The 72089-nt window shown below is 42.3% G+C and overlaps 1 protein-coding gene across 2 annotated transcripts; it reads left to right on the top strand.

Annotated features, from left to right (window-relative positions):
• Nucleotides 1-8783: 8783 nt before the first annotated feature.
• Nucleotides 8784-48562, top strand: theg (theg spermatid protein). 2 transcript variants are annotated; one of them, XM_055658908.1, is made up of 11 exons: nucleotides 8784-8974; nucleotides 11585-11628; nucleotides 13588-13623; nucleotides 15813-15879; nucleotides 19294-19408; nucleotides 24704-24726; nucleotides 25904-25956; nucleotides 29211-29277; nucleotides 31937-32063; nucleotides 46979-47159; nucleotides 47946-48562. In XM_055658908.1, the coding sequence occupies exons 1-11, from the start codon at nucleotides 8928-8930 to the stop codon at nucleotides 48194-48196; spliced, it is 1011 nt and encodes a 336-aa protein (XP_055514883.1). In that variant the 5' UTR covers nucleotides 8784-8927; the 3' UTR covers nucleotides 48197-48562. The 2 variants fall into 2 exon arrangements, with proteins under 2 accessions (XP_055514883.1, XP_055514884.1); XM_055658909.1 differs by lacking the exons at nucleotides 46979-47159; nucleotides 47946-48562 and adding an exon at nucleotides 37714-38019 and having other exon boundaries at nucleotides 8788-8974.
• Nucleotides 48563-72089: the final 23527 nt, after the last annotated feature.

The raw sequence follows: 72089 nt of genomic DNA on the forward strand, positions 1-72089 counted from the left end.
TATGACGCCATCTGTCCGTATTCATTCCTTGAAACACACTCCCTCTTTTTTAAGATTGCAACCAATATGTGCCATCTTCAAGCATGAACCAGAAGGATGTAGACTCCAATCCAACTCCAGGTCATTACTACCTTATCCGGATTAACACTCCAATACCTTACTGAGGAAATACTGCAATATTGAAAGTGCTGACCTTCAAAAATGCTACATATGTACGTTAAAGACACAATGGAACTTCAGTATGCACTGTCACATCACTAATCTGATTCCAAATCAGTTTAAAACTCATCTGACTTTCTCATTTGAACAGATTTTCAATGCTGATTTTGTACCTGATTTTACACTAATGTCTCACAAGAGTATAATTGAAAATAACGCAAAGATTTGAATATGAATTTATGAACAATTAAAAATGATAAAATTGGTGTTAACATTCATGGTCATACTGTTTAAGAAGGAACTGCAGATGCTGGAAAATCGAAGGGAGACAAAAATGCTGGAGAAACTCAGCAGGTGAGGCAGCAGAAGGGTCTCGACCCGAAACGTCGCCTATTTCCATCGCTCCATAGATGCTGCCTCACCCGCTGAGTTTCTCCAGCATTTTTGTTTACCTTTCATAGACATACAATGCAGTTTAGCAGAAAGGATGAGCTGTGGTTAGAAGTCAAGTTATTATTAGATTACGTATTAGCATGACTTGTATAAGTGATGTGGCCTTGTATGATTGAACCTACACATTATGACGAGTTTCTTGTCAAGAGCCACAAATGGAAAGTTATATACTGTAGAAGCTCTATCCATTTTCTTATCCATATCTTAAATTATTTATATCTTCCAGCAGGACCTATATACTTAACTTTATTCTCGATTTCCCATACTTTTTCTTCAACCCACTCTGCCCCTTTGGCTTGGTTCCTTTCATGGTACTGGAATGGGCTCAATTTTTTTACTTTAGCTATTTTTAGAGATACAGTGTGGAAACAGGCTCTTCGGTCCACCAAGTCCATGTTGGCCCGCGATCACCCATATACGCGTTCTATTCGAATCCCTGGAAGCAATTTACAGAAACCATTTTACTTACGAACCTGCACGTCTTTGGAATGAGGAAACTGAGCACCCAGTGAAAACCCACATAGTGACAGGGAAAACGTACCAACTCCATACAGACAGCACCCATAGTCAGGATCGAACCCGGGTCACTGGTACTGTAAGGCAGCAACCCTACTGCTGCGCCATTGTGTGGACCTTAAATTCCTTCAGTGAGGGGTGACATCTCTTTGCTGCTCAATTATCTGGCCTTGTGACCTCTTGTTAGTGCCTTTTACGTCTGCCAAGACACATTTAACAGTGGTTGTGTGTGTATCACTCATACGTCAGGCCTAGGTAATCTCTGACCCCAAACTCCTTCACAGTTTCCAGAGACAGGGAAAACTGTCACCACGTTCCCACACTGCCACAGCAATTATCCTGACAGTAGTTTTGACAGAACCACCACAGTTATTATGCTTCAACACAGTTGTAATCTCAAATGTCACTTATTTGTACATAATGTGCATTTTAACCAGATTTTTCACACCTTCTCTTGACTGGTTTAGTCTCTCGAAAGTTGTCAGCATTTTGCCTGTTTCTGATGGGAAAAAAACCCCTTTAGGATACTATTTGCACCCCAATTATTTGAACTAAAGTTATTTAGATGAAATTAGCTGGTGCACAAGTTGTTGCTCCAGTTATGTTTGACAAGGATAAGTATATATGATTCTGAGATGGATTAGTTCTAGGTCTTAACTCATGGGCTATAAAGATGGTCACAAGTGCAGATCAGTTCCTGGCTTGTAGCAATTGTAAATGAACAAGAAAGAAATGTTAAGAATGGTAAAAAATACTGGATATACTGAAAGAAATTAAAAGGTTACCCCTCATCCTCCTATGCTCTAAAGGAAAAAAATCCAAGGTTATCCAACCTCTCCCTATAGGTCCCTAAACGTTGCTCAGGAAAGAACAGAAGAATAGGCCAAATAATTTAATACCATATAAATTTAATGAGCATTAAAAACTAAATGAATTAATTTGAGGAATCCCAAGATGAATTCAGCAAATAGTTTTTAAGGAATGTAAGAAAGCTTGTGTAGGAAGGAACTGCAGATGCTGGGCCTGAAAAAGGGTGTCGCCCTGAAACCTCCCTTGTACTTGTTTTGTATTTACTCAGCCACACTAAATGGCCTCTTTTAACTTTTTCCATTCTCTTTAACTGTCCAAAGCTTCTCAAACTCTTTAACCGGGCTGCTTGATAGAACTTGCTAAAAATGTTTAGGATACTGCCAGGGGCGGATCTACTATGAAACTAATGATGCTTAAGCTTCAGGGCCCCTCATCGCGGAGGGGCCCCAGAAACGACTTTAGTCCAGATATCCTTCCGATTTAAATTGGAATTCCGAATTTTTCGTTTACCTAGAAATAAATCTGATTCTTCACCTCGACTAAACAGGGCTTGAAATTAACGGTTGCCCGGGTGCCAATGACCACTCAAAGTGCCGCCGGGCAACCTAAACGGCGACTCATTTTGCCCGGCTTGGCAACTTGGTTTATACCGAAGATAGACACAAAAAACTGGAGTAACTGCGCGGGTCCGGCAGCATCTCTGGAGAAAAGGAACGTGACGTTTTGTGTCGGCGACGGTTGTGGGAAAGATGCTAAGTGTGGCGTGACGGAGGGTCGGAGCGAATGTCCGTCCCCGCACAGCAGCAGCAGCAGCGGCGGCGGCTCCATCTCCTCCTCCCGCACCCCTCCCCGCCCGGCCTGATAACGGCCGCTGCTGCCACTCCGCCAACGGCTCTTTCAAAACAGACCCTTGGAGGAGGGAGGCGTCGGTCAGAAGCGGAAGTAGAGTGGGGTGGGGGTGGGGGGGGGGGGGCGGGTGATTGGAGGAGGGAGACGAGCCAAAACACTCTCGGCAGCCCTGCACCGCAGCCAGGACCGATCCCGGTCTCCGGCGCTGCAATCGCTGCCGAACCGCCACTGGACCATCCCCGTCCCCGCCCGAGGGTGGCCAGAGATGTCGGGAGTCAGACGGGCATGGCGCCCCCAGGCCCACAGCAGAAAAGCAGGGCAAAACCCACCTCACTCTGCCTGTCCCGCCAGGTTAACCAACAGCCATGTCTGGATTGAGACGGGGCTGTAGGCGAAACACGCAGAGTTGAGCTGCATTTAGCGCTGGATTGAGCTGAAATTACCGTTCACAGAAGCCTCCAAAGCCTCGCGCGTGTGTGTGAGTGTGCGCATGCGCGCGCGGCCACCAAGATATTATGTCCGCAGTCCCCTCCATATTTTGGTTGCGATTTCCGTGCCTGACAGGTGTTGTCCGAGGAGCGCTGCCCTTCCTTCCCACCTCCTCTGCCCCTTCCTCTCTCTCTCCCATACATCCCCCTCCACTACCCTTATCCTGAGACCCCTCCACTCCATCCCGTTCCTGATCTCCATCCCGTAACCCCCGTTCCTGTCTCTATTCAGTCCTCACTGACATCCCCTGTGCTCCCCACTCCCCCCCCCCCCCCCAATCTATTCATCCTGCACTGATCTCCCTAGCCACCTCGCATTGATTCTCCTGCCACTCCCCATCAATCCTACACTGGTCCCCCAATTCATCCTGTACTGACCCCCCTTCCCATCCATCCTGCACTGCTCCACCCCTTCATCCTGCACTGCACCCCCCATCCATCCTACACAGATCCCCCCCATTCAACCCCACTGACATCCCGCGCGCTCTCCCCTCATAATTTTACCTACTCCAACCAACACTCACTAATTCCCCTGCCTCAATCCATACAAACCACACCGATTGCCTTCTCAAAGCCCCCCCCCACCACCACCTATCCATCCTGCACTGATTCATACCCCCCCCCTCCTGACCCTCCCGACCCTATTGTGCTAACATTGACTATGTTTGATAACGGAATGCAATCAAATATGTTTTAATTTCCAATGTTATTATTTGTTTTAATCCATAAAGATGGATTAATTCAATTTTGAACACATGAAACATTAAAACCGCAGTGTTCGATTGTCACTGACATGTTATTACATAATTCATTTTAATGGCAAATCAATGCTCTATATATGGAGTATCTGTACTGTAGTTATTTAATGAGCAACATTCACAACTATATGTTGGATTTATCCCGGTTTTACTTCTACAGTCAGTGATATACATCACAAATTTGGTCAGGAGATATTTCAGTTGAAATTTTAACGTTAATTCTGAAGTGGGAATGATGGAAAAAGCATTTATCAACAATTTTTTTTAAATGGTGCTTACCCACCCCCGCCCCCGATCAGTCTGCCACATACATCTAATCTGAATGTCTGCCTATTTCCTTCTTGACACCTTAAATGCTGCTACCAAACATTTGCCAGTATTTTGTGTAACCTTCCATTCACATCTATTGTTATTTATGTAATGTTTAACCTGTACAGTCAGTGATATACATCACAAAGTTGGTCAGGAGACAGTTGTCAAATATTAACATAAATGCCTTTAGGAAATCCCTGGCAAAAGCATTTTGTTGTTTTTAAATGGTGCTGGGAAACTGGGTGTTTCTTGCCACAATATCAATCTAAATGTCCCATAATGTGGCCATGTCATGACCTAAAATATATTCCCAAGAAATTTGCTTGTAGTGTGCATGGTTAAGCATCTCATGTTATCAAGGTCCAGGATTTATTGACACAGGTTGGTCATACGCTGAATAATCCAACCACATTTTTTGTTTGTGGCTATTATCATAAAATTGCCTTTAGAAAATTCCTTGCAACCTGCAAGTGGAAAATTATACTAAAAAGAGCATTAATGTGCCAATGCAATAAAAAGAGTGCTATGGCCATGTATGATAATTTTGCTGCATGTCAGAAAACCTGCTTATCAGTGTCTTGATTGGTGATATGTTAGTTTGTGGACTTTATTGACACAGGTTGATCATACGCTGAATAATCCAACCACATTTTTGTTTGGAAGTGGAAAGAAATACTAAAAATTGCATTAATTGCAATGTGTAAAAAGAGTTGAGATAAATGACCACCTAAACTGTTGCTGGCAACCTAAAAAGCTGCCAAGGTTGCCCGAGTGGCAACAGGGAAAAAAAGTTAAGCGAGAGCACTGCTAAACCCCTCGCCTCGACTAAATTTCACCTCACACTTAAACCTCAACTCACTAAACCTCGCCTCGACTAAACCTTCCCCCTCACACATAATCCCTGCCTGACTAATCGGCGCCTCTCTCCTGCTCCTATGGGGAGGGGCTGCGGCCGCCGCGGGCGGGACCCGGACTTGACGTCAACGTCAGCGCTCGTGCACCCCTCCCCTCCCACCGGATCTCTCGGACAATGCGCCTGCACCGCTCTCAGCGCTCATCCCCTCCCCGTTGGTTGGAGCCTTCCACTCACGTGAGGTGTCGCCAACTGTTGAGGGGGGGCTATAGCGGGAGCGGGAGAGATTAGTCGAGGCGGGGATTAGGTGAGAGATGGAGTTTAGTCGTAAGGTGGGAGGTTTAGTTGAGTTGAGGTGGGGTTAAGGTGTGAGGTTTATTTGAGGCGAGGTTTATGTGTGAGGATAAGTTTGGTAGTGAGGTATCGTCGAGGCGAGAGGTTTAGTGAGGTGAGGGGATTAGTCGAGGTGTAGGTGTGTAGGTGAGGGGAATTGAGCATAGGTGAGGTGAGGAGAAGTGGGTGTCTGAGCTCAGGAAGGGAGACCGAGGTGCGGCTGAAGGAGATGAGACCACTGCCTTCTGTGGCAGAGAATTCCACAGATCACAACTCCGGAGAAAAAGTTTTTTATCATCTCAGTTCCATGCAAAGAGACATTTCAGGTAACATATTTTTTGTAATTTTTTTTTAGCTGTATGATGCCATTATTGAAACGCAAGATTATTAAGTGTTTGAACATGTTTTCAATGCTGGGAGAGTTCAGAACCAGGGGCCACAGTTTAAGAACAAGGGGTAGGCCATTTAGAACGGAGATAAGGAAAGACTTTTCACACAGAGGGTTGTGAATCTGTGGATTTCTCAGCCTCATTGGGCGGTGGAGGCCGGTTCTCTGGAGGGTTTCTAGAGAGAGCTAGATAGGGCTCTTAAAGATAGCAGAGTCAAGGGATATAGGGAGAAGACCGGAATGGGGTACTGATTGTGGAATGTCAGCCATGATCACAGTGAATGGCGGTGCTGGCTCGAAGGACTGAATGGCCTACTCCTGCACCTATTGTCTATTTCTTGAAATATATATCTTTCGGGGGCGCTGTCCCTGGACCTCGCCTGGGGCCTAGCCAGCCTCCTGGACCCCCCGTCCAATACTTTTTTTCTGGAGGTGAATATCATGCTTAGTCCACATTACTTAAAAATGTTGGGTCTATTGTATGAGAAGGGGTTTTAAAAACTAATAATAGTTTAATTCAATACAAAATAGTTTAAATGGCTTGCTTGGTTTTGCTGCGTTGTTCGTACTCGTGTTTTATGTTTTTTTAAATTTATTGTTTGGATTTTTGTATGTAATTTATGCGCCTCGTGTTAGTTGTATGTTCTGTTGTTCTGCCTGTTTTATGATGTCTTGCTTGTTTTCTTTTTTCTGTACAGCACTTTGGTCAGCTTTGGTTGTTTTTAAGGTGCTTAACAAATAAAGTTGTTATTATTATTATTATAAATAAAAATTAATAGGTTATTAAATTATCACGTAGGCTAGCCGTAAATGAAAAAAACGTTCACATTAAGGATGTTTCATTCTAAATATATATAATATAAAATAATTATAAATAATTTAAAACATTATTAACATTTATGACAGAAAATAAAATTTGTGGTGATCTGTCGTGGAACAACCCCATTGAAGAAGATAACAGACCTCGTTGCTGGTTGCGAAGGGGCCCCCATAACAGTTCAAGCCTCAGCCCCCCAAAATGTAGGTCCGCCACTGGATACTGCTGCTCCTTAGACTTTATTATAAACCTCACTTACTAGGTATGTTACAAAACCTACCTGAATCGCCATTGGGAATCTGCCCTCAGCCATGTCGGCGATTTTGGCGCTGTTTGGAGGGGGCGGGTTTAAAACGCGATTTTTACTAGGCTGTACTAATCGCAGATGTTCAGCCTAGTAAATCATTAACGAAAAATCGCTGCAAGACCCGGTCGCAAAAGGTATTATTAGTTTTATAGGCCTCGATAATATAGTTATGATAATTTTAAAATTACTATCTGATTCCGCAACCTCTCGCAGCCCCAGGGTTTTATAAAGCAAACAATTAAAGGTATGTACCTTATTTTTACATTAAATGGGCCATATATATAACCCTATATATCAAGTTATCTATAGCGAGTGGTTCATTTTGGGCTTTTTATATCCCGCAGTATTTTTCTCGGCATTTGAGGGCACTAATCCAGCGCGCTGTCAACATTCTAAACCAGCGCGTTCACAGAAACCCACTGGAAAGCCGATTTAAATGGGCATTTATTTACAGCAATTGAACACTAAATTCCTTCCATTTGGCCTATAAATTAATGTAAATTAGATATAAAAATCATGTTATATTGTGAATTATTCGTGAATAATCTTTGGACACTTAGGCTATTTAAAAATGTTAATCTTTCCTTAAGAAATGGCCTGTTGACTATCCAAGATCACAGCTTTTTTGTAATGTCCATTGAAAATCAATAGGGAACAAGATGCTAATTTCCGAGTATGAAAATGGCCATAACTTTTTTAATACTTGAGATATGAAAGTGAATTTGGTGTCAAATTAAACTTATTGTTATGCTTTATCTGATGGGATAAATTGCAGACTTGATTTTTAAAATCTCAAAATTTTGTAACATTGCTACACTTACCTGTGTACAAACGTAAACCTAACTTTATATATTCAGAACATAAGTGAAGCCAGCACTAACCTCCAGAGTCCCTCGTTTCCAAACCTTCTCCAGTCTGAACACCAAGACTACCAGGTTCAAGCTTTCTTACGAGGATAGACACAAAATGCTGGAGTAACTCAGAGGGACAGGCAACATTTCTGGGGAGAAGGAATGGGTGACGTTTCGGGTCGAGACCCTTCTTCAGACCCGAAACGTCCGTCACCCATTCCTCCTCTCCTGAGATGCTGCCTGTCCCGCTGAGTTACTCCAGCATTTCGTGTCAATCTTCGGTTTAAACCAGCATCTGGAGTTCCTTCCTACACTGTCTTTCTCGCTATTTTTATTATTTGCAAACACAGATAGAAAACGCAATGTGAACCCTACATGCCTGTCCTTCGTTTTGCTGTAGATAGACGCAAAAATGCTGGTGTAACTCAGCGGGACAGGCAGCATCTCTGCAGAGAAGAAATGGGTGGGTGACGTTTCGGGCCGAGACCCTTCTTCAGACCATTTTGTGCCTATCTTCAGCGAGAAAGACAGCGTGCTTTCTCCTTCAGGCTCAAGAGGAGACTATCTCATTTCCCGTCCTTGGATAGACACAAACTTGCTGGAGGAACTCAGTCAGTGGGACAGGCGACATCTCTGGAGAGAAGAAACGGCTCTGAAACACTCCTTCGTCTTCAGAGCATATGGTCTGAGCTGCAAAGTAGACTTTGTTTGTTGCCTGGTCCGACACCCGCGTCAAGGTGTCGCCGCTTTGTGCACATGGATGAGCTGTGGAGGCAGGTGCACGCCTGCTGGCCGGCCGGCCGGCGACACCTTGACGCGGGTGTCCTATCCAGGGTCCATTGCCCGGCAACAAGCCCGGGTGCGTCTGCCCCGTTGCTAGGCAGCGCATGTAGCAGCGGCCGCGCTGCCCCCGCCGCCCTCAGTCCCCGGGAAGCGGCGGACAGGGATGCACCTCCGCGCGGCGTGACCCACCCGGCTGCCCCGCACTCACTCCAACGGTGCCCGCTCCTTGCACTCATCCCAACAGCTCCAAATGAACACTCGGAGCGAAGGCCCAGTTTGCCCGGTGACCGGCGATGGGTAGGATGAATAGAATCTTTTGGCACCCCCTTATCGCACCTTCAGAATAGCAAAGATTTATAAGATAGCACGAATAACTATCATTTGTGTTGAGAAATGTAAAGTATTTTTAAATATATACGATAATATATAATAATAATAATAATAATAATAATAATAATAATAATAATAAATAAACACGAATAAATGCATAAGTAAATAGCATGCATGTAAGATGAAAAGGACCTGCTTGCATTGATTAAAAAAAATAGGATGGGATTATATTCGAATTTTGTTCCCCCCCCCTCCCAACTTCGAATACAAAAAGCGACCGTCTGGTTTCTATTCTAGCAACTTGCCACAATTAATCGCACTAGAACTGTAGTGCGATGCGAAATAGAGGCTCTTATTTCAGTGATCGGTGATACAGTACTGCAAGGCATCAAGTTCCTTCCAGAGTGGATCTAAACTGTTTCCCAAATACTGAACCAACAGTAACCAACGTGTTTTCTGCTTACTTATTTGTCCTGTGATTTTATGTCCTACCGTGTCCAAGTTTGAAAGTTTAACCCGATATCTTTTGGGTCATATCTCCCATCCACATTTTGCTTGCATCCCCCCCCCCCCCTCTCCCCCCCCCCCCCCCCCCCCCCCCCCCCCCCCCACTTCCCTTCAGCCCATATCCCTCTCTCTGACTTTACATTTCAGTCTTTCTCTTCTTTCCTTATCTGATGCCCTTTCGTCTCCTTTTCTTCAGCCTATGTCATTATCTCCACCCATCTGCCAATCGCCTCCCCTCACCTGTATCCACCTATCACTTGCCATGCTTTGTCCCACCACAACCTCTCCTTTCCAGTTTTCCCCACGCCCCCTTCCCCAGACCGAAAAAGAGACGAAACGTCGTCTGTCCATTTCCTCCACAGATGCTGCCTGACCGGTCGGGTTCCTCCACCACTTAGTGTTTTGCTCAAGATTCCAGCACTTTCTTGTGTCTTCATTTTATTTCTTCATACATGATTGTAATGTGATGAAAATGTCATCACCTTCATGTTGCATTGAGAGTAGATATAGTCCTGAAGGTTTCAAACCATTAACATTTGAAACAATCAAAGGGGTATGGACTGATTTTTAAAGCTAACTGGGATATCAACAGTTTCAGTGCTGATATCCAGTCCTGAAGAAGGGTTCTGACTGGAAACATTGCATGGCCATACTCTTCAGAGATGTTGCCTGACCCGCTAAATTAATCCAGCAGTTGGTCTCTTTTTTCTGAACCAGCTTCAACAGTTCCTTGTGTCTACTTGATGCCCATTAGCCAGCACATAATCCATATCCCTCTATTCCCTCTGTGTTTGTGTCCCTATCTAAATACCTCTTAAACATCACTTTAGTGTTTGTTTCATCATACAGCCCTGGCAGCATGTTCCAGACACCTACCACTCTCTGTGGGTGGGAGATTGCAACCTTCACGTGGTCCGCCCTGTTTCGACGAATGCAATCAACCGGGTGTGCACAATCAAATAAGATCAAATAGAACAAGTTTAGGCTGTGCACGCCATATGCAAGAAGAAGAGACCACTCTCTGTATAAAAAGAATATGCCATATATATCTCCTTTAAACTTTCTCCCTCTCACATTGAAGCTATGCTGATCAGTTTTTGACATTTCTACCTTGGTAAAAAAATTCTTCCTTTAAAGTTCTACCCTATCTACGCCTCTCATAATTTTATGAACTTCTATCAGGCTTTTCCTCAGCTTTGAATGCTCTGGAGAAAACAAAGTTTTTCCAATCTGTTCTAATAGCTAATACCCTATAATCTAGGCAGTATTCTGGCAAACTTCTATTGTACTCTCTCCAAAGCCTCCACATACTTTCTATAATGGGGCAACCAGAACTCTCATATTTTTGAAAAATCTGCCAGTGGTAGTGACAAATTAACTTTTAACCTGTGTTGGAGACACAAGAGATTGCAGGTGCTGGAATACTGAGTGGAAATCAAAGTGCTGGAGGAACAGGGGATCGGGTGCATCTGTGGAGGGAATGGACAGACAACGTTTGATCAACCTGTGTAATTGTTAACTGCTTTACCAAGAGGTTAAAATAAATAGGATAACATTCATTTTTAAATATTTCGGGTCGAGCCGCTTCTTCAGACCATTTACTCCAGCATTTTGTGGCTATCTTTAGCGAGAAAGACAGAGTGCTTTCTCCTACAGGCTCAAGAGGAGACAATCTCATTTCCCTGGTACACAAAAATGCTGGAGAAACTCAGCGGGTGCAGCAGCATTTATGGAGCGACGGAGATAGGCAAATAAACGTCACCCAAAAACAAACTGCAGATGATGGTTTATACCAAATAAGGACACAAAATGCTTGAATGACTGATGGAATGGAGGGAGAAAGCTGGAAAAGAGAGGTGGCGATAGGGCAAAGTCTGAAGAAGGGTCAGACCCGAAACATCACATCCATATTCTCCAGCAATGCTGCCTGACCCACTGAGTTACTCCTGCATTTTGAATATCATTAATTTTTACGTCAGCTTGCCTAAGTTTATTTTTTAAAGACAAATAGCTGATATTTGATGGCAAAGTGATTTTTATCAACTAAAATTTGTACTATTCTTTTGACAGATATTCAAATCGAAGAGGCAAGAAAAAAACATCCAGGAATACTGGTACGTGTCACAAAACAGCTTGATGTAAATTTTAAAACTGCATATCTGATTCTAAATATTCCTGAATACTCCTGCTGTAAAATCTGGAATAAAAAACAGAATACAGGTCAGGCTGAATCTATGAAGAGCGAAACGGAGATTATGTTTAAGGTCTACAATTTCATCCATGCCTTATTTAGTTTCTTTTTAAAATTTCTGTTTAATGAACTATTTTGAAAGCATATAATTGGAATATCTAACTGAAGTTTTAGACTAAAATATTTATAAATGTTTCGAGAGGCAAAGCTCAGAGAGAGAGGCAGTAACCTGTTAAAAGTCTGGGAGTTAAAGATTGTAGTAACTTGCCATATCCTGGACATTTACAATGGCTATCTTTTTAGTTTAGTTTAGCTTTAGAGATACAGCGTGGAAACAGGCCCTTCGGCCCATCGAGTCCGCACCAACCAGCGATCCCCCACACATTAACACAAGCCGACATACACTAGGGACAATTTACACTTATACCAAGCATACAAACACAAGCCAATTAACCTGCAAACCTGTACGTCTTTGGAGCGTGGGAGGAAACCGAAAACCCACACGTTCACGAGGCGAAAATACAAACACCGTACAGAAAGCACTCTCAGTCAGAATAAAACGTGGGTCTCCAATGCTGCAAGCACTGTAAGGCAGCAGCTCTACCGCTGCGCCACTGTTCCCGCCTTTCTGTATAGGAAGGAACTGCAGATGCTGGTTTACACTGAAAATAGTAACAAAATGCTTGAGTAACTCAGCAGGTCAAGCCAGCAAGAAGGGTTCTGACCTGAAATGTCACCTATTCATTTTCTCCAGAGATGCTGCCTGACCCACTGAGTTACACCAGTATTTTGTGTCTGCCTGTTGGCTTTTTGATCAGCTAAAGAGTGTGGCTGCATATTCCATTCACAACTATCTCTGGTGTTTGACAGCAGGCTAGAACTCCTGTTAATCTGCAGGGAAACAAGCAGAAGGGCACTCATAAGCCATATGAAATTATTATCAATTCATTCTGCCAGCCTGGTGGAATTTATTGCAGCCATTTGGTTCACGGCAGACTTAATGCCAGGCATTGGAATTCTATGGCAACAAACTCTTTCACACATTACTGAGTCTCCCTGAGCAAATGGCCGGTTAGGTGGTGTGCAAAAATTATTTTACTCTGAAAGACTTTTATTGCACCCATTTAACTCCCATAAAGTGGGGACATCCCAAGTCCAATTTCGGCCCTACAAGTGAATAGTCACGCACACAGAACCATTTGCCTTAATGGTGCAACATAGTAAGCACATGTTCAATGGAATGTCCCGGGATTGGAAGTAATTACAATCCAATGGCATAAAAATTGAATTCTCCAATTTCAAATAATACCTCCCACACCTCTTTCCCGAGCTCCCTGCCACTCTGGTGCGCTCCCATTTCTTTTCCCCTCTGTATGTCCATTTTCTTGCCCTCCCCCCCTCTCTTTTTCCTGACCCCCACCCCGGCCGCTCACACCCATTTCTCCCATCATCTTCACCACCTCAGTCTCCCTGTTCCCCTTTGTATGCTCATCTCCCATCTCCGTGTCCCATACTTCCCTTTATTCTCCCGCTTTCCACTTCCCCTTCCTCCAATATCCCACCCTCCGGCTTTACATTTCAATCCTCCTATTCTTTCTTTATCCGGCACCCTTTTGTCTCCTTTTAACCTCTCTCACTTAACTCCACTCATCCGCTAACCATCCCCACTATCCCACTTGTATCCACCTATCACTTGCAAGCTTTTCCCCTTCCCCGCCTCACTTTTCCAGCTTTCTCCCCTTTACTCCATCGCTGAAGAAGGAACCCAAACCGAAATATCGCCTGCCCATTCCTTCCATGGATGTTGCCTGACCTGCTGAGTTCCCACAGCATTTTGTGTTTTGTTGGAACTAATCATATAGTTTTGTTATTTTTAACACAGAATTCTACGTGCCATGTGGGGCGCCTGGTGAACAAGGTAAGACATCTTTAAATTGACAATTTAAAACACAATTTGTGACAGTTAAAGTAAATTTCTCTGCTTGAAGAAGACAGGCAAGCAAGGAAAGCACAAATTGAGAAAACCCGTCTAGTCTTCCTAGAAATGATGATATTGGATATTGGCCTTCAAAGTGCCGCAAGCATAGAAAAAAAAATCATCAATAACTTGCCGATTTGTACTCTATCTTTAGGAAGTACGGAAAAACGGGCCTCAATGAGGTTAGAGGGAGCACAAAATATGGGGATCCAGCGAGATTAAAGGAAATGTGGGAAACTGGGCCCTGGAGAGATGAAAGGGCGATGGAAATGGCTATGGTGAGATTAAAGAGAATGAGGGAAACAGGGCCCCAGTGAATTAAAATTAAGCACACTTTTCCCACTTTTGCTAATTCTTCTTTATTAGCAAGCATTCATATAATATGTAGCCTGTTCCATTGTGTCCTTCACAGACATGATAGGATCATGCATTTGGAGTTAGCCTCGGTTTCTCAATAGGACTTTCATTAGGCTGCATTTGGAGAATTGCATGCAGATCTGGTTGCCCCATTGTCGGCAGAATGTGGAGGCTTTGGAGAGGGCCTAAGAGGTCTACCAGAATGCTTCCTGGATTAGAGGGTATTAGCTGTAAGGAGGAGTTGGTCAAACTTGGATTTTTTTCTCTGGAATGCCAGAGGTTGTCAGGAGACCTGATAGAATAATATAAAATTATCAGGGACTGCATAGGGTAGACAGTAAGAGCCTTTTTCCCAGGGTTGAAATGGCGAAGACCAGAGATCATAGCTTTAAGGTGATGGGGACAAAGTTTAAAGGAGAAGTGCAGGGAAAGTCTTTACACAGAGGTGGTGGTGTTCTATTTTCTAAAAGTTGCATAAAAGCATCCACATGATATCAACAAACCAAATTTGAGTTCCCTTGATCTTTTTGATCAGTTTTGGTCATCTATATCACAAATATTCCCCGTGGAGTTTGGTTTAGTTGGAGTTGGTCCTTCTCTGTCTATCCCTCCCCCACCCAAGTCGTACTAGCTTCTCATTTTCACCCTACAAACAGCTTACCATGTTGTTCAAGAAGGAACTGCAGATGCTGGAAGATCGAAGGTACACAAAATTGCTGGAGAAACTCAGCGGGTGCAGCAGCATCTATGGAGCGAAGGAAATAGGCGACGTTTCGGGCCGAAACCCTTCTTCAGACGTCTGAAGAAGGGTTTTGTCCCGAAACGTCGCCTATTTCCTTCGCTCCATAGATGCTGCTGCACCCGCTGAGTTTCTCCAGCAATTTTGTGTACCTTCAAACAGCTTACCATGGCCTGTTTCCTGTATCATTGTTACTTTTTTCCATATCTTTCATTCATTGTTCTTTATCTCTCCACATCACCGTCTATCTCTCTCGTTTCCCTTATCCCTAACCAGTCTGAAGAAGGGTCTCGACCCGAAATGTCACCCATTCCTTCTCTCCAGAGATGCTGCCTGTCCCGTTGAGTTATTCCAGCTTTTTGTGTCTATCTTTGGTTTAGTTTAGTTTAGTTTAGAAATACAGCGTGGAAACTGGCCCTTCAGTCCACCGAGTTCACGCCGGCCCGCAATCCCCATACACTGACACTGTCCTACACATACTAGGGACAATCAACTATTTTACTAATCCAATTAATCTACAAACCTGTATGTCTTTGGAGTGTGAGAAGAAATCGGAGCTCCTAGAGAATACCGGCGCAGATCACAGAGAGAATGTACAGATTCCATACAGACAGCAGCTGTAGTCAGGATTGAACTCGGATCTCTGGTGCTGTAAGGCAACAACTCTATTGCTGCGCCATCGTGCCACCCTAAGGTTTAATATTACTGAGGTCCTATTCCCACGCTCCCTTTAATCCCTCGGGTACCCACTAATCCATTCCATCTCTCCCTCCATTAACTACATCCAACAAATTTATTTTTGAAAAGCCCTATCTTCTCATCAATTAAATGTTCACAAAGTAAAATTTGCATGATGCATCTCTGGATGGTGAGTGTTGTTGGATATTTCCTAGCAGATACTCCAGCTCCACTGCAGTGTCTGAATGAAAGTGTGGCAGAAACCCCCAATGTCACATAACCAAGCTTTACAGTTTCTTACTTAATAAAAAACACACCAGGGTTTTGCTGATGTTAACAATTTCATTCTCTTCAGGCAATGTACCAAGATTCGTCAAACTCAGCGAATACAAAAAACCCAATAAAAAGTTTCAACCAAACAGGTAAATAATTAACTGTAAAGAGAAAATGCAAGTAGTACTGAGGTAACATCTGTGGTAATACAAGCAGATTTAAGGATGTGGGTTTGTGATATATTTAAAGCTTACAGAAAGGTAATGAATGGGACAGGATGTGGCACTCATTGCAGCTGATATTCATCCCAAATTGTTAATTTTTCATGAACATAATAAGAAATGTTGATGGTAGGAGCATGGATCACGGATAGCTTGGATTTCCATTGGGATTCTTCGAATTATCTGTCGTAACTTCAGCAAAAGTTCAAACTAAATGGTCTTTTATACCGCTGATCTGCAAATTACTCACTCCCCCCTCACCTGTATCCACCTACCTCTTGCCAGGCCTCCTCCCATCCCCACCTCTCTTTTCAATTAGTCAGAATGACCCAAAACATAATCTGTCGATTCCTTCCACAGATGTGCCTGACATTCTGAGTTACTCCAGCACTTTGATTTTTGGTGAATTATATCGTATCACTCATGTTTTTATGGATCGTCCATGATGTTACAATGAGAGAGAGATTTTAACCCAAGGCTCCATGAACACTAATGTCAAAAACATTGCCTTGGAATTAAATGCATACAGTTATATACGAGCTGACTGTTATTGGCTGTGGCTAATGTTTCGGAAGGGAGTCAGCACTGCTCAGCTGCTCATACACAAGTACATCCCAGACTTACATAGGCTTGCTGTAAATCCAGGTATAGATGAGTCAGTGCCTCTCTGACACTGCACCATTATTGAACTCCACATGGAATAAAGGGGTGGAAAGAGTGGCGTACTTTATGCTTGTTCATCTATCTGTAGCCACCCTTATTTTACTATACTAAACACATGACTCCCTGGGTTCTCCTGCAGATTAACTGCAATAATCCAGCATTACCGCACCACATGCCAAATACAACAAATTGCACAGCTCAAGGTACCATGAAGTCTAAATGTGGTCTTGAGAGTTTTATTTTGTGCACCATATTTGAGAAAAAAATGTAAATATGTTTATAATCTTTCCACTGTGCACACCAAAAACAAAGAGCTGGAGAAACTCAGTGGGTGAGGCAACATGTATGGAGGGAATGGACCAATGACGTTTAGGGTCAGGACGTTTCTTCAGACTGATTTAAGTGTCACATTTTACCATGACTGGATTCACTTCATAGGACAGTGTAAATGAGTTGGTGTTTTTCTGATTGTTAAAATTGAAATTTATGAATTTTCAAAGTTACAAAGACTTATGAAAGTAAGTGTAAGATTGGACGATTGCAAGACAAAACAGATATTAACAAGAGCATTAGGTTCTGTTAAAGGATCTGTAAGTGACTCTCGAGTCAGAATTGGCAAGGTAGCAGTGTCTCGAAGATCCAGTAACCTGGGTTCAACTTGAACTTTCGATTCCCTCACTATAGTATTTGCAGATCCTCCCTGTGACCACCTGGGTTTCCTCCGGGTGCTTGGGCTTACTACTACATCCCAAAAGGCATGCTGATGGTTAGGCTAATTGGCCACCAGCATGGGGCTGGTGGAGGACATTGGAGGATGGTGATGGGTGTTAGGTGGTGTTGGGCTCTACCGCTTGGGTTGGGCTCTACCGCTGCGCCACCCACGTTGGGCTCACGTGGGTGGCGCAGCAGTAGAGTTTCTGCTTTACTGCATCAGAGACCTGTGTTCGATCCTGACTATGGTGCTGTCTTTATGGAGTTTGGACGTTCTGCCCCTTGACCTGCAAGGTTTTTCTTTGGGTGCTCCCGCACTATAAAGACGTACAGATTTGTCGGCTAATTGGCTTTGTAAAATTGTAATTTGTCCCTAGTGTGTGGATGGTAGTGCTAGTGTGCGAGGATCGCTGGCCGGCGTAGACTAGGTGGGCTGAAGGGCCTGTTTCCACGCTGTATCTCTAAACTAAACTAAACGTGAGAGTGTGGATTGTACGAAATAAGCAGGGAAAGGAATTGATAGGATTACTCTGACAGCAGGCATAGATTGATGGGCAAGTGGACTCCAATATCTGGAGGTAATATGGAAATATGACATGTTAGAAACTGCTGCCATAAATAAATTAAAATAAATAGTACATAATTTGTTGAAATTAAAAGGTAAGTTCAGAGAGAAATAGGAAATTAAGCCAAGAAGACATTGCCTTTCCTTGGCACTGCAATGAAGGAATTGGCAACTGCTGACAATGAGACATTTCAAAAAGCTTTGGAGATCCTTCAAGATGGTTATAATAATTGCTGAAGTGTTTTTACAAATGAGAATATAATGTGAAATCAGATGATGCTGAAATATTCAATAATGCCCTTCATTTAGAGGATATTTTAATCGATAATCTCTGAGGCATTCTGAGCTACAAGGTGCACGATGGACATGCTCTAGAAATGTAATGGGACCAAATAGAGGTCAATAGCCTACATTCCCATCGAAGGAACATGACCAAATCAGTTTAGATTAGCGATTTGCAGCCAGTTGAATGAAGGAAAGTAGTTATCAATGCGATAGGTATGGGTCTGTTGGATCAGGTACAGGTAAATTGTACTTGATTCAGACTGTGATATGACTTCACACCAAGTGTATCGTGACTGTTTTGATCATTATAAAAACGTTCTTTCAGTCAATATAATTTGCTGTCTACCCTGTGAAAAGACTCAGTAAATAAACTGGACTTCTTTTCTTGTTCTAACAAGGCAGCCGTAAATGAATGCCTTCTGCCCTTCATTGATCTGTAATTTACCTAGGTTGAAAGCACAGTTTTTCTGAGGTACTATTCATCCAGGTGGTGGGGTAAGTCTGTAATGAATGATGGTCTATTGTTTATGCTACAACAGATGACATCTGTTAACATGAAACTGCATCTCCGTTGCAACAAGAACAATTTTACACGCAATGTTCCTCTTTCTGTTGCTTTAAAGAATCAATGAGAGCTAAACGCAGGGCACCGTGAACGGCCAATTACCTTGTCATGTATGGCATATTTATAAATTGTAAGTTGACATGAAATTGAATTGTTTCCCACAGCTTTCGAGATAAAACAGCCTGGTATCTGTAACATATATAACAAAAAGTTATGCCAACCGGCACATAAGCACTGAAGTGTTTGCAGTTTTAATGATTCGTTATCTGTACTTCGTAACCCAAGCTCCTCTACCACAGTTAGGCTCTTATTTTCCAAGGTATATGTTTCCTTCCTACTATTCTTAATTAAATAATTCACTTCAAGCTTAATGAGTTTGAAATTGATACTAACTGGCATTAATTGTATTCATTTTGTCAACACAGTGCAAATTTGTTTAAGATTTTCATGGCATCAATGCAATGGTTTTATTGTGGAAAGGAATGTGCATACTTTACTCTTTAGAGGTTTCACAGCACTGCAGTTAAAACAGACATTTTCACTTGCAATACAGACCAGCCATTTGGCCCGTGAAACCTGCTGCAATGAGGGCTGAACCTACACCCAGAATTCATGAACTAGCTAAGCCAAAGCCAAGTTATGATGATATCAAGCGTGGAGAATCTGAGGTAAATACATGCAGTTTTATTTTGCTCATTGTAAACAATTCGGATTTGGTTCAAGTGTGTAAATGTTTCCAAAGCTATCAACATTATTCACAGCCACTTAGATGCTCAATGCTGTTTGTGTGATTGCTTACCTTAACTTTTCACTCAGCATGCAGAATCAAAAGTTACTAATCCAACAGTTTTTCAGAATTTTTGTAATATAATTTCTATATTTATGAACGAGTGTGCCATGATGTATGTTTGATAAATTGCTGACTAGAAAGTTATCTCCTTCAGTAAAAGATGCCCTGTTGACAGCCTTGTTATTTCCCAATGCAAGCTGAAAATTGGCAAAAAGATTCAGTGTGAAAAAAGATTCTGATCCGAAATGTCACCTATTCCTTTTCTCCAGAGATGAAGCCTGACCCGCTGAATTACTCCAGCATTTTGTGTCTATCTTAGGTATAAGCGAGCATCTGCCGTTCCTTCCTACACAAACAAGTTGGGGATGTTGCTGCTCCAGAGAATAGCAGGAGAATCTCCCAGTGTGAAGGAAATAGAGAACAAGGTTCTCTTAGGAGTGCATTAATTATGACGGGTGAATTGGATAGGTGGCTGAGCTTGAGCGATAAGAGCAAACGCACACATTTGTCCTGTTATGGAAAGATTGGAAATATTCTTGTTAAGATTTCTTTACAAACTATAAGTATTTCAGTCTACAGTATGTGCAATTAAATGTGGACTCAGGAGTTGTATGCCCATACTAAGTTATCAAATATGATTAAATCAGTTCTCACCTTACAGTTCCACCCATTTCCACTGCTAGATGTGTTAAAATGGTAGATTCCTATTTGCCCCCTAAGCTAAACTTACAACTTTTGGTCATAGAATTAGGACTTTGGTATGTCATAGAATTTCAGGAGAGACATTTAGTAGCCTGGAAACATATGATCGATGAATACTCCTTCAAATGTTCAGGTAACAGAACCATATTTGAACCAAAGTGCACAGTAGCCTGCAATTCCATAAAATGCCCAGAAAAAAGCCATAGGTACACTATAGATTAAACAGAAATTGGTAGACAATACCCAGTTCTCCCCCTCATAGTCCATTCCCTACCCTTGCCAACCCGGTGGGATCTACTGCTGGACCTCGGCTGGTCATCCAAGCGGCTGACCAAGCTCCCCCCCGAAGACTATTTCCAATCACCACCACGCCGGGAACTGTCGGCGGTACAGTGCCCCGGATCATGAAAAACTGCAGGTCCCGGCAGGAAAACGCCGCTCCATGACCCCTCAGGTTCAAGAACAACCGCATCTCTGACCAGGAGGACTGGGGTTAAAATAGTTTCATTGACCTCCAAGAAACATTCTATACGAACAGGACTAAAAATAAAAATAAAAAAGGGTGAAAGGACGGACTGCAAGAGGAGCAGCCATACACAACGGCGCATCACCCCCGCAGTCCGCCATAGGCACTACCCAGTCCATTCCCTACCATTGAAGGGATCTACTGGACCTACTGTCTCAACGCTGACCAAGCTCCTATTTCATTACCACCAGTGGGAAGACGGTACAGGATCATGAAAACAATGACCTCCAGGTTCAAGAACAACTTTTCCCCTGATTCATTGTAGTGGAAAAACTTCAACCTGAAACGCTCTCTCCCAATAGATGGTGGCCTGCATTTTCTCTATAGATTTTAAACGGTTAATATTTTCAATTATATCATTTTGGAACGAGGGAAAGTTCTCAGTTTCTGTGCTTAGAATCTCCACTAATCGCCTTGCTGCTTTTGCAATTTGTTAGCCTTTAATAAGATGATGCAACATTAGTTGAAATATGTAAACCACAGATAGGGCAGCAGAGACCAATAGTCGAAAATTCCTCTAACTTTACAGTGGCACAAGAAACTGAAGATGGGGAAATCTTGAGCAAAACACAAACTAAGGAGAGACATTTTCTGATTAATAACCTTAAAATAATTTGATTTGATGATATGCTCAAGGACTGATGGTATTTCGAAGGGAGGATGGGTCAGGGCCATTTTATACAGAGTTTGAAAGTCTGAAACATTTAGCCCAGTTTTCAAAATTCAGCACGTTATTCTTCTCAGAGTATGTTCGGACAAAATGTTCCTTTTAGAAGCATAAAAAAAACAAGGATTGGAATGGTACAATATTATCAATATCCAAATAATCCTTCAGGAACTAAAATATGAGACAATTATATGAAAAATATTATCAGACTGACTTATCATTTTCTGGCATGCATTTCAGAGTTCTCTAATAAAAGAGTTAATGTATTAAACCAGCTCATCCTGAATCGTCATTTATCCCCCTCTCTGTCCCTGACCCATCCTCCCTTCCAACACAATCATTGCTTGAGCTTATCATCAAATCAAATTACTTTAAGGTTATTAATTAGATTAATTTGGAATTTGAAGATTCATTTCATAGGGCTACAATCGCGAAGATTTGGAATGAGTGAATGAGAATTAACCAGAAACAATAACTTAAGAGGTTTAATTTCTTTTAAATAATTTTGTGAAGATTTGAAATATTTAGTTCCAGAATTTTTGGATTTTTATACAAAAAACAAAAGAGTGCGCTATGGTAGCTTCTTGAGACTGACATTTATCACAAATGGGTGAGACATTAGGGAAAAGTTTATTTATTTTGGTTTTTGAATAGTATAGTCTATGTAATGTTTTGAATTCAATTAGAGTATGTCGTACGTTGATCGAGCATTTATGCACATATAGTAAGTGTTTATCCCAGCTCTCTTTTGAAATGTTTATAGCTAATTCTTGTTGCCAGTCTCTTCTAATACCATCAGTTGTAGGTATTTCTATATTTAAAATAGTGTTGTATAAGTATGATATTAGGTTTGCTGATTCAGCCTTTGTCTTCATTGCTTCATCCAGTAAGTCTGGAGGCATGTTATGATAGTCTTTTGTGTATTTTTTCAGATAATCATGGATTTGAAGATATTTAAAATATTGAAGATATTTAAAATATTGATTATTTCTCAAATTATATTTCAGTTGTAATTGTTGAAATGATAATAATTTTCCAAATTCATACAAGTCTCCGAGCGTTTTGATTCCCATTCTTTCCCATTGTGTAAATTATTTATCTATAATTGAAGGTTTAAACGACGGATTATTGACTATTGGCATTAAAAGAGATAGATTTCTTAATTTTAGATTCTGTTTTATTTGTTTCCAAGTTCTAATTGTGCTATGTATAATTGGATTTTTATTGTAATTTTTGTTATTCAGATTCATTGGTGAGAGGAGAATCGTCCCTGTATTACACGGAGAGCAGTCCTCTCTCTCCATTACAATCCAGTCCACCTGCTGGGCAGAGTTGTCCAGCAGGTGAATCATATTTTTAATATTTACTGCCCAATTATAGTACATAAAGTTAGGGAGCGCTAGACCACCCATCTCTTTTGGTTTACTAAGGTGCTCTGGTAATTGAACCTTTAGCTGAAAAAATCAGAACACACCCGGATATTTACGGTTATAATACAAAATATTCAAATAACATAATATCTTTATATGCAGACGATGTACTACTGTACATCACAAAACCCCAAATCAGTATACCAAACATATTAAATCTAATTGAGGACTTTGGATCAGAATAAATTGGAACAAAAGTGAAATTATGTCGATAAAACCGAAAGACTCAACACATCTCTTAAAATTCCCCTTTAAAATAGCCATAGAAAAATTCAAATATTTGGGAATTGAAATTACTAGAAACTATCCTGCTATGTTTAATGCCAATTATAGTCCCTTACTTAAGAAACTAAATAATCTAATCAAATTCTGGAAAACGCTCCCGATGTCTTTAATAGGTCGAATAAATGCTATAAAAATGATCTTTTTACCACAAATCCTATATTTATTTCAATCAATACCTATATATCTTCCAAAAAAGTTTTTCAAAAAATTGGACTCAGACATTACAAATTTTGTATGTGATTATAAATCCCACAGAATACAAAGAGGTTTAATTTCTGAAGGAAATCTTAGATGCAAATTTAATAATGAGGAAAAAAAAAGACTTGGCAAGTAGACGCAACCATCAAATGTCAAGATGGTGCCTCGGCGGTGGCGGCGGTGGGGCCTCGGTGGCGATGAACCCCAGCGGCAGCAGCGAAGCCTAGCGGGTTGACTTACAGTCGGCGGTGTATGAGAGAGCATGGGGGAACTGCCGTGAGGGGATGGAGGAGAACAATGGACAATGGGGAGTGAGGGGGGTGAGGGGGAAGAATGACTCGGCGTGGGGGATCTGCCATGGGGGAGGGGTGGGGGGGGGGGGGGGAGATGAAATGGGGGACCCAGTGTAGGGGATGTGGAGGAGGTGGGAGAACATAGGAGGAGCTGGCGTACTTTGTAACTATGTCAGCGCCATAGGTGGCCACTATGTGTATACCTTGGGTAAGCAAGCAAAAGAATTTCACTGTGCCTTGTCACATGTGATAATAAAGTATTCCATTCCATTCTGTGTAGTTTGCATTGTGAGCAGAAATAAAGGGGAAGTAAATATATGCAGTAAATCCCTTGGATGAAAATAATTTCTGTTCCATTGGCCTCAGTTCCATATGATTGACTTCCCATGAATATAATGAATTTGGTAGGACTGCATGGGGTGTTCAGCCACAGGGATAATGAACAAATTCAGCTCCCTGAACCTGGCAGTTGCCAAGTCAGTTGGCACAGGTTGGTCAGAGTTAATTTCTACGCAATAACCATTAGGCTCTTGAACACTACAAAACACAAAGCTATGAAGTACGGGCTGTCTTGGTTTCACAGGAATTTGGGCTTTTTTTGCGCCTGTATTGGGATTATTAATTGATTTTTGTTTTGTTTATTATATGCTATATATGAGTATTGTGTTTACAGGCCTGTTATGCTGTTGCAAGTAGGAATTTCATTGTTCCATTGCCAGTACAGTGACAATGAAACCATCTTGACCGGTCTTTATTGATTGACTGAAAGGAACAGGCTCTTTGGCCCACCGAGTCCATGGCGACCATCGATCAGTCGTTCACACTAGCTCAATGGCATCGCACATGATATAATTCACTCCCTACACACTAGGGGCATTTTACAGAGGCCAATTTACCTACAAATCTGCATGCTTTGGTATGCGGGAGGAAACCAGAGCACCCAGAGGAACCCCACCAAACTCTACGCAGCAGTAGCCAAGGTCAGAATTGAACCCAGGTATCTGGTGCAGTTAGGCAGCAGTTCTACCAGTGAACGCTTCAGTTGTTAACTAAATTTACAATTCTTTTCCAGCGCAAGTCGAAGACAGCTGGCAGGTAGGAAATATTTTCTATCATAGTGTATATATTCAGTACATTATCAGTATATTATCAGTTATATATATATTTGTGTGTATATATTATATATACATACACATACACATACACACATGTACATATTTGAAGCTAAATATATTGGAGTTCAATTAATAGTTCAATCTTGCACTTGGAGTGTTGGGGTATTGTGCAAACACACCTCATTGAAGTATTGTGTTCAGTTTGGGTCACCCTGCTATAAAGGAAAGAGGCCATTAGCCTGTAAAGAGTGTAGAGAAAATTCACAAGGATATCGCCCGGATTCAAGGGCCTGAGCTGTAGTGAGAAGTTGGGCAGACTAGGACTTTATTCTTTAGAGCACAGGAGGTTGAGGGGTGATCTTGCATAAAATTATGAGCAGAATAGATAGGGTGAATGTGCAGTAATTTCCCAAGATTGAGGAATTGAAAACTCGAGGGAATAGGTGAGAGAGAAAAGATTTAGAAGGAAACTGAGGGGCAACTTATTCACACAGAGGGTGATGGATATATGGAAGAAATCATTGAGACAGGTACAATAACAACATTTAAATATATTTGGACAGGTACATGGGTAGGAAAGGTCTAGAGGGATACGGATCAAACACAGGCAAATGGAACTAGCTTTGGTGGAACATCAAGTTCAATGTGGACAAGTTAGGTTAAATGGCCTGTTTCCATGCTGTATGATTCTAAGAATTTATTTAGCAAGATCGTTTAGGACTAATTAACCTCCAAACCTATACAGTCTTTGGACTGTGGGAGGAATTTGGAGCGCCCGGAGAAAACCCACGCAGTCACAGGGAGAACATACAAACTCTGTACATACAGCACCCGCAGTAAGGATTGAACCTGGGACTCTGGCATTGTAAGGCAGCAGCTCTGTGTCTAAGCCACTGTGTTGCTCCAAGGTAATCATTCGATGATGAAGCCACAAGCAGAAAGCTAGTGTGTCATGTATAATAATTATATTTAAGAGGCTTTTGGATAGGAACATTGATATGCAAGGATTGGAGGGATATGGATAATATTTATCAATCCCACCTCACCTCACACAGTTTCTTAGCAAGCATTGGTCAGAGTTACCATATTTGTTTTCTATATTGAATAGATGTGGTTACAAACTTTGCAACTTTAAAATCTGAATCCTATTTTAACAGGAAAAATGCAAAAGGCAAATCGGCAGGAAGCAAAAAGGAGTCTGTCATTTACGGTATGCTAGCAGAGAAACCTGAAAGATTGCAAAGCCTTCTGCAAGCATTGATAAGATAATCATAAGCAAGATGCTGCATGGATTGAAACAGATGTGCCAGAGATAATAACTTTCAGCTACAAAGATTATGAGACTATTTTGATTCACCAGAACATTGTCTGGATTGGTAGACTTTAGTTATGGAGAGATTGAATAAGCCAGGCTTATTTCTTCTGGAGTGACAGAGGCCAAGGGGTGATCTGATAGAAATACACTATATTATGAAAAGCATAGATAAGGTGGATAGTCAAAATCAGTTTCCCATGGTTTATAATAAAAGAGCACGTAAGTGAGTGGAAGAAATTTTAAAGGAGATCTGAGGGGTAAGTGTTTTACACAGGGATGTTGATATCTGGAACATGTTGCCTGAGGAGGCAGTGCATTCACTACCTTTGAGAGGTAGGCACTTAAATATGCAATAGGATGAAGGATACGGACATAATGCGGGCAAATTAGACTAATATAAATGCACAAAATGGGTGGCATGGACATGGCTGAAGGACCATTTCTGTGCGGTATAACACAGACTCCATGAGCAACAAACATGCCAGCATAGAAAACAGATAGTTTTTTATTTGAGAGAAATTTTGATGAGCCAAGTTAAATAAAAAAGTTATATTTCGGTGAATCAGGAGAAGGGTTATCACATTGAAAGTATCAGTGGCAGAGTGAAGAGAACTTGTAGTAAAACACAATATAAGGTAACAGTGCAGCACAGTGTACACTGTGAATGGCTCAATTGCAATCAAGTATAGTGTTTCCGCTGACTGCTTAGCATGCAACAAAAGCTTTTCACTGTACCGCGACACACCTGATAATAGACTAGTGGGTCAGGCAGCATCTGTGGAGGGAATAGATAGACGATGTTTCTGATCGAAACATAGGAGATGGCTGTTGGACCTTGGGGTACTAAGCCAGAGGATGGAGACAATGAGTGTGAAGAGAGCATTAAGATTCTGGTTGCCCCATTACAGAAGGATGTGTAGGCTTTGTAGTGGGAGCAGAAGAAATTTACCAGAATGCTGCCTGCATTAGAGGGTGTTGACTTTAAGGAGCGGTTGGACACATTTGGATTGTTTTCTCTGAAGCATCAGAGCCTGACATGACAGAAGTATATCAAATTATGAGAGACATGTATAGGGTAGACAGTCAGAACCTTTTTCCAGGGTGGAAATGTCAAAGATTAGAGGGCGGTGAGAGGGTGAAAGTTTAAAGGAGATGTGTGGGACAGGTTTTTTTACACAGAGGCACTGGGTGCCTGGATCACTTTGCCAGGGGTATTGGTGATGCAATAATGGCTATTCCGAAGCTTTTTGGATAGGGACGTTGATATGCAGGGATTATAGGCGATGTGGATGTCAGAGGTGATTAGATTAGCTTGGCGTTGTGTTTGGCATGGACATTGTGGCCCAAAGGGACTATTACTGTAATGTACTGTTCTATGTTCTGTTAGCTTTGGGCATCTAGGGAAAATGAACTTCATTGCTTATATAAGTAAGTAAGTAGGTAAGTAAGTTTATTGGCCAAGTATTCACATACAAGGAATTTGCCTTGGTGCTCCGTCCACAAGTAACAACATGACATACAGTGACAGTTACGAACGACTCAGAAAACACTAAACATTAATAATAATAAAACATGAATGATAAAACACCATTGATCAAGCATGTGAACCAACAAAATACCAGATCAAAGGGAGGCTACAGATTTTTGGCTGTTGAGTAGAGCAACTACTCGTGGATAAAAACTGTTTTTATGTCTGGCTGTGGCAGCTTTGACAGTCCGGAGTTCCTGAGGGAAGTGATTCAAAGAGTTTGTGGCCAGGGTGAGAGGGGTCAGAGATGATCTTGCCCGCTCGCTTCCTGGCCCTTGCAGTGTACAGTTCATCAATGGAGGGAAGGTTGCAGCCAATAATCTTCTCTGCTGATCGGACGATTCGCTGCAGCCTCCAGGTGTCGTGCTTGGTGGCTGAGCCAAACCAGACCATGATGGAGAAGGTGAGAACAGACTCTATGATGGCCGTATAGAATTGGACCATCATTGCCTGTGGCAGATTGTGCTTCCTCAGCTGCCGCAGGAAGTACATCCTCTGTTGTGCCTTTTTGACTGTGGAGTCGATGGTAGCCCCCCACTTAAGGTCCTGGGAGATGATGGTTCCCAGGAACTTAAAAGACTCCACAGATGTGACTGTGGTGTTGTTGATGGTGCGTGGGATGAGGAGAATCTGTATAAGATTAACAAAAGGTGCTGATAATTTCAACAGGTTCACCTTCCTCTTTCTGCACAAGATACCCAATAAGAACTACAGCTTCAGATTTCAATAAAAAAACAATAAGATATAGGAGCAGAATTAGGCCATTCAGCCCTACAAATCTGCTTGGCCATTCAATTATGGCTAATCTAGTTTCCCCTCTCAACCCCATTCTCCTACCTTCTCCCCATAACCTTTGACTCAAGGAAACAAAATGAAAACTTGTTTTTTCTCCTTTTGGTACTCAATAATTTATGCAAGTGACACAAAAACAGAAAATATTTAAAATAATCAGCAGGTCAGGCAGCATGTGTGCAGGAAGAAACACAATGTTTCAGCTCAATGGTCTTTCTTTAAAACAAGGAAATATTAGAAAACAGGGAAGGTTTAATATCCAGAGAGAGGGGAGAGTAGGACAGAAGAAAATAAATATCCAGGGTAGGTTGGAGACCAAGAGAATAAACAGGGTGAATGCACAGGAGGCTTTTTCCCAAGGAATCTGAGGGGCAACCTTTTCACATGGTGGGTGCATGGAATGAACTGCTGGAGAAGGCAGCTGAGGCAGGTTTAAAAGGCATTTAGACAAGTAGATGGATAGGAAAAGTTTGGAGGGATATGGACCGAAGACAGACAAATGGGACTAGATTAGATGGGCCATCACGATCGACATTTTCAAATTGGGCTGAAGGGCCTGTTTCTGTGCTGTACAATGCCATGACTCATCATTTTAGGCAAAAAAGCTAAACCAGCATGATTCATGAAAAGACCATGGTTGGACTAAGCCAGAAGATAAAAGAGAAGGAGTTTATTATGAAAGCATAAAAAGACTAATGATATATAAACCATTCAACATCCAGGGCCAATTTCATTTACTTGGTATTCTGTAAATATTGTTGAATGAACTGGAATGGCAGGAGTGAAAGCCTGTTATTTTCACATAGTTGTATAATTTTATTTCCTTCAGCGGATGTACCAAGATTCATTAGTCTCAGTGAACCCAAGAAGCTCACTACACATTACATTGACAACAGGTATGTATTTCAATCGTTGAGAAGGAAATGGTAGTTCCTGGTTCTGATTATTTCTGAATCAATCTTGTCAGCTATCCACAGTGATGGATGAATCCAACAGGTCAGATAGCATCTGCGAAGTGAATGGGCTAGCAACGATTTTGGTCAGGACTCATCCAAAGCTTTCCCAATTCCACATTTTCAGACAGCTATAGTGTCAGAAGTGTCATCTGACCCAAAACTTCATCCGTCCATTTCTTCCACATTTGTTGCCTGACCTGCTGAGTTCCATCGAACTTTGTGATTTGCTCAAGACGCCAGTATCTGCAGTGACTTGTGTTCAGAAGGGTTAATTGTGCACTCCCTCCACATCTGCTGCCTGACCTGCTGAGTTCCACCAAACTTTGTGATTTACTCAAGATACCAGCAACTGCTGTTCTTTGTGTCTCCATTTTTCTGCTCAAGTGCATAATCTCCTCAATATATGCCTACTTGGAAGAACTTCTCCACCAGAAGGCTCCTTACCCAAAACACAATCTCTCCATTCCCACCACAGATGCTATCTGACCCATTGTGTTCCTCCAGCTTTTTTTGTTTTGTCCATGATTCCAGTATTTGCAGTTTCTCTTGATTTTAGCAACTATCCAGTGGTGCTGGTGTATCATCAGTGTCATCAAATTGTATCTACCTTTTTGCACTCTCAAAATGCATTGTGTTCCATTAATAATATTATTTTTGATAAGGGACCCTTCTTGAGACCCGACCCGAAACGCCACTTATCCATGTTCTGCCGAGATCTTGCCTGACCTGCTGAGTTACTCCAGCACTTTGTGTCTTCTTTTCGAAACCAGCATCTGCAGTTCCCTGTTTCTAATGTATTTAAATTAATTCACAAAATAATGCTTGTATACATTCCGATTCCTTGCATACCATCTGAGTACTTACTCATATATGCGCAACCAAATCATTAACGATGACGATGATGAACACATGGCCATGTGGGAGTACAGATGTGGTTTAACCCATCTTCACACCACGTTTTGTCAACATATATCTGGGACCAAAATTCATCCCTTAATCATTAAACTTCCACAGGACCACTTTGACACAAGCACGAACGTTGCTACTCACGGAGGCTTGGTGCATGCTATTAAGAAAAACTGTCGTTTACATTGCAACAATGACCATAGTTTGCAGGAAGCTGAATTTCGTGAGCTGTAGTGTGGAGGTTCAGATTGTGCAGTTGAAGGGAGGTGGGACAGGAGGTCTCTACCAAGGAAAGAGTGAGCAGCCATCAAATGGTTGAGTGTTTGTAGTTGGCAGGATTGGAGATGGAAAGGAAGGATGAGAGTCTGCCTAGGATGCGAATTAGGAGAAGAGGTATAGTGAGCGGAAATAGGGCAGAGGAATGTGAGATGGGGATTAGAATAAGGAATGTGGAATGGGGTTGGAGAGGGGTCAGTGGGAGAGGAAGCGATCAAAGCAAATTAATGGAGGTGAACAGCCAGAAATAGGATGTGAGGGAGCTTGTTTAAGGTAGTGAGCTGGAGGACTCAAGATTATGGGAAGGCCCTGAGGGATGATGAACTCAGGGGAATAGCAATGGGAACTGATTGTGTGTGGATTGGGGATGGACATGGTAAAGAGTGTCAGTAGATCTCCATGTTGATAGTGCGCGTGTGTGTGTGTGTGTGTGTGTGTGTGTGTGTGTGTGTGTGTGTGTGTGTGTGTGTGTGTGTGTGTGTGTGTGTGTGCACGCGTGTGCGTGCGCGTGCATGTGTGTGTGTGTGTGTACAAAAAGCTGGAGTAACTCAGCAGGACAGGCAGCATCTGTGGAGAGAATGAATGGGTGACATTTCAGATCGAGACTTCTTCAGTCTCGACCCAAAATGTCATTCATTCCTTTTCTCCAGAGATGCTGCCTGTCCCACTGAGTTACGTCTGTGGAATTCTCTGCCTCAGAGGGCGGTGGAGGCAGGTTCTCTAGATGTTTTCAAGCGAGAGCTATGTAGGGCTCTTAAAAATAGCGGAGGCAGGGGATATGGGGAGAAGGCAGGAACACGGGGTACTGATTGGGGATGATCAGCCATGATCACATTGAATGGCGGTGCTGGCTTGAAGGGCTCAATGGCCTACTCCTGCACCTATTGTCTATTACTCCAGCTTTTTGTGTCTATTTTCAGTTCAAATCAGCATCTGCAGTTCCTTCTTACACACGAGTATGTGCTCAGTCCATGCAGAAGAACTTGGCCTCCAAGCATCATAAAACAAGGCCTCAAGCATGGTTAAAGGTCACAGAGTGGCAAAGGCCACCACATGCTAAAAGAATATGTGCACAAACATCTCCCAGTCAGATCTGGAGTAGAGGCACATCATCCTTAACCCTGGGAGTCCACCTAGGAGAGAAATAAAGAATAATAGCTGATTTATCCAATATTTTCTGGAAACCAATGAATAACATCCCCCTGTCCACTCCACCAACGGTACAGTGGCTTGTTGAAATTCTTCGCAAAACAGCTACATTACCATTCCACCACACACAGTTTTCTTTATGATGCATCTCAACATTGTGTGCATATGCTAACACTTAGAATTTGCACAGAAGTGGTTGAACCAATGACATCTATAAAGATTTAAATATGTTATGTTATACACAAACTAACACGTGTTTATGACGTAGATCAACACCCGAGTGGATTCTGAAACCTGCGACACTGAAAGCTAGACCTTCATCCAGAATCAGTGAATTAGCGAAACCAAAACAACTCCACAAGGATTGGCAGGGTGATCGTCCTCCCCATACATCGGTATGTGCACACATCTTGATTTAATTTTATCACAACTGCTGAATATACAATAACCATGAAGTGCTTCGAACGTTGTCGTATAACTTACTATAAATGTATCTGACCATGTGGAAAACTTCCCAAATATGGACTGTTTACAAAAAAGCAAGATAATTCGAGTCTAACTTATTCCCATCCAATCGGTCAACTCTCAATCATCAGCTAAACACTGGAAGCCATGGTCCACAATTCTATCAAGCAGCAGTTACTCAGCATTGGAACCAGGGCAATAGTTATGGTTCAGATAAAAGTAAAACCCACAGGTGAAGTGAGAGAGACTGTCCTTGATGCATCCAGGGCAGAATCTTTGGAATTCTCTCCCCTCGAATCTAAATCATTTTGGCAATTTGGAAAGTAGAAAATATTTGAAGATCAGGGAATTGAGGGCTGTGGTGAATTGGCACAGAACAAATGAAGAGACCTTGGGCAGATTTAGGGCGGCATAGTGGCACAGCGGTAGAGATGCTGCCTTACAGCGTCAGAGACCAGGGTTCAATTCAGACTACAGATGGCGTCTGTACGGAGTTTGTACATTCTCCCTGTGACCACGTGGGTTTTATTTGGGTGCTCTGATTGCCTCCCACATTCCAAAGACGTACAGGATTGTAGATTAATTGGCTTCTGTGAATTGTAAATTGTCATTAGTGCGTAGGATAATGTTATTATATGGGGTGATCATCGGTCAGCGCAGATTCAGTGGGCCACAGGGCCTGTTTCCATGCTGTATCTCTAAAATAAATATTGAATGGTGGTGCAGGCTTGAGGGCTGAGTAGCCAGCACATGCTCCTGTTTTACAACATGTTCTTCTGTTGACATCAAGGCATCCTTTGAATGAAAGGAGCATCGAGAACCTCTGGTAGAAATGAGCACCAAGGGAATAGCATTCCATTTGTTAGTGTCGACCCCTTCATCTTACCAATCACTTTTTGATGGCCTTTATTGCTCTGCCTATTAGGCAGAGATTTCCAGACTTTGGTAAGGGTACCAAAAGTATCCGAAATACAATCCCCTTGCAATAAAAGCAAACATATCTTCCTCATATTCCAGATAGAGTTTAGAGATACAGCATGGAAACAGGCCCTTCAGCCCATTGAGTCTACACCGGCCATCAATTGCCTGTTAACACTAATACAATGTTATCCCACTTTCTCATCCACTGCCTGCACACTAGGGGCAATTTACAGAGGCCAATTTACCCACAAATCTGTACGTCTTTGGTATATGGGAGTCAATTGGAGCACCCAGAGTAAACCCACACGGTCACAGGGAGAATGTACAAACTACACATGGACAGCACGGGTCTCTGGCACACTACCTGTGATGTCACAGTGTTTCGTGTTTGTATATGCAGCTGTGTTTCTGAATGCAATTCTAATATTTTAAAATTATTTATTTCAAAGTGAATGGCTTTACTTTTCTCAACATAGTAATCCATTGGACGTCTTCTTCTTTAACAAACCTATCCTGTCTATATCACTTTGGCTTACTTTCCCACTTAATTTTGTACTGTTAGCAATCTTGGAACTAATAACCTCAATCTATTAATTTACAATCCATATTATTGACTTCAATATATAAGACTACTTAGCAGAGTGTTACTCCGCAGAGAAAAGCCTGCCAAACTGGAAATTATCAATTTATTTTTTCTCTGACTTTACCAATCCTGATTACTGCTAATTTATTGTCCACGATACATTTTATTAAGCAACCTTTTGTGTAGCACATTATTGAATGCCTCTTGAAATTCCAAATATATGCATTTTCTTCTACTCTATCCTATCTTTATGGCGACTTTTATTGATATCCAAAACCCATGCAATCCTCATGTGAAAATAAGTGAAAATAAAAGTAATTTAATCTAATACTATACCTGACCTCATTAGTTAGCTACAGATGGATCATTTCCTGTGATGGTTTATTTCCCAATGTAAAACACATTTGCTGAGAATTATTTTATGATGTACCATTACACCTTTGAATCTAATTTGTTCTCGGAGTGTTACTTCAATGAATTTGTCCTCTGAATTACTTTTGATAATTTGGTTATTTGTTAGGGTGGCACAGTGACACAACTGGTAAAGCCGCTGCTTCATAATGCCAGAGACCAGGGTTCAATCCTGATCTTGGGTTTTGTCGGTGTGGAGTTTACACGTTCTCCATGTGACAACGCAGATTTCCTCCGGGTGCTCCGGTTTCCTTCCACATCCCAAAAGATGTATGGATTGATAGGCAAAATGACTCTGTGTGGGTGAACGGTAGAATCGGGGGGGAATTGATAATAATTTGAAGTGAATAAAAATTGGATTATATTAGCGAAGAATTTGTGTAAAACTTTTGTTAATAGTCAGTGTAGTCAGTCTAGGTCTCTACTGCACCACAAAATGCGCAATTACTTCTGCTTGTGCGGCCTTGGAAGCAGAAACATTGCCCTTCAGTCGCTGCGTATTTGAAATCACAATTACATTTGTACTTTTTAACACCATTTACATGTTGAAAAGGATTGATTCCAAGCTCTTCAGCAAACCCCGTGGGAAGTAAGTGCTGATCTGCTCCACATTTCTAACATTACTCACAGACTAACAGGCAGATCTGCAAATGCACCAGGTTTTTATTGTGCACAAATATCACTTCTTCAGCACTCCAGACTTTGAACTACATTTCCAGCATCTTTACTTTATTTGCGTCTCTTCTGGTAATTTCACATATTTACTCAAGTTCTCCTACTGACACCTCTTCCAGACCATTTTTTTTATTATTCACTATTGCCTTTATCAATCACTTTCATCCAACTTTTGGTTTAGTTCAGTGTGGAGTTACAGCACGGAAACAGGCCCTTCGGCCCACCAAGTCCGCACCGACTAGTGATCCCCTCACAGCAACACTTTCCTACACACAGTATGGACAATGTACAATTATACCAAACCAATTAACCTACAAACCTGTACGTCTCTTACAGTGTGGGAGAAAACCGGAGATCTGGGAGAAAACCCATATAGGTCGTGGGAGAACGTGCAAACTCCCTACAGACAAGCATCTCTGTCATGTCTCCTGTCATTATTTATTTATCTGGCTTTCTGACCTATTATAGTCATTCCCTTTTTTTTCCTTTTCACTTCTCCACCCCCTTACCTGACGCAAAACGTCACCCATCTTTTTACTCCAGAGATGATGCCTGACCTGCTGAGTTACTTCAGCACTTTGTGTCTACCTTTGGTATATACCAGCATCTGCAGTTCCTTTCCACCCATCTATTACTTTCACTATGATGAATGCATTCACTGGCTGTAGCAATGTTACAAAATTTTGAGATTTAAAAAATCAAGTCTGCAATTTATCCCATCAGACAAAGCATAACAATAAGTTTAATTTGACACCTAATTCACTTTCATATCTCAAGTAATAAAAAAGTTATGGCCATTTTCATACTCGGAAATTAGCATCTTGTTCCCTATTGATTTTCTATGGACATAACAAAAAAGCTGTGATCGTGGACAGTCAAAAGCCCATAACCTTCTTAAAAATTAAGAGAACTGAATGAAATTTTCAATTATCATAGATTGAAACATTCTGAAACAAATATAAAATAATCTTACTTGGATGACCTGAAATTAAAGCATATAATTAGTTAGTTACCCAATTGTAGCTAATTTCAAACTTCAATTACTAGATCTAAACATCTATCCATTTCTTAATAAATGATTAACATTTTTAAATAGCCCAAGTGTCCAAATAATATTCACAAATAATTCACAATAAAACATGATTTTTAAATCTCATTTACATCAATTTATAGGCCAAATGGAAGGAATTTAGTGTTCAATTGCTGTAAATTAAAGTCAATTTAAATCGGCTTTCTAGTGGGTTCCTGTGAACGCGCTGGTTTAGAACGTTCACATTGCGCTGGATTTGTGCCCTCAAGTGCCCAGAAAAATATTGCGGGATATAAAGAGCCCAAAATGAACTACTCGCTATAGAAAACTTTATATACAGGGTTATATACAAGCCCCATTTAATGTAAAAATAAGGTACATACCTTTAATTGTTTGCTTTATAAAACCCTGGGGCTGCGAAAGGTTGCGGGTTGAGAGAGTGATTTTTAAACTACTATAACTATTATACAAGGCCATAAAAACTAATAATACCTTTTGCGACGGGGTCTTTCAGCGATTTTCCGTTAATGATTTACTAGGCTGAACATTTTCGATTGCAACAGCCTAGTAAAAATCGCGTTTTAAACCTGCCCCCTCTAAACAGCGCCAAAATCGCGCACACGGGGTAGGGCAGATGCTCAGCCACGATTCAGGTAGGTTTTGTAACATACCTACTGGCTGGGTTTTCACCCTTCTCTGAGACAGAGAATTCTGAAGATGCACCATTCTCAGAATTAAGACGTTTTTGTCAATATCAGTCCACAATGATCTACCCCTTTTGTGAGACTATGATTCCTCTTTGTAGATTCCTTAATAAAAAAAAACATCCTCCTCACATTTACCCAATCAAACCATCAAAAAATGTCATACATTTCAATGAGGGAATCTCAATGAAGAGAGCTCAATCATCCTCACGTAACAGGAGCACCATCCCAGCAACCAACTGGTGAATCTTTAGAAACAAGGTCTGAAGAAAAACAACATGTTAATCGGGAATTAAAACATTGTTGACACATTCACATGTTGCCCAATTATATTTCTAGTAGCTCAAATGCCTGGCAATGTAACTGAAATTAAGTGCCTATCTAAATAGCCAGTCTAAAGTTGCTGAAGAATTGATGCTTTAGCAGCTTAGAGGAATATGCCCATTATAAAAATTGGCATATCCATATCTGGAGTCTTCAATTACCATGCGACATGGAGGGAAAACAAAGCACGGCAAGTTTTCTGGATTAGGATCTGCTGATGTCAAAGTCGTAGTGCTACCAGTGCAAACTACCAGTTCCAAGAGTCCAGAGGGAGTGTTTAATTGTCCTATGTACTGACAGCATAACAATGAAATTCTTACTTGCTGCAGCTCTACAGGCCAATAAACGCAGTGACGCAGAGATAATATGTAAGAATAAAAAATACAGTAAATTAATAACTAAGATTAGATAACCATAATAGTGCAAAGACCAAAGTCTGTAGTGCAACCAAAGACACATTCCAAAGAAGATCATGATCTGAGCTTCGTGTTGTGCAGTGTTCAAGAGCTTGATGGTTAGTGGGAAGAACCTCTTCTTGAACATGGTAGCCCCCGTTTTTAGACTCGTATACCTTTTCCCAATAGTAACAAAATGAGAGTGTGGCCAGGGTGGTGAAGAGGATGAAAACAATCATGTATATCAGGAATATGATGAATATCATATCTGCAAATTGGGATGTCTAGGAGTGGCATTTAAAAATATTAAACAAGGCCTATGTGCTAATGTGTACATAACCAGTTCAGGCACAGCAGCAACTCCGGTAAAATGAATGAATTTATTTTAGTGTTCTATTTCAATGGCAAATCATCAGATTATTACAGATTAGTACAGACTTAAATCCATGGAGTAATTTCATCAGTATGCTGTACTAAATGTTCCAGTTGGCAGAACATCAACAGAGCTCTAACCTTTACCTTTTGTAATATTAACAGTCTGTCCGGTAGGATGGCTTGAAGCATTTCTGCGAGGATCTGAAAAACATAACGAAGAACTATGAACGCCAGTGACAGATCATAAGCAGAGGATGAAGACCTTAAGTGGAGATGTAATTCAACACAATGCCACAGGTCTGAAAAGACAAAGATATCATGAGTTTGAAAGGAAATAAGAAAGTATCTTAACATGGAGAATTAGAAATAATTATGAAAATACCATGAAGTGTATTTAATTTTAAAATTGTGTACTCTGGATCTTTTACTATCAAAGGATTTCTCAGGAATAAAAAACTTAAAAAAATCTATGCCTGAAAGCCAATCATTTCAAAGAAGTGGAATTCAAAAGCAAGCAAGATTCAAGATTCAAGATTCAAGATAGATTTAATTGTCACATGTGCCTGATGGCACAGTGAAATGAATTACCATACAGCCATACAATAAAAATCAACAGGACACAACACACTATAGGGTTTAACATAAAACATCCCCACACAGCAGAATCAATGTTTCCCACTGTGTGGGAAGGCACCAAAGTCAAGATAAGGATTGATGATCAATGCAAAACCATTTTATCACCAATTACAAAGAATTTAATGTCTGAAGAAATGAATACTACTGTCGAGCATAAAAGCATAAAAGAATATTCCGGAAGCCATCCATATTGGCACAATTTGTTGGGCCAAATGGAGAAAACAGATACCCATTATCGGCAAGAAAAAAATGATTCAAACCAAAGCCGTCTACCATGGGACACTGCACAAACCTTCCAAGTAGTGCATCAGCTTCCTAATGAATGGGAAGTGTGCTGATGAGAGAGATTAAAAGTACACTGCCCATTGTAGTAGAATCAACAATGGTTATTATTATACACCAAACTACCACCTTCATGGGCTGGCAATGAACCAACAAAAATGCTGGAGAAACTCAGCGGGTGAGGCAGCATCTATGAAGCGAAGGAATAGGTGATGTTTCGGGTCGAGACCCTCCTTCAGACTGAGAGTTGGAGGAAAGGGAAACAAGAGATATAGACGGTGGTGTAGAGAGATATAGAACAAATTAATGAAAGATATGCAAAAAAGTCATGATGATAAAGGAAACATCCCATTGTTAGCTGTTTGCTCGGTGAGAACGAGAAGCTGGTGCGACTTGGGTGGGGGAGGGATGGGGAGAGAGGGAATGCAGGGGTTACTTGAAGTAAGATAAATCAATAATCTTAACACTGGGTTATAAATTGCAAATGAAATATGAGATGCTGTTCCATTTCTATTGATCATCTGTACTATATTATACATGATGGAAATTTGATAACATTTAAGTAGACTATCCTCCATCATATCTTCGCCCATATCTAGACCACCAAATAAAGCAGCAAATCAATGTAATAAATGTGCATCTTTCAAAAGGAAGAGGTTTCAACCAAAATGTTTGAATTATTATAAATCCTTAATACGCACCAAAGTTTCAATGCGAGCCTGCCTGAGGTCCACATGCTTCGTAATTAATAAAACATAGTATTTGATAAAATGGCAATTTGGGTCATTTGATGTCCTGAATTGGTAATTTCAGGTCAGCCAGGATGGAGGAAAGTGGAGGGAACTCTTTGCCGTACTAATGACATGGAGTTAAGTCTGCTTTCTTCAGTCAGCTTTAATATATCTGTTGATGGGTTTTGCTTCTGAATTACAAGGACAGTGAGTAGCAAGCGGCTGTTGAATCCCTGTCAACAACAAGAGAGTTTGAGTGTCATGTCCTCAAGTGATTCCCATCAGCTTCCACAATCCTTTAATTAATAGGAAAATAATACATGGCATCAAAGGGTAACTAGGTCTCATGGAAACACTAACACAAATAGTGATCTCTCGTGGAGGATGGTCACATTCATTTTGTGAATCTCATGCAAAGTTTGTAAGCACTCATGTGGACAAGTTCAACAGATAGTTGTGTGAATGGTGAATAATATTGTATCATTACACATCTACACTTCACGCTGCCTTACAAGGCCACCCGAATAATTACGGACCAGTCTCACCCTGGTCACTCCCTCTTCTCCCCTCTCCCACAAGGCCAGAGGTACAGATGTTTGAAAACACATCACCTCCAGATTCAGGAACAATTTCTTCCCAGCTGTTATCAGGCAACTGAACAGTCCTCTCACCAGCCAGCGTGTGGTCCTGACCTCCAATTTACCTCATTGGAGACGTTTGAACTATCTTTAATCGGACTTCATTGAACTTAGTGAAGTTTTATCTTGCATTAAATGTTGTATCCTTCAGGCTTTACCTGTGCACTATGGATGGCTTGATTGTATTCATGGATAGTCTTTTCCTTGACTGGACAGCACCCAAACAAAAGCTTTTCACTGTACCTCGGTACACGTGACAATACTAAACAAAGCTAAATACTCTTGAAAATAATGTCAAAATCTTTGATAAATCCTTTCTGATACAGACATAAACTTTCTGCACTTACTGTTCATGGTAGAGAGCCTCTTTGTTACCAGACTGTCAAGTTTCAGCCTGAGGTTCGAAGAAGGGCACCTTTCCATTTATTTTGTTTTTTTTATGGTTATCCCTTGTGAAACGTGGAGTAAAGCTGCCAGATATGTTTGGGTGAAACTCATCTTAGCATCTGTGGTGTAGAGCAGATAAATTGTCAGTCTGACTAACATTCTATAAGGGAGAAAAATCAAGTTGAAAATTTAATAAGGGTTGATTGCTTATTGTCTGTCTGATATTCCCTTTGACGAGTTCCATTTTGCTCTGAACACTGCATTTCTAGAAAGTCCTACTTAATTCAACAGTCTGCTGGAAGATGTCAGCGAGTCAGGCAGGATCTGTTGAGGGAAAAGGGCAGTCAAGGTTTCTGGATACTCGAAGGATCCCGACCCAAAACATTGTCTGTCCATTTCCCACCACAGATGCAACCTGACCCACTTAGTTCCTTTCGCAGTTTGTTGCTCCAGATTCCAGTATCTGCAGTCTCTCATGGCTCAAACTGCCAATATAGTTGATTTGATAACATAGTAAAGGCAGCACAATGGCGCAGCGTTAGAGTTGTTGCCTTACAGCACCAAAGGCCCAGGTTTGATCCTGACTACGATTGCCTTCTGCACGTAGTGCACGTTCTCCCTGTGACCGTGTGGGTTTTCTTTGGGTGCTCTGGTTTCCTCCCACATTTCAAAGACGTGCAGGTTTGTAGGTTAATTGGCTTCTGTAAATTGTCCCTGGTGTGTAGGATAGAACTAGTGTACGGGGTGATAGTTGGCTGGTGCAGACTCGGTGGGCCAAAGGGCCTGTTTCCACACTGTATCTCTAGATCTGAAGAGCTAAAAAACTAATTGTCGCTATACGTCTGTAGTGCAACCAAGGACATATAGTAGATCATAGTCGCTGAGGTTTGTGCTGCGTAGTGTTCAAGAGCCTTGGCGGTTGCCGGTATGAAGCTGTTCTAGAACTTGAACATTTTAAATCTCGCTCTGGAGGTAGTGCCTTGAAAATTAGTTGAACAGTCAATTGTTGAAAATAAGCCACTGAACAGTCAATTTCACTTTGTATAAAACACCATCAATGTATTGATGAGTCTCCAAAATCATGGACAAGCAAGAGTTAGACATGATTATTTCAAAGGCTTTGCACAAGAAACTGTGACTAATAAGGTTAATGATTATAGACCCAAGTGAGCTGGTCGTGCTGTACAACATTAGTATGTAAATTGAGACCACAATTAATCTAAAATGTAAATAAATAGCTTACGTTGTGCAATTCTACCACAAACCTTCCTGCTTTATCATGAAAGGGTGATCTAAGACAGATAATTGAAGTATCTTCACTTCCTTATACTATTTCCTGCCACAACAGTCATTTTGCGCAGGTTTTTAACTATTCAGAAGAAATGCCCATCTGTGTGCCCAACATGAAAATATCAAATGCAGTAATGAACTGTGGGATGATAGACACAAAATGCTGGAGTAACTCAGCAGGCCAGGCAGCATCCCTGGAGAAACGTTTGGGGTTAAGACCCCTTTTCAGACCAAGAATGACTCGACCCGAAACGTCACCTCATTTTCTCCAGAGATGCTGCCTGACCCGCTGAGTTACTCCAGAATGTTGTGCCTTTCTTCAGTGTAAACCACCATCTGCAGTTCCTTCCGACACAATGAATTGTGGTATCTTTACTTAGCTAGTACTGAGAAATTTGTGAGGGACTATTGTAAATTGCATGTAACGAAAACGGCTGAGCACCTTTTGTTTTTAAATCTTTATCACATAATGAACTGAAGGTACAAGGCTCGAAGATTTCCAAACTTCACTGATCGTACACTTTAAATTGCAGCTTGAATTTCCTGTTCAAATTTTACAATATTTATCATTTTCTACTTACGTAGTCTAGAATTTTAAAATGAAGCTTTTTGCATCCCTTCAGTTTAGTTAAGTTCTGACTTGGCGACCGTTTCACTGAACACCTACGTTTGGTCCGCCATTGGATCTCCCGGTTGCGAACCATTTTAATACCCCTTCGCAATCCCACACTGATCTTTCTATCCTATGCCTCTTCACTGTCAGAGTGAGGCCACACGCAAACTAGAGGAACAGCACCTCATAATACACTTGGGTAGCTTACAACCCAACAGTATGAACTGGTCAATTCTCCAATTTTACATAACCTCTAACTAATCCCCTCTCCCTTTCTCCCCCACAAACCCCCTTATGCTCCCCCCCTCCCCTGTGCACCACTTGGTGACTTGCCATGCTTTGTCCTACCTCTCCCCTGTTCCAGCTCAAAATAGTGGGAAACAGAAGCCAATATTAACAAGGCTCAGGAAAGAAATGACTAATGAATAAAAGTGATGCAAGAAAGAGTGCTGGGGAGTTTAAACAAGCAGTTGGTTTATATAAAGCCTTACAAATTAAAAAGTTCCTTCAGGATAAGTAAAATAGTAAATAACAACAGTAATTGTATTTTGAGTATATTCTTTCTTAATTGAGTTAATTTAAAAAGTAGAGGCATATCAGAGCACTTCAGGCATATGAAAGCACATATGTGGGTAATGTGGAATCTTTCCATATGCGAGACAACACCTTGAGGAGATGACATCACTGAAGGTTGAAAATGACATCACTGAAGGTTGAAAATGACATCACTGGAGGTTGGAGATGACATCACTGGAGGTTGGAGATGACATCACTGGAGGTTGGTTGGAGACGACATCACTGGAGGTTGGAGATGACATCGCTGGAGTTGGAGATGACATCACTGGAGGTTGGAGATGACATCACTGGAGGTTGGAGATGACATAATCAGAGGCTGGAGATGACATCATCGGATGTTGGAGATGTTGCTGGATGTTGGAGATTACATCACTGGAGGTTGGAGATGACATCACGGAAAGCTGATGACATCACTGGATGATGGAGATGACATCACTGGAGGATAGAGATGACATCACTGGAGGTTGTAGAGGACATCACTGGAGATTGAATGTTTCTTAGTGGCATGTTTCATGAAGTGAACACACTGCAGGTGAAGAGAAAGCAGACAGAGAAGGAATAGATGACTACCAAACAGAGAAACAGGAGGAAGGTAGTCCAGTAATCTCCACGGGTCATTGTACTCTCTAACATGCATTCATTGCTGAATATTGATGGGAAAGACTATCCTAAAGAGTACAACCACAGCCTGTTCTATAACCACCATGAGCGGAACAGCTGTACAAGCTTGGAGGAGAAAGGTCAAGAATGCAATAGTTATGGGAGGATTCTACGGTAGATTCTGTAGATATAACTGCAGTTGCAGAACTGTTTCCAGGATGTTATGCGACCTCCCTGGTGCCAATGTTAAGGATATCTCTGAATGCTGGAGAATCTGGAGGGGGAAGATGAACAGTCAGAGGTTGGGGTCCATATTAGTATCAATGACAAAGATAGTAAAAGATATTGAGATCCTGCTGGAAGATTTTAAGTAGCTTGCACAGAGAATGAAAAGCAAGATTTCAAAGGCAGTAATCTGCAAACCACTCCATGTGCTTCAGTGAAGGCCTCACGATGGTGCAGCGGTAGAGTTGATGCCTTATGGTGCCCAGAGACCCGGGTTCGATCCTGACTATGTGTGTTGTCTGTACGGAGTTTGTATGTTCCCCCTGTGACGGCATGTGTTTTCTCTGGGTACTCCAGTTTCCTCCCACACTCCAAAGACGTACAGGCTTCTCGGTTAACTGGCTTCGGTAAAAATTATAAATTGTCCCCGGGGTGTTGGATAGCATCAGTGTGGTGATCGCTGGTGTTTTTCAAACTGGATGAATGTGTATAGTGGAATTCCCTAAGGGTTAGTGCCAGAACTGCTGATTTCCATTGTATATATATATTAATGGTTTAGACATGGGTTTACAATTTACAAATCTGCAGATGACAAAACATTAGGAGGGTTGGTAAATGGGAGGATAATTGTTGTGACTGTGACTGAGCCACTGCAGACCTGAGCTGGTGGATGTGCAAGGTTTTTATTCATCGCAAGAAGCAGGCATTTTCTTGCAGACATTCTGAGTTCGAATCACTCCAAACTCAAAGAACATTGATGTTAACTATGCTAAAGATCAAAGATAACAACTTGATTCAATATAATTTCAATTGCTACGATTGTTTATTTCAATATTTTGAGTCCAACAAACAATTCCAGCAAATTACATATTTACAATGGGAGCCCACTAACTAACATTCCTGAGTTTTCAAATACCTTTGTTGGTACAAAGTAATTCACATGGATACACGTGAATTATTTTAACCAAAAGAAAGGTCCCGACTGGAAATGACGCCTATTCAATCCCAGCACAGATGCTGCCTGACCCACTGAGTAACATAACCCTATTATTTTACCATTGGTTGATGCGTACATCTCATATTCGTCTCGACCCGAAACATTGCCAATCCATTCCCTCCACAGATGCTGCCTGACCCGTTGAGTTCTTCACAGCACTTTGTAAAGGTATCTGATGCCTGGTTTTATGTAGGATAATGGACTGGAATTGAATACTTTATTGTCACCCGTGACTAGGCACTGGGAAATTCCTTGCTTGCATACCCCATGTATACAAATAACGGCCAACTACAGCGTTGACAAGGTTATAAAGCATGTCGGCTCCTCCTTTTGTTCTCCCCCCCCCCACAATGAACATAACCCCATTATTTCATCTTTGTTTGATATATCCATCTCATAGTCGTTGTGACCCGAAACGTCACCTATCCATGTTCTTCAGAGATGCTGCCTGACCCGCTGAGTTACTCCACCATTTTGTGTCCTTTCATCCCAGAATCATGTCATTTTCTGAACTGTATCTCTTGAGCAGTCTCTTGTGGTGGGCTGGTAGCTTAAATCCTATATACATGACCCATTTACAGAGCTATCAAAACTGATTAATGCTTGTAGTTTAAATTTGAACAGGTTTTCTTTTTTATTTATATTAATGCCTGCTCTCCATATAATTACTGAAGGATGTCTTCCGATATGTAACAGTCCCTGGCAGTAATTAACTTCAAGGCATTGTACAAGGTGCTAGTAGAATGGACAAATAGCTGGCAGATTAAATTGAACGTGAAGAAATGTAAAGTGTTGAACTTTGCTGGGAAAAATCAGGAAAGACATCTAGTGGGGACAATAGTAGAAGGGGTGGCGAAGGAGAAACTGTTCCCTTTAATAAGAAAATGGTGACAGGAAGAAAAATAATGAAACTGCAACTGGTTGGGGTGTGAAATGTTTTGACTGAGGTATTGGTTTAGGCTACTTCAATTACAGTGCTCAAAAGCCAAGTACCTGGAAGGAAAGCATTTGTGGGGCTATTGGAGAATAGACTTGGAATTGCTATAATGTTCCAGGTTCAGGTTTATTTTCCTATGCAGAGTATGTTGAGGTGCTGGTACAATTAAAAACCTTACTTGCAGCAGCATCACAGGCACAAAGACTCAAACACACAAAAACAAATTAATCATAAAGTACACCTGAAATACTGAAAGAATGAAGACTGTGCAAAAAAAAAAACATTTGTGCAAAAGTACAAGTAGAAAATAACAGCAGTCCATAGTAATGTAAGAGGTGGAGCAGTGCTATGTTGGCAAGATGGGATTATAGTTGTGCAGGTTTGTTCAAGAACATGACAGATGCAGGAAAGTAGCTGTTCTTCAGCTTGATGGTGTGTTACTTCAGGCTTCTGTACCTCCTGCCTGATGATAGCAGTGAGAAAAGGGCATGAACTGGATGGTGGGGATCCTCACTAACAAATCCCACCTTCTTGAGGCACCGCATCATGTAGATGCTTTTAATGGAGGGGAGGGCTGTGCCCATGATCAACCTGGCTGAGACCACCACACTTTGAAGCCTATTGAATTCCTGCAAAATTATTACACAATCCCAGTACAGACCAAACAGGCTGAATTCTGGAAATGGTCAGCAGATCAGGCAGTGTCCATGGAAAGAGAAACACAGAGTCAATGTTTTCGGTCGAAGTTCCTTCATACAATTGGAAGTAGACAAAAGAACGTTAGGCTGTAAGGAATTTGCACAAAGGAATTACTTTAGTTTACTTTACTCTAGGGATACAGCGTGGACCACTTTGGCCCACTGAGTTCACACTGACCAGTGATCACCTTGTACACTAGCAAAATCCTACACGATAGGGAAAATTTACAATTTTTACTGAAGCCATGTATGTCTTTGGAGTGTGGGAGGAAACTGGAGCATCTGGAGAAAACCCATGTGGTCACAGGCAGAACGTACAAACTCCGTACAGACAGGATCGAACCCGGGTCATTGGCACTGTCCCTCTGAGATATCTGCACTCTTCCTATCGAGCGTATTGACCATCCCATCAAGGACTCAGTGTGGTCTACTATCTTACATTCTCGTACTTAATATGATCATGCCTGATGTGTGGGATTGTCACTGAACAGTATGCATAATAAAAACAATTTCATCGTACTTAGGTACACTGACACTAAAATACCATTGAACCGTTGAGTTTTATCACAACACCAGTGGCAACAGCTCCTACTCTGAACTCTTGAAACCTCTTTCTGATTTATTTTCCTCTGTTGACTATGTTGACCAAAACCCACCTCTGTGAACGTCTTTGATTATCTGCCATTATATGTGGCTTGGTTTCACATTGTATTTGATAAGACTCCATCTGTGTTAAAATGTTACATTTTCTTGTGAAAGTAGCAGCAGAAATTCCAGGCCGCTTCATTCTAGTCTCATCTTGTGATTTTCACACCAGATCGGCGAGAGTTCTCCGTATGCTGAAACTTTACCTCGGACAGATTTTCTTGCTCAGCCCAAAGCCTATGTTAAACCACCTTCGAAGGAGACCTACCTGTGGGACTATCCCTACTGGGACCATGAGATAAGTGAGGCAACTAAGAACTATTCTGCATCCGAGAGGATTTTGAAATTAGCAAGTAAGAATATATCATATACAGGTCGTACTATCCGCTTTGCCGGAACAACAGAGGTCTTGGGGTTGGTGGGGGGGGGGGGGGGGGGGGGGTGGGTGTGGTGGTATGGGCAAGATATTGGCCTGAAAAGTCGGCCGCGGATGTTGGCTATGGGAATGGATCTGCGGGATCGAGCTGGCCGCAGGTGACAAATTCAACCACAAGCAAGTGTCGATGAGGTTGAGATCGCCCGCCTCACCCGGCCTAAGCGTCATATTATCAGGGGGGGGACTTCCGGGGGGGGGGGGGGATTTCAAGTGCACTCTGGTAATTTTCTCTGGATTAAATGAGGTGCCAGGCCACCAATTGCCGGAAAATCAGTGGTGGACCTGTAGGCCTGACGACTTCTGCTATAACGTGCATTGGATATAACACGATTGCTGAACACTAGGAAAACGTTTTCTGTTGCATGACCCTAATACGTTTTAATGTGAAAGATGGTCACAAAATGCTGGAGTAACTCAGACGGTGTGAAGAAGAGCCGTCCCAAAACGTCAGTTTCTCCAGAGATGCTGCCTGACCCACTGAGTTATTCCAGCATTTTTGTCAATCTTTGGTATAAACCAGCATCCCCTGTTCATTTTTTTTATTACGTTAGGTTATAATGCAATATTTATTGGGAACTAGAGAACCACTCAAAAGTTACTTTGGAAATATATTTTGAAAAAAAAAAATTCTACCTAACCATGCAAGTCTTTCTCATTTGCTAAGCTTAGTTCTACAAGGTAAATAATACTTTATATTTTATAGAGCCCAAGGGAGACTATGAAGGCTACGCTTTTGGCAAATCATTGGAGGAACCAATACCAGACAGTGTATTAAACTACTCAGCCACTGAAAAAATTCTAGGGCTTGCTCAACCAAAGGCCCATGCTGCAACGAGCAAGACTGAAAATCCATTCATAATTTCCGAGGCTGCGAAAAATGCTAATGCAACAGCAAGATTGGTGCAACTTGCCATTCCAATTCCAAGAAAAGTAACGAACAAGAAGTTGGGATAAATTTATTCCTGTCTAAAAAAAAACCTTTGCCTCCAAAGCATCCTTTGCCTTTGTACAATTGGGTTGTGCCTGCCACCTCTTTCCACTGAACTGATTGAACTGAAGGTTTGGGGATATTTTTAATGCAGTCTTGTTGTTATTGTGATGCATCTTGAATATATACAGTAGGCACTGCACTGTGCGGTGGTGGAGAAGCCCTCTGGACTGCACTTTTCTGCATTGACACCATAATCCGATTCTCTGCATATTAAGCATATCAGAACCTTTTTTAAGACAAAAAGGTGCCGGGATGCATATCAGTTAAAAATTAAGTTACATTTACCATTTTTTTTCGATCAATATAACCCCCTCTTTTGTTTTGATTTTGTGACCAATCAACTTCTAAACTAATAAACTACTAACTAAAAAGTATACAATCACACATGTTAAAAAATGTTTACATTTCAGAGGTGCTGGAATTCCAAATCATTACAGAGGAGAGGCTTTATCTGTGATAATGTGTACAGGTCTTGTTAATTAAGGAATTATAAACTTGTGATAGTTAGGAAGACTACTAGTGGAAATCTTTTAAGGGCCTGTCCCACTTGGGCGTCATTTGCGCATCACGCAGATGGCGCGAAGATTTTGTACATCCCAAAATCCTGGGGCACCGCGCATCACTGCCTACATCACCACGCTCCATACGCGCGTAATGCACACTATGCGCACATTACGTGCACGTCACGACGCGCGCGGCATGCGTCTGGACACGTAAATTATGTTGCGTAAATGACGCTCGTGGGACAGACCCTTTAGTCTCCATCTAGAATATCTGCAGTTGATGAGCCTTCAAACCATTGGTAAAGAACTCCAAAGATACATTGCTCTCTGTGTGACAAAAATTCTCCCCTAAATCCTGAATGGTTGACTCCCTAATTTCAGATGGTGACCCTTGACTCTGGACAATGAAGGCCAGAAGAGACATTACACTTGCAGATACCCTGTAAACCTACGCAATCATTTCATACATTTTGATGAGGTCTCTCTTCTTTATACACAAGAACATGTCTGGCCTGTTTGGTCTCTGTGGTGCAGAGGCACAGCTGGTAGAACTGCTGCCTCCCAGCACCAGAGATCCAAGTTCAATTCTGACCTTAGGTGTTGTCTGTGTGGCGTTTGCACATTCTCCCCCTAACCTCTTGGGGTTACGGTTGGATGCTCCAGTTTCCTCCCACATCCCAAAAACGTGTGGGTTTGTATGTTAATTGGCATCTGTAAATTGCCCCTGGTGCGTAGGGAGTGGATATGAAAGAAGGATAACATAGAACTAGTGAGAACAGGAGATCAATGGCCTCAGAGGGCTGAAAGGTCTGTTTCCATGATCTATATTTAAACTAAACACTAGACTAAGTGGGACCCGTAGGGTCCCATGTTTACATGGGAGGGCTGGTTCCCCACGCAATATCCACCTCTCCACCAATTCCAATATTAGTGGCCAATGGGGGGGGGGGGTGCTTTCTAGAGCGCTAGTATGGGTGTTGTGGGCTGAAGGGACTGATTTCCAGAGGGCTAGTATGGGCATTGTGGGCTGAATGGATTCTTGGGCTGCCAGCTGAGTCACTCAAGCCTGGTGTGCTGGCAGCTCACTCACTCACTGCTGGTGGGCTGTCAGTTGACTCACGGCTATTCCTTGAAATTCTATTTCAAAGCAGTGTGCAGGCCACCAAATTCAAATGAAGTTTCCTACGAGTTCAAGCAGGGTGCAAGGCCACCAAATTCGAAAGCAGTTTCCTACCATTTCAAGCAGGGTACAAGGCCACCAAATTCTAAAGCAGTTTCCTACCATTTCAAGCCAAGGTGACCTCTCCCTACCCCATCTTGCAGAGACTGAGCCACGCCCACACTTCCGAGTTTTATAGTCCCTCCCTCTCCCACTGGAAGGGGCGTGGCCTTCATGGCGGTGATTGACAGGAGAGAGAAACTCAACATTTTTAAAACACTCTTGTTCTGCGCAGCGGAGGGGGACTGAGTAAGATGGCCAAAAATCACAACCGTAAGTGGTAGCGTTTTTTTCTAAAATCAATGTGCAGTGCAAACAGGAAGTGGTCAAGATGAGACTTTTAATTATATAGATTTGCAGACCCACCATCTGGAAATCAATGTGGCAAACCTTCTACACACTTCAACTTTCACAGGTTTATAATTCCTTACGTAACAAGTCTCTCTTCTGTAATTCAAACAAGATGCCCCGCTCTTATCCACAAAATCTCTTATCATACTGCTAGTCTTCCTAACTATTTGCTGTACCTTCATATTAACATTTGAAATTTTGTGTGTAAAGTTAAGCAAATGAAGTCTCTCTAAACACCAGTATCTTTCAATCTCTCACTATTTAAAAATATTTTATCTTTCTATCACTTCTATCTCTTATTCTTGGGCATTATATCCTACCCAGCACAATCATGCCCATGCAGTTAGCCTGTCTATATTCCCTTGAAGCCATTTGCATTCTTCTCATAGTTCAAGAAAAACTGAAAAAGCAAAGAAATAATAATTCTGAGAGGCAGCAGAATAGCAGTTTTCAAAATTATGAACTTGCTTGATAGAATAAATGCAGGCAGTTTGCAATCAATATCTGGGTAGTTTTGGATTCCCTGCAAATTTCTAACATGTCTTTACCACTGGAGTCCACGTGGACTCATAAAGTCATACAACATGAAAATAGGCCCTTCGACCCAACCTGCCCACACCGACCAACTTACCTAATCGACACGAGTCCCATCTGCCTGCGTTTGGTCCGTATCCCTATCCTGTCCACGTAACTGTCCAAATATCTTTTAAACGGTGTGATAGCACCTTCTTCTTCTTCTTCTTTCGTGTGGCGTGCACATCCTAAAGTTGTTGGACAACTTGTTCTATTTGATCTTCCGTTTGTGCACGTCGAGTTGATTGCATTAATTGAAACAGGGCGGACCACGTGAAGATTGCAATCTTCCACCCCCACCTTCTTCAACTATCTCCTCTGGCAACTTGTTCCATAAACCCACCGTCACGTGTAAAAAATTGCACAAACTTATATAAACAAAAATAGAAGCTTGAAAGTGCGCACCACCAGACACAGGAACAACTTCTTCTTCCCCTTTCAGCTTGTGAATGGTCCTTCCATAAGCTAGGGTGCTGTCTGATTCACCTCTACCCCATTCTATACATTGGACTTTGTCTCTGTACTGTACACTGACAATGACAATTAAAGGTGAATCTGAATCTGAATCTGAATCTATGGAACTGATGTCCTACAATGTTCTACAACGCTGAGAACTCTGTATCTTTGCACTCTGTATCTTCCCCTTTGCTCTATCTATTGTACTTGAGTTTGACGTGATTGTATTTATGTATAGTATATTCGATCTGTTTGGATAGCATGCCAATTTTTACTGTACCTCGGTACACATGACAATAATAAACTTAAATCTAAACGCAGTCTTGATGCCAGATGTCGACCTGAAATGTCGACTATCTCTTTGCCTCCACAGATGCTGCTTGATTTGTTGAGTTCCTCCGGTAGTTTTTTTTTGGTTTGAATGGTTTTAGGTGTCTCCCAGTGCTTTAAGATTTTTGTTGATTTTCTGAATAATTCTCAAACTTGTTAACTTTGTAACAGCATGTTTGATTTTTCATTACTTTTCAGTGATTTTTAATATTGGTGAAAATGTACAATCATTAAAACCAAAGTAGATAAAAGTGCTGGAGAAACTCAGCGGGTGAGGCAGCATCTATGGAGCGAAGGTTAAAGCCACATGGTGATTCTCAATTCAAGTCAGGTTGAGTTTATTATCACATGGATAACTACGGTGAAGAATAAGTACAATCAAAATCTTGCTTACAACAGCATTAAAGCCCTGTCCCACGGTACGAGTTCATTCCAAGAGTTCTTCCGAGTTTAAAAAAAACAAATTTGTGGTAAGCACGGAGAATGAACGTAGCGGGTACGTCGGAGCTCGGGTGTCTCTTAGCGCTAACGGCAGGTAATCGGGAAGACTCGCTAATGGCAGGTAAGCACAGGAAGACTCGTGAAGATTTTTCAACATGTTGAAAAATGTCCATGAGAGCCCCGAGTACCGACGAGTGGCCTCTATTGTAAATCTCTGAGTTCGAATCAGGTCAAACTCGGGAGAACTCTTGGAATGAACTCGTACCGTGGGATAGGGGTTTAACAGGCACATAGACACAGAAACAAATGGAGTCAGCAGAAACCTCAGATGCTGGAATCTAGAGAATAACACCAATTGCTGGATGAAGTCAGCAGGTCAGGCAGCATCTATGAAGTGAATAGGCAGCAAATGTTTATTGTCGGGACCCCTCTTCAGTGATGGAATGGGGGACAGAAAGCTGAAAAAGAGATGTACGGGTGGCACACAAACCACACAAGTGATAGGTGGATACAGGTGAACGGTGCGATAAGCAGATAGGTGGATTAAATGACAAAAGCTAGAGGTGAAAGGGAGACAAAAGTGTGTCAGATAAGGAGAGAAAAGTGAAAAGTAAAGCAAGAGGGAGGAATATGGGTGGAAGGAAACGGGGGGAGGAGGAGAGGGGGGAATAATGGGAAATATGTAACTTAGGGATGGGAGATGAGCATAATGTGGTCATAGTTGATGGGGGTAGTGATGAGTGCATACTGGAGTTTTTTTTGGGGGGGAGGTACAAGAAAGTGGGGGAAGAGAGGATATGCACTCAGTTTGGGTGTGGCCTCACTTTGGCAATAGACGAGGCCGAGGACAGGGAAGTCAGTATGGGTATGGGAAGGGGAATTAAAACAGATAATAACTGTGAGCTCCAGCAGGCCTTGGCGGACTGGGGTGGGACCTTGATCAGCAGGGAAAGTGGACAAGGAATGACAAATGGAGTTTAATACAGATGAATGTGAAGTGTGACAGGACCTTCACAGTGAATGGTAAGATCCTGGAGATTGTGTGGAACAGAGGGATATTAGAGTATAAGTACATAGTTCCCTGAAAGTGGCAACACAGTTGAAGAAGGCTTTTGGCATGCTTCATCAATCAGTGAATTGAGTGCAGAAGCAGGGATGTTAACTTACAGTTATACGAGATGCTGGTGAGACCACACCCGAAGTATTTTGTTCAGTTTTCATCACCCTGCTCTAGGAAAGATGCCATTAAGCTGGAAAGAGTGCAGAGGAGATTTACACTGATGTTGCCAGGACTTGTGAGTCTCAGCTACAGATAAAAGGTTGGGCAGGATAAGACTTTATTCCTTGGAGCGCAGGAAACTGAGGGGTGACCTTACAGAAGTGTATAAAATCAGGAATGTATAGATTATTTTTCTAGGATAGGGGCCTCAAGAATTAACTCGGATAGTTATAGCTTGGTTGGATGAAATGTTAGGTACCTTACAAACAAACTGTATGAACATGGAATTCTCCAATCTCTAACTACCCCTCCCCCCAACAACAACCTCTCTCCCCCCTTTCTCTCTCTTTCCCAATTTTGAAGACTATTTTGAAGAGGGAGAAGCTGGACCTTATGGGAAAGCATTACATTGGAGTAAGGCAAGCTGCAACCTTTTTAGACAAGAGGGTGGGGGGGGGGGTGGGGGGGAGTACACTGGATGCAATTGTTACTGGGTAAGGCTACATAGGTGTCATTTAAAGGCCAGTTGATCAAAGTTCAGACCTGGCATGTTCCAGTGGATGGCAAAGTAAGGGAACCTTGGATGAAAAAAAATGGTTGTAAATTTGATCAAAAGAATTAATGATTAAGAAGAGAGAATCAGCCAGGGCCATTGAGGAATATAAAGAAAGGTGGAAAGGTGGAAAGAACTACATTGGGTAATTAGAAGGGCCTATGTGGGGGGGGGGGCACAATCATGCTTGACTAATCTTTTGGAATTTTTTGAGGATGTAACTTGGAAAATGAATAAGGAAGAGCCAGTGGATGTAGTGTACCTGGACTTAGACAATAGACAATAGGTGCAGGAGTAGACCATTCGGCCCTTCGAGCCAGCACTGACTTTCAGAAAGCATTCGATAAGGTCCCACATAGGAGATAAGTGGGCAAAATTAGGGAACATGGTATTGGGGGTAGAGTGCTGACATGGATAGAAAATTTGTCGGCAGACTGGAAACAATGAGTAGGGATTAACGGGTCCCTTTCAGAATGGCAGGCAGTGACTAGTGGGGTACCACAAGGCTTGGTGCTGGGACCGCAGCTATTTACAATATACATCAATGATTTAGATGAAGGGATTACAAGTCACATTAGCAAATTTGCAGATGACACAAGGCTGAGTGGCTGTGTGAACTGTGAGGAGGATGCTATGAGAATGCAGGGTGACATGGACAGGCTGGGTGAGTGGGCAGATGCATGGCAGATGCAGTTTAATATAGATAAATGTGAGGTTAGCCGCATTGGTAACAAAAACAGGAAGTCAGATTATTATCTAAATGGTGTCATTTTTTGATACTTTCAAGAGAGAGCTAGATAGGACTTAAAGATAGCGGAATCAGGGGATATGGGGAGGAGGCAGCAATGGGGTACTGATTGGGGATGATCAGCCATGATCACATTGAATGGCGGTGTTGGCTCGAAGGGCCAAATGGGTGGAGAAATGGCACATGGAGTTTGTTATGAGCAAGTGTGAGTTGTTGCACTTTGGGAGGTCAAATGTAAGTGGAAAATATATATTTAATGGCATGATGTACAGAGGGATCTTGGGATCCGAGTTCATAACTCCCTAAAAAAGGCAATCCAAGTAGATAGAGTGTTTAAGAAGGCATTTGTATGCTTGCTTTCATTGGTGGATGGATTGAGTAGAAGAGTCATGATGCAGCTTGGTTGGGCCACATTTGGAGTATTGAGTGCAGTTCAATTTGTCCCATCACAGGAAGGATGTGGAGACTTTGGAAAGGGTGAAGAGGAGGTTTACCAGAATGATGCCTGGATTAGGGGTTATTAGCTAGAGGGAGAGGTTGGACAGACTTGGATCTGGAATGTCGAAGGTTGCGTAGAGACCTGATAAAAGTATATAATATTATGAGTGGCCGAGATAGTGGGGACTGCAGGTCGAGATGGAGGTCCACCTCGACCTGCCTGCATGTGCACAGCAGATGGAGATGTAGTGATCGACATCAACTCCTGAATTGGGAGGGCTGCATCAGTCTTCAGATGAATGCAGCAAATATGGTCCAGTGGCGGGATATCCAAGATGCTAAAAGTCAACCTCTTCCAGCCTGTAGTCCTCCCTACAGACCTCTATGCCAATGAGACATGGAAAATTAATGTGATGAAAAATAAGAAGATTCTGAAGACTAGCTACAGAGACCACATCACAAACGAGGAGATATACTGGGAAACTGCAACAAAGCCTCTCAGTCAGGACATAGAGGTACAAAGGATGAAAATTGCAGGACATGTACTCAGAATGTCACCAGAACGTGCACCTAAGATAGCAATGACATGGCAACCTGACGGAAGAAGGAAAAGAGGCCGAAAACTCACATGCAGGCGAACATTCCAGAAGGATTTGGAAGCCCGGGATGCTAACCTATCGAGGGTGGAAGACTTTGCACATGACCGAACAGAATGGCAAAAGCTTGCGCCCAATGCAAGCAACTGTGTGGGAGTTAAGTCTAAGTAAGTAATATCTGAGGAAAGGCTTGTTGGCTCTGGAGAGGGTCCAGAGGAAGTTTACGAGAATGATCCCAGGAATGAGTGGGTTAACATACGATGAGCGTTTAACGGCACTGGGCCTGTACTCGCTGGAGTTGAGAAGGATGAGGGAGGGGGGACCTCATTGAACCTTACCGAATAGTGAAAGGCCTGGATAGCGTGGATGTGGAGAGGATGTTTCCACTAGTGGGAGAGTCGAGGACCAAAGGTCATAGCCTCAGAATTAAAGGACAATCTTTTAGGAAGGAGATGAGGATGAATGTCTTTAGTCAGAGGGTGGTGAATCTGTGGGATTCAGTGCCACAGAAGGCTGTGGAAGCCATCAATGGATATTTTTAAGGCAAAGATAAATATATTATTGATTAGTATGGGTGACGGGTTATGGGGAGAAAGCAGGAGAATAAGGTTAGGAGGGAGAGCTAGATCAGCCATGATTGAATGGTGGAGTAGATGATGGGCCGAATAGCCTAATTCTACTCCTATTACTAATGAACTTATGAACCAACCACAATATTATACAGTGAATAGACTTGAAATAATGAACTGTGACTTCTGATACTCATAATTAATCCCTTACAAGAATTTCACGTTCTCAGTGGATGTTTGCAGTGAAATACATATCATTGACACCACATCTGTCCCTCACTTGCTGTTGCTTTGGGTACTTATGCTTAAATAAGAGGAACACTATTAACCTCTTGAGGATACTGACTGCAAATGTTTACCATTCATAAATTAAAGAGTGAGTAATGTCAAAGCTAATCTAAGAATTGCCACATAGTTACTGGTGGATTAATGTGAATCACACCAGTCATAAATTTAAATAACCTTTTCTTTTCTTGCTCTCTCTCTGCAAGGAGATGTGACCGAGTCCAAGAAATGAAATGAACAGCTACATTTTTTATTTTTTGGTGCGGTTTATGTGTAACTGCTGAGGGATGGCCACAGAATGGCTTGACGTCATTTCTGACTAACCACTGACTTGGTTTCTATGGTGAGACGACATGTGGGTGTTACTTTGCTGCAGTGAATCACTTCAACTGGTTTTCACTAAAAATTAAGTCGTGTATCTCGCGCGGCGAATGAACATGGTCTGACTATCAGCTGGGAAGAATCGGCCAGGCATGAGTAGTAGTGTAATCTGATCCTTGAAGATGAGGAGAGTACGGGTTTGAAAAATTCAGTGAAGCAGACAGATTGTTCTGATAGTCAAAATAAAAGGCAGGTTGATGTGATCGTCCTTTTGTGTTGTTGCGGGTTTTGGCTGGATTATTTATTATTCTTTTCCCAGCCTTTCAATGCCACCTGATGAGTTAGAGAAAGATGCGGCAGGATATTGGCTCTCCAACATCTTTACCCCTCGAAGCTTTTAACAGCTGTTGTGTAACGATCATGAGGTGATGAGTTTCCCTGATGTAACCTGGGCTGAACCGCATTGACATGAGATGATAAGCTCACTGGAGTAAAAGGGTTACAAATGTGAGCCTCGAGCCTCGAGCCTCTGACACATGTCAGTGAGTGACGCGATTCCCACTGAACTGACTATTATTGTCGGTGGACACACACGAACCATCGTGGATGGAACAAGAATGCACAAAGAGCCATGACATTTAGTGGTGGTGACTAGAGGAGGAATGTTGGCAAGGCATGCAGAAAGCTTGCTGCTTACGTTAGTTGTGGATATAGCCCAGTCACTCACACAGAGCAGACCTCCCACCATCGACCACCATAAACACTTCACGTGGCCTCGGGAAAGCAGCCAACATAATCAAGAGCCTGTTTCACCCCAGTCATTCTCTCTCCTCCCTTTTCCCTTCGGGCAAAAGATAAAAACCTTGAAAGCATGCGTCACCAGATTCAAGAACAACTTCTCCTGCTCTATATTCAGACTATTGAACGGTTCACCCATAAGCGGGTATAGTCCCGATCTTCCAACCTACCACATTGTGTACACTGGAAAATGTATTTGGAACTGTAACGATACAATGCTGTAAGACTATATTCTGCACTCTGGTATTTTTCACTTTGCACTATCCGTTGTACATATGTATAGTTTGATTGTACTCATGTGTGGTAAGATTTGATTTGACAGGCTAGCACTCAAACAATGTTTTTTCACTATATGTGACAATAATAAACCAATATTAATAGCAATACCAGCTGGTTTGCATTCATATGGATAGCACCTTGTTGAATGTCTCCTCTGACGAATAACATAATTAAAGAGGCATCATGTCTCTGAACAACACTGGAAAACCACAGAATAACAGAATGCCTTGACACAAAAATTTTAAATGCCAAATATGCCAACAAATTGTACTATCTGGTTGAGGGGAAGTATTACACACATTAAGAATAGGAATTTGCTTGTACACACATTAAACAATATCGCCAATCTCTGTTTCTGAATCTCAAAAATGACAGACAAACGGGGTTTTCTGTAAGTAATTGTTTTTGATGTTCGGCATGGACTTAGTGGGCCAAAGGGCTTGTTCCCTGCTGTATTTCTCTATGACTCTGTGACACGTTGACGTAAGTGGTGAGACTGGCTTTTCCTCAATTTAGAATTTGTTGCAGCTGAGTCTAGTTTCGCTTTTTCGCTTTAAACACCATTGTGGCAGCATGGATAGATTTTCATCTTTTACCAACCACATTTAATTTCATAAACTTCTTTTAAATTTCATGCAAAACATAGTCCAGAAGCTCGACCTCTGATGTAGCTGAAAAACTCTCCTGTGTGGCGTAAGTGGTTGGAAAAAATAAGTTCTGCCCACATGTCATTTGTTGGTAAGATAATCCAAGGTAGAATCATGAAATCATAAGATCATAAGCGATAGGAGCAGAATTTGGCCATTCGGCCCATCAAATCTACGCCGCCATTCAATCATGGCTGATCTATCTCTCGCTCCTAACCGCATTCTCCTGCCTTCTCACCATAACCTCGGACACCCGGACTAATCAAGAATCTATCGCTGCCTTAAATATATCCACTGACTTTGCCTCCACAGCCTTCTGATATCAAACCACAGAGCTGCAAAGTATAAATCTGCACTATGGTCGCAGAGCTAATGGTTCATGAAACAAGGTACTTTTCCAAAGAATTAAGCAAAACATGCCAGATTATGTTTAAAAAAGGAAATCACATACCACTATAAATGAAGAATAAAGTTTAATAACTTCAAAATGTGAATTAAAAAAATCAAGCCAGGTCTCTCATCGGCATTTATTTTAAAAGAGAAAATAAAACACTAATATTTGGAAAAGAAGAATATTATTTCGCATTTGATATTCTCCAGAGAGAAATGACGCTTTGCTAGAGTACCTTTTGTTTAATTTTTAATGTGAATATTATGCATGTGTGAGACATGACACTGAATTATAGCTTTATGTGTATATCCATGTGGGAAATTGGGCACTGATCCAAGACAAGTACACCCATTTTACATTTAGTTCAACTTCTAGGAACAGAGCAAACTGTATGTGGCGAAGTCCAACTAATGGGAATGTTTAACAATAATCTGAAGGCAACATTACCTTGCGCAATGTCTCTTTATGTAGGACCGTCAACATAAGAAGCTAGAATTCCCTGTCAATGAAAACCACTCTGTTCCCCATTGACTTGAGTTACATTCAACCTTACCTTTGGCACAGGTTACACAAAAAAGCTGGAGAAACTCAGCGGGTGCGGCAGCATCTATGGAGCGAAGGAAATAGGCAACGTTTCGGGCCGAAACCCTTCTTCAGACTGAGTGGGAGGGGGACAATTTTTACCTTTGGCACACCCATATTAATATTCCTGGACAGTGCTAGCCGAATCTTCGATGATAGGACATTCTTTAGTCAGAGGCTGGTGAATCTGTGGAATTCTTAGCCATAGAAGACTGTAGAGGCCAAGTTGGGCGAGTCCAGAACCAGGGGCCACAGTCTTAGAATAAAGGGGAGGCCATTTAATTAAGACTGAGGTGAGAAAAACGTTTTCACCCAGAGAGTTGTGAATTTGTGGAATTCCCTGCCACAGAGGGTAGTGGAGGCCAAATCACTGGATGGATTTAAGAGAGAGTTAGATAGAGCTCTAGGGGCTAGTGGAATCAAGAGATATGAGGAGAAGGCAGGCACGGGTTATTGATTTGGGACGATCAGCCATGATCACAATGAATGACGGTGCTGGCTCGAAGGGCCGAATAGAAACGAAGGGCCGAATGGCCTCCTTCTGCACCTATTTTCTATGTTTCTATGTAACTTGGGAGTTTCTGTTCAATCAGCAATTGTGATCTCATCAACTTGTCTGAGTGGCGCCCGCAATGGCCGTCTCGCCAACTGTCTGTCTCGTCCCTTCCTTCTTTGTTGTTTTTAGTATGTGTTAAATGTATGTCATTGTTCTTTAGCTTGTTATATGTGGAGGGTGGGGGTTGGGGGAAACTTTTTTAAAATTTCGTACCTCGACGGAGATGCAATTTTTTTCTGTATCGTATCTCCGTCTGCACTGCGGCCTAACCTCGAGGAGCTGGCGGCCTCCGCTGGAGACCGACCTCGGGATCTCCAACCGCAGGAGCTTCGACCAACCTGTCGTGGGAGTTTCAATCCCCCGACGGGGGCTTCGATGGGGGAACTATGTATAAACACTGCTGTAATTTCTACATGGTGAAACCAAAATGTATAAAAACACCCTTTATTAAAATCTGACAATGTGCACTTTAACCACATGTGATTTTCATCTATTACAAATCACAAATTGTGGAGTACAGAGGCAAATTCGACCTCCCAAGGTGCTAGACCTCACACTTGCTCGGATTAAATGCCATCTGCTCCACCTTTTTCTGTAGCTGATCTATATCCCGCTACATACTTGGACAGCTTTCCTCACTGTCCGAACCTCCACCAATTTTGATGTTTTCTGCAAAACTTACTAACCAACCCATATGCATTTCCAGCAAAGTCATTTATATATATATATATCACAAATTGCCTTATTCGAGCCATTTTGGAGGTTAATGGTGCAGTTTGTGCAGTTGGTGATTGATATTTGTGGATGCACTCATTTACTTTGACCATGGTGTGAAATTATTTGGGTTTCCATCGTATGACATAGACTCATTGCTCACTTCCATTGAACATCATAACTACCTTCTCTTCATGCCTCCAGAATATAATAATTAATAATACAATAAATTAATAATCAGAATGGAAGGCAACAACGGTGCATTCAAAGACATAATCCTTAGAAGATCATGATTGCTGAAAGCAGTAATCAAGAGCTTGATGGTTGCTGGGAAAAGCTTTATTGTTAAACCTGCTGGTTGGGATTTCCAGGCTCCTGTACCTTCTTCCTAATGGTAGTTGGGAGAAGAGAGTGTGGTCATGGTGGTGTAAGTGTTTAACGGCAGTGACTGCCTTTTTGAGGCAGCATCTCTTATTGATCTCTTCAATGGTGGGAGGTCGGTAGCCATGACGGACTGGGGAATGTCTATCACACTCCATCGTCTCCTTCACTCCTGGGCATTCAAGTTGCCGTAGCAAGCCAAAACAAAGTGTCCATTTAGCAATATAAATAGAAAATCCTGAAAAGACACTGCAGGGCAATTGGCATCTCTGGTGAAAGAAACAACCAATGTTTCAGATCCATCCTGAACCGCTATCTGTTTTCCTCTCCACAGATGTGGAGTATTTCCAGAATATCCCTTTACTTCAGATGTTCAGCATCTGCAGTGTTTCTGCTTTTCAAATGCTGTTCATTTATAACATCTTCCATGGCAGTGTTGTCACACCTAACTAAGTATATAAGAGGTCCGTCCCCTGCTACTGCTTGCTGCAGTTAGAGAAACATTTGCTGTGGAGTAAATGTCATTTAATGAGAGTCTTTTAAGACGATTCAGAATTACAGATGAGCAAATGGTGTACTCAGATTTGTCAATTCCTAAATTTAATTTATAGAAGTAAACATAGTATTGGAAGCAATTCTGTAATCTGCGGTGACTGTGACTGTGACTGGTGACAGATGAGCATTACACAAATCGATGTGACAACTTGTACTTTGTTTTATGATTTACAAATATGCTAAAAATCACAAAAACACCGTCTACTTCGGAAGATTGAAGAGATTCAGTATGTCAACAAATACTCTATCAAACTTCTACCAGTGGTTCCCAAACCTCTCCTGGCCACCAACCCTTGGCTCCATAAATTTAGCTCCAGTGACCCAAACCTACCCAACCCGACCCTGTAAAAACATTGTTTACAATAACTGGTTCTCACGATGAACTAGGAAGAAAATAACAATATAATTAAAAGCAGTAACAGTTAATTGCACATTTATTCAAAATCCAATTTTAACTTTTTAGTTTAATTAATTTAACAGAGTTGATGAACTTGATCTAGTGATATCAGCTTTTCAAAGCCTGATAGTCATTTCTCAAGAGCCTTAGGTATCGCATTAAGTACCTACTTCATTGTTCAGTAAATTCTCAATACGATCGTTGGGATTGATGAAGTGATACCAGTTTCCCAATGTCTGGTTTAATGTCACTTAGAAGGAGTCTTAAATCCCACGTTCAGTAATCAGGAGTTGATTTCTTTGCTTAGAGAGATGTTGGGTGGCCACGCTAAAGGCTGGCATGGTGGCGCAGTGGTAGAGATGCTGCCTTACATCACCAGAGACCAGGGTTCGATCTTGACTACAGGTGTTTGTACGGAGTTTGTACGTTCTCCCTGTGACCGTGTGGGTTTTCCCCGGATGCTCTAGTTTCCTCCCACACTCCAAAGATGCAGAGCTTTGTAGGTTAATTGGCTTCAGTAAAAATTGTAAATTGTCCCTAGCGTGTAATGTGTGTAGCTAGTGTAATGGAGGGATCACTGGTCGGTGCACTCAGTGGGCTGAAGGACCTGTATCTCTAAACTAAAAACTACATTCTACCAAATATGGAGTTGGAAATGCAACAAGGAGCTTCTCCACCTCCAGCGCTCCCCTGCCACCCCCTTGCCTCTTAGCCCCCCCCCCCCCCCCCACACTCCTAGATAATCCTAGACCACAGGGGGTGGTAATACCCACTTTGGGAACCACTAATCTTCAGGTTCATAGTAATGAACATCCTGACTGGTTGCATCACGGCCCGGTTCGTCAACTTGAACCAGTCCCAGTTCCAAACTGAGAGTCTGAAGAAGAGTCTTGACCCAAAACGTCATCTATCGCTGTTACCCAGAGGTGCTTCCTGACCTGCTGAGTTACTCCAGCACTTTGTGTCCTTTTGAGTGTTAACCAACAGCTGCAGTTATTTGTTTCTACTACTCATACAATGATACCTTACTCGGTTATAGCGGACAATCGGCAATAACAGGCACCGTCCCCCCCCATGGAGCATTATAACGAGGGTTTACTGTAATGCTTTAAGCATGCATTAGCTGCAAAGTAACAATATTCCACTCTTTACCAACAAAGGAGTTTTTACTGCGTCAATTCGCAATGCAAAACACCACATCAACCACTGGATCTGTTCTACGATTTAATTGTAGGAAGGTTGCAGATGCTGGGTTAAACCAACGATAGACACAAACTGCTGGAGTAACTCAGCAGGATAGGCAGCATCTCTGGATAGAAGGAATGGGTGAAGTTTCGGGTCAAGACCCTTCTTCGGACTGAGTGACCTTCTACCTTCTTTAGACCTTTTTATTTCTAACTGCCGGCATGACATCAATCATCTCATCTTTTCCACTCCCCTTACCCACTCTAACCTCTCCAACTCTGAACGTACAGCCCTCCGCTCAGTCTGCAGTAACACTGACATTATAATCACACAATACACACAATACAATTTATTTGTCACTTGAACCTCATAGAGGCTCAAATGAAATGTTGTTTCTGCAGTCATACACACATGAAAAAAAAGACCCAAGACACAACACAATTTACACAGACATCCATCACAGCACTTCTCCTCCTCGCTGTGATGGAAGGCAAAAAAACTTATCTCTCGCCTGCACTCCCCATTCCCCTCCCGATGTCAGAGTCAAAGCCCCCGGCGGGCGATGGCAATTGTCCCGCGGCCATTAAAGTCACGCCTGGCGATGCAAGGCCACGCTCCGGGTCTTGTTGTTGGAGCCCCCGGCGGGCTCTAGCAAAGTCCCGCAGCCATTGAAGCCACGCCGGGCGGTGATGTAAGGCCCCGCTCCAGGCACTCCTCGACCCCGCGACTCGAAGTTGCCGTTGCAGAAGCCTCGAAAAGCGGTCTCCCACCAGGGACCCGCGGGCTCCCGGTGTCACTTTCCACCGGACCTGCGGTAAGCCTCCGAATCTCCGGGGGTCGGGTCACAGCATCGCGCCACCACCGCTCCTCCCGCTCCTGACTCGGCCAGCTCCATGATGGTGAGTAGCTCCGCAGCTCCGTGACTGGAGCCCCAGGACGTTCCTGCTGGAGGCCGCTCCACGTTGCAGCCCCAACGACAACGGAGACCCGACAGGGAAAAGGTCGGGTTCTCCGTGCAGGGGAAAGATTTTAAAAGTTTCCCCTCCCCCCCCCCCCACACACACACACACACACATATACCCCATCAAAAAAATAATAAAAACTACATTAAAACGGGACAAAAAATAACAAAAAGACAAACGGACTGCAGAGGCCGCTGCGACGTGAGTCACGCCACCCACCGGGAATGGCTCAAACACGCCGACAAGGGAGGCGCCGTGGTAGTCTGGCGCGCTGACCTCTAACAGACAAGGCGTCAATTGTCAGACACCTCCTACTTATCCTTGGACCATAATCCCACAGATGAGCACCAGGCCATAATCTCACAGACCATTTCTAATTTTAGCTCTTCCAGTTGTCTGCCCTCCAAAGTCTCCAACCTTATTGATCCCCAGCCCCGCACGGCTCGGTTTTATCTTCTCCCCAAAATCCATAAACAGAACTGCCCTGGCAGACCCATCGTTTCTGCTTGCTCCTGTCCCACTGAATTAATTTCCACATACCTCGAAAGACTCAGTCTGAAGAAGGGTCTCGACTCAAAACGTCACCCATTCCTTCTGTCCAGAGATGCTGCCTGTCCCGCTGAGTTACTCCAGCATTTTGTGTGTATGACCTATGGTATATTCGCCTTTGAGAGGCAGGGAGAGTGATGAAGATGGGGGCGGCATACCTTTAAATGACTTTTGATGCTCTTTTAAAAGCTGTTATGAGGAGTTAGTGTGCCACAAAATGTGGGTTTCTGGAACAGGAATTGCGAAATAACCCCGCCAATAAAGAAAATAAGATTTTGACTGCATCAGAGGGAAATTGTTCCCAAGAGTGGGTTACTCAAGTACCACGAAGCATAGAATTAAACATTTAGGTCTATAATGGAAGGATGTGAGGTTTTGTTTCAATCAGAGACTAATTGTGATCCTGAATTCATAGTCTGTAAGGCTGGTGAAAATATGGTTAATCAGGACTTTCAAAATGGAATTAGATAGGCACTTGAGGGGAAACATTTTGTATGGCTTTAGGGAAAGCATGGCTAATGGGGCCGTCGTGATTGTTCTGCGTGAAGTAGCACAGACTCGAATGGCCAATTGATCTTACTACTGTGTGCAAGAACTTACTCCTATTGAAGTAGAATGACTTGTGTGGCACAAAAGGTGAATATTTGCACACTTTTCATGACAATGAAGCTACTCTTGCCCGTTGGTCATTGTACACCCTACAACCTGTGTGTTTAAGCATTGCCTACATGGTGAACTGGAAACTAATTTTGCAATCTCAATTAACGATTGAGTCTTAAAAGGTGTGTGAGGGAAATTCTACTATGTAACGTGTAAAAAAAAGTCCACAATGTTACAATTTCCAATGCATAGGATGATAAGGGTAGATAGATGCAAATGCTGGAGTAACTCAACGGGTCAGGCACCATTTCTGGAGAAAAGGAGTTGGTAACGTTTCGTGTCGAGATCCTTCTTCAGATTGAGAGTCAGGGGAGAGGAAAACTAGAGGTATGAAAAGGTAAAATGAGGGTAGAATGTCCCGATTTTGCAAAACATCACCTAATCATATCCTTCAAAGATGCTGCCTGACCCACTTAGTTACTCCCTCACTTTGTGCCCTTTATTTTGTTAATCAGCATCTGCAGTCCCTTGTGTCTAAGTTATTTTGTTTTCCTAGTTTAAGTGTATGTGTCATGTTCTATGTTTTAAAGCAGCAATCCTCGTTGTTGTGCATAGTTTTATGCAATTATTGTTCTTTGTTCTTTGGCACATGTGAACATCGCTGGGACATTTAGTTTAGAGATACAGCGCGGACACAGGCCCTTCAGCCCAACTAGTCCGCACCGACCAGTGATCCCTGCACACTTACACTATCCTACATACACCAGGGGCAATTTTACACAGACACCAAGCCAATCACCTACATACCTCTACGTCTTTGGAGTGTGGGAGCAAACCGAAGATCTTGGAGAAAACCCACGCGGTCACGGGGAGAACGTACAAACTCTGTACAGACAGCACCCGTAGTCAAGATCGAACCTGGGTCTCCGGTGCTGCAAGCGCTGTAAGGCAGCATCTCCACTGCTGCGTCACCGTGCCGCTTCAACTATTTTATACTTTTTCTCTTTCTCTTTGCTTGTCATTTTTAAACACAAATAAAATCGGTCACTCTGAGTTCCATGGAGACCATTAGAAGTGGAACAGCAGCGGTAATTAGAAGTTAGATCTCTCTATTGGTTTCCAGGTGATCTCCTCTCTTTGATTTCAAGCTTGTTAAGGCTAATAAAACCTTGATGGTTGCATAACCAGGGTCGTACTGAAATGGGTCTCCAATGAATTCCACTTAGAAGTCTGGAATTTCCACAACGTGACTCTCTGGAGAAACACATTATCTGCTCAGCAAATAAATGAGCTGCCTTAAGATTACGTGGGGCGTAAAGCAAGTTGAATTTATATCCACAATGCCACAAGCCTCCTCAACCTTATGAATCTATCCAGAGTGTTGGAACTACTGCAGAAGTGCATGGGTCACGGTTGCAAAGCCTAGAATAATAGCTGGAATAAACTTGCGAAGAGAGGGAGAGAAGATTGAGAGACAAAAGATAGAGAGAGGAGATTAATGAAGGTAGGGCAGTGGATGTTGTATACCCAAATTTTATTAAGGTTTTTGATAAGACTTTTAATCAAGGTTTGATATTCCCTATAGGTATCTATCTGTCTGTCTGTCTGTCTGTCTGTCTGTCTGTCTGTCTGTCTGTCTGTCTGTCTGTCTGTCTGTCTCTAGAACTCTGATCTTGTTATCTCCCGGTTTGCGCGTTTTTTCTATTTGCGCAAAAACGGTATATGATAGCTCTACAATTTTTCGCCAGCTCACTCACCGTTCTCCTGTGTTGTGAGTGCACCAAGTTTCTTCCAATCGGTGGCATAATGTAAAAGTTAACGAGGTTTCAAAATCTTAAAAACCTCGCGTGTGCAGAACGATCTCATCTCCTGCCAGTCAGTGCCGTGCGGATTAGCTCCTTCTCCTGTCACTCCGCGGATTGGTCTGCCCATTCCTGCACCATCACGTCTTTACTGGAGTTGAGAGACGCTCTGGATGGCCGGCCGAGGTTTCCAACCGGCCACAATTTTCGGAGGGACCGGAAGCGGCCCGGCGCAGAGTCAGAGATGTTGCCAAACGGAACGCAGAGACTCTGATCCAGGTGGTGGAGAACGACCAGCGACCAGCGCCCGCTGTGAGTCCCCATCACACCTCCAGCTCCAGCCTCTTCACCTCTGGTCCCCCTCGCTGGCTCCTGCCCCCCTCCCCCGTGATACCCCCTTCTCCCCCATGACTCTTCCCCGTCTTTTCTCTGTGCTCTCTACCCCCCTTCACCCCACAACCCTGCGCCCACACCCCCCTGCCCCCACAATCCTCCCCTCAACCCGCCCGCCCACACACCCATCCTCCCCACACAACACCCCTGCCCACACACCCATCCTCCCCCACAAACACAGCCCCTTCCCCCAAACACACACACACACCTCCCCCCCCACACACAGCCCCCCCCCACCCCACCACAACCCCCCCCCATCTCCACACCCCAACACCTCCCCCCCACACAAACACCCCCCGCCCACACACCCCCCCGCACACACAGCCCCCCTTCACCCAAACCCCCCCTCGTCTCCACAGCCATCCTCCCCCACAAACACCCCGCCCACACACACACACACAGTGAGTGGTGGAACACAGCCCCCCTTCACCCAAACCCCCCCTCGAACGTCTCCACACCCCTACCCCCATAAACACCACGCCCCATAGCCCCCCCACCACACACTTCCCCTCCCCCATACCACCCTCTCCCCCCAACACCTCCATGCCCACACACAACCCCCTCCCCTCCCACTCCACACCGCCCTCCGCCACACTGCCAAATTCCCTCCCCTTGCACACATGACGAGGAGGGGGAGGGAGTGCTGGGGGATGAGGGGAAATGAGCCACGTCTGTTCAGTTATGTGCTATGAGTGAGTGGTGGAATATTGCGTTGGGGAATGGGTGAGTGGTGGAATATTGCGTTGTGGAATGGATTGCGTTGGGGGACCAAGTTTCCCGTGTGACTGGGTCCCACTTAGTCTAGTACACAATAACATCATTGAACGTAATCAACTGAATATTCTTCATTAAAACGATATTGAGATAACTAATTATAAGGGACATAACCAGTAACCCTAATTGCTGCATAATTAAAAATTTCTGTTGCTAAGTTTGTAAATAATTGGGCATGCCCAGTCAACCTAATTGTTTTTGTTGAAGAGTGTAAAGTGGTGGTCAGTAGCTTGTTTATGAATGTTATTTAGTTAATAACATTTCATTATTATTCATACAACCATTTAATAAAATTTCACTTAAGATACTGGATGAAGCTCACAGAGCCGAAGGCTAATTATTAACTATCTAGGAAAACGGCCAAACAGCAGGGGACAGAATGTGGAAAGTAGTCAGGTTTACAAAGTGACAGGCTGTTGTATCGCATATGATTTGCATTGGCGATACAACTGCACGGCATATTTCCAAATGGCTTGGCTGATGTGAAGAAACAAATTTGCCATTAAAACAAAATTAGACCACATAAGCAATGTGAATGGAAGCATCAATAGACAATAGACAATAGGTGCCATAGACAGTAGGCCATTCGGCCCTTCGAGCCAGCACCGCCATACAATGTGATCATGGCTGATCATCCTCAATCAGTACCCTGTTCCTGCCTTCTCCCCATATCCCCTGACTCCACTATCATTAAACAACAGAGCCACTCGTAGATTAAACAAATTGATCAAACTGAATTAAAACATATATTTGGACAGATTTATTTGAACAGATGTATGGATAGTCTGGAGGTATAGAGACCAAATGCATGAAAATGGGACTGGCCCAGTATATCATCTTGATCGGCATGGACAAAGTGGGCCGAGTGGCCTGTTTTTCCCACTGTTCTCTACAACTGTGGCCTATGGATTACAGTGCAAATAAATGTGGGCTATTTATTTTGAATGTATAATAGCTTGAGTGGAGAATTGTGTTAATAGTGAAGTGTATATTCAAAGACATTTGAGAATCTCTGTACATGGATCATTACAACGTATTGAATAAGTACGGAGTATAATCAAACCTAACAGAATGCTGTTTATAAAATAAATATTCCAAACATATATTTTCCAAATAACTGGAACATATGGGGGTTAGATATTTGCCATAAAACATGGTTTAACAATACTTGAAGGATCATGTTCATTTGCGGGTGTAGTTCAGGTGTTTTTTGTGTTTTGCTCCCAATGCAGTTACAACTCTCGCCAGATGGTAAACTGCCCAGTTATTTGCTGCTCACAAGACAAGGGTCAATCCAATCCAGCTAATTACTCCAATCACTCTACTCTCAATTATCAGCAAAGTGGTGGAAGTTGCTTTTGACAGAAACTTACCAATAACTTGCTCACCGATACCTGGTTGGGATTTCACAAACACTTCCTTGCACCAGAACTCTGCACAATTTTAGATTCATACTTCACACAAAGGAGGTCTATCATCACACCCCACAGAAGATCCACTGGGTGGTCCCCTAGGCCCAGTCATTTTCAGGTGTTTCATCAATTGTCTGTAGTTCATAAGGTCAAAAGTTGAGTTATTAACTAATGATTGCAGTGTTCAATTCAATTCCTAAACAAATGAAGCAAGTTATGCATAACTGGAGCAAAATCTTGACAGTATTCATGCGTAGGCTGATAGGTAGTAGGTAATATTCACATCTGTTAAACAAAAAGCAATGACCATCTCCAACAAGAGGATGTCTATAGTCACAGAGTAACATCTAACATCTTAACATCTTAGGGGACATCACTGACCAGAAACTCAACATGAGCAGCCATATTAAATAATGTGAGTTCAAATACTGAGTGTCTCATACCCTATCAACACACAACCATTCCATCTACAAGTGTGATGTTTCAGAATGTGATGGAATATCTTGGCTCAATGAGTGCAGCGCCAACACTCAAGAAGCTTAATATTAACTAAGTCAAAGCAATCGAAGATAAACACAAAAGGCTGGAGTAACTAAGCGGGACAGGCAGCATCTATGGATAGATGGAATGGGTGACATTTCGGGTCGGGTTGGGTCCCAAAACGTCATCCATTCATTCTCTCCAGAGATGCCGCCTGTTCCGCTGAGTTACTGCACCATTTTGTGTCTACTTTGGTTTAAACCAGCATCTGCAGTTTTTTCCTGCACAAGTCAAAGCAGCCCGCTTGTTTGAAGCCCCATCTACCACCTTCAACATTCATTCTCTCCATCGCCAGTATACATTGACTGTAGTTCGTGCCATCCACAAAATGCACCAGTTACTTGTCCAACCTACCCCAAAGGCACCTCACAAACTCAAGACCAGTACCACAAAAATTGCCTAAGGCAGAAGGATCTTGGGAATACCACCTCAGACACGTCAAGCAGCATACTGTTCTGAAAATACCTTTGTGATCACTAAGTCTAAATGTGGGTGTCCTTTCACCAAAAAGACCTAGAGAGATTCATCAAAGAGGCTCACCACCACTACTGAAGGGTAACTGTGTATGGACAGTTGCTGTTTTTGCCATTAATGCCCTGATACTGGAAAAATGAATAAGTAAAAAAACTGATCAAAAGTACCAAAAACACAATCTTCAACAAATCTTGAATAACTCTCATTTCTCTTGGAACTCTTCATATTCCTCACACTTTACTCTCCATTCTCTCAAGATTAGGAACCAAAACATACATATATAATACACTGTTTATGAGGAAGGCATAAGAACTCAAGCTGTCCAAAGTAAGAAAGTTGTTTCAATATATCAAACAACTCATGATAGTATGGAGTTGGGAGATTCACCATTACAGTAGTTATGGTGTTTCAATGGGCAGACGTGAAGCAACAGGCCCTGAATTTAGAGTTGAGAGCAGAGAAATTAAGGGTAGATAATGCTGATCGTTGAGTATAAGCTGTATAGTATTTACAGTGGGAACGATGCAAAATGGCGGCTCAAACCTACTCTGGCTCTATTAAAAACCTTGGTATTTATGATAAATTTTGTGAGATCTTTAGTTATCATGTAAGGGACTAGAGATGTTCTTCAGGGTAAATTGTATTGTTAAAATTGTCGCAAACCTTCTGCTTGAATCTCTGGCCTTTGCCCAACCTTCTGCTATCAAAACCTCCTCTTGCTTGTGTCCACCTTTTACCTGCCATGCTTTGTCCTGCCTCAGCTCTCTCCCAGCTTTTCTCCCCCCCCCCCCCCCTTCTACCCATCTACAATCAGGCTGAAGAATGGTCTCAACCCGAAACATCACCTATCCATGTTTTCCAGAGCTGCCTGACCCGCTGAGTTGCTCCAGTACTTTGTGTCCTCTTGTGTAAACCAGCCTCTGTAGTTCCTTATTTCTTCAATAAAATTGTTGAGTGGAAACTTGTGCCTATACAAAATAAAGTCATACTCAAATTAAATAAATGTAATCTTACTTGAAGTGATAGGTTCAAATATCGGCGAGGCCAAACGTAGACTGGGTGATCGTTTCGCTGAACACCTTTGCTCAGTCCTACCTGAACCTACTTGATCTCCCGGTTGCTAAACACTTTAATTCTCCTTCCCATTCCTGCACAGTCCTTTCTGTCCTAGGTCTTCTCCATTGTCAGAGTGAGGCTAAATGCAAATTGGAGAGCAGCATCTCATATTTTGCTTGGGCAGCTTACAGCCCAGTGGTATGAATA

This window comes from Leucoraja erinacea, chromosome 29, assembly GCF_028641065.1.
Source record: "Leucoraja erinacea ecotype New England chromosome 29, Leri_hhj_1, whole genome shotgun sequence".
In the NCBI taxonomy this organism is placed as follows: domain Eukaryota; kingdom Metazoa; phylum Chordata; class Chondrichthyes; order Rajiformes; family Rajidae; genus Leucoraja; species Leucoraja erinaceus.

What these genes read in the sequence shown, in the direction of transcription:
- theg (XM_055658908.1), top strand. Translation starts at nt 8,928, where the DNA reads ATGAACACTCGGAGCGAAGGCCCAGTTTGCCCGGTGACCGGCGATGG. An exon ending in TGCCCGGTGACCGGCGATGG is followed by an intron (nt 8,975 to 11,584) that starts GTAGGATGAATA and finishes TTCTTTTGACAG; the next exon opens with ATATTCAAATCGAAGAGGCA. An exon ending in GAGGATTTTGAAATTAGCAA is followed by an intron (nt 47,160 to 47,945) that starts GTAAGAATATAT and finishes TATATTTTATAG; the next exon opens with AGCCCAAGGGAGACTATGAA.